The 72,089-nt window shown below is 33.7% G+C and overlaps 4 protein-coding genes and 1 non-coding gene across 7 annotated transcripts; 3 read left to right on the forward strand and 2 right to left on the reverse strand.

The window, feature by feature from the left end:
* The first annotated feature begins 12,260 nt into the window (after positions 1 to 12,260).
* LOC132630168 (phosphatidate phosphatase PAH1-like) lies at positions 12,261 to 21,869 on the forward strand. Of its 3 annotated transcripts, none has more exons than XM_060345745.1 (12): positions 12,261 to 12,529; positions 12,622 to 12,688; positions 13,325 to 14,839; positions 15,418 to 16,034; positions 16,136 to 16,209; positions 16,612 to 16,696; positions 17,374 to 17,460; positions 19,231 to 19,303; positions 19,503 to 19,546; positions 20,425 to 20,553; positions 20,650 to 20,748; positions 21,473 to 21,869. In XM_060345745.1, exons 3-12 carry the CDS (start codon positions 13,459 to 13,461, stop codon positions 21,530 to 21,532), a joined length of 2,649 nt encoding a protein of 882 aa, XP_060201728.1. In that variant the 5' UTR covers positions 12,261 to 12,529; positions 12,622 to 12,688; positions 13,325 to 13,458; the 3' UTR covers positions 21,533 to 21,869. The 3 variants fall into 3 exon arrangements, with proteins under 3 accessions (XP_060201728.1, XP_060201731.1, XP_060201729.1); XM_060345748.1 differs by having other exon boundaries at positions 15,430 to 16,034; XM_060345746.1 differs by lacking the exon at positions 12,622 to 12,688.
* A 1,947-nt stretch (positions 21,870 to 23,816) lies between these two features.
* Positions 23,817 to 34,939, forward strand: LOC132630239 (uncharacterized). The gene is made up of 18 exons (XM_060345829.1): positions 23,817 to 24,050; positions 25,469 to 25,708; positions 26,268 to 26,363; positions 27,840 to 27,892; positions 28,065 to 28,161; positions 28,284 to 28,357; positions 28,455 to 28,569; positions 29,427 to 29,537; positions 30,385 to 30,461; positions 31,123 to 31,189; positions 31,955 to 32,020; positions 32,590 to 32,697; positions 32,820 to 32,950; positions 33,172 to 33,238; positions 33,334 to 33,389; positions 33,459 to 33,543; positions 33,809 to 33,879; positions 33,975 to 34,939. The coding sequence occupies exons 1-18, from the start codon at positions 23,907 to 23,909 to the stop codon at positions 34,486 to 34,488; spliced, it is 2,172 nt and encodes a 723-aa protein (XP_060201812.1). The 5' UTR covers positions 23,817 to 23,906; the 3' UTR covers positions 34,489 to 34,939.
* Positions 34,940 to 40,826: 5,887 nt separating this feature from the next.
* TRNAK-UUU (transfer RNA lysine (anticodon UUU)) lies at positions 40,827 to 40,899 on the reverse strand. Its single transcript has one exon. It is a non-coding gene; the product is annotated as a tRNA-Lys (tRNA).
* A 3,444-nt stretch (positions 40,900 to 44,343) lies between these two features.
* On the forward strand, positions 44,344 to 45,980 carry LOC132633705 (probable membrane-associated kinase regulator 4). The gene has a single exon (XM_060350210.1). It carries the CDS (start codon positions 44,449 to 44,451, stop codon positions 45,796 to 45,798), a length of 1,350 nt encoding a protein of 449 aa, XP_060206193.1. The 5' UTR covers positions 44,344 to 44,448; the 3' UTR covers positions 45,799 to 45,980.
* A 12,644-nt stretch (positions 45,981 to 58,624) lies between these two features.
* Positions 58,625 to 62,735, reverse strand: LOC132630169 (ankyrin repeat-containing protein At5g02620-like). The gene is made up of 3 exons (XM_060345749.1): positions 62,186 to 62,735; positions 60,755 to 61,164; positions 58,625 to 59,793 (listed from the first exon to the last, which is right to left on the reverse strand). Exons 1-3 carry the CDS (start codon positions 62,517 to 62,519, stop codon positions 58,912 to 58,914), a joined length of 1,626 nt encoding a protein of 541 aa, XP_060201732.1. The 5' UTR covers positions 62,520 to 62,735; the 3' UTR covers positions 58,625 to 58,911.
* Positions 62,736 to 72,089: the final 9,354 nt, after the last annotated feature.

The following is a 72,089-nucleotide window of genomic DNA, read 5'->3' on the forward strand; positions in this document are numbered from 1 at the left end:
GTTCGGGTCAGCGGGATTTGACAATCCTCGTGGCCCGCTGCCTTCATTTTCCGCCACAATCTCGGTGTTGTTGACGTGACCAGATTGTTCGATGCCAGCCATTTGGTCCGTTCTAGCAGAGACGAGCAGTAGATGTTTTTTATTTTGACGAATATGAATATGATAGAAATCAAGACCAAAGACCACTATTATCCTAGCCCCACGGTGGGCGCCAAACTGTTTACCCCGGATTTGGATAAGCAATTGAATTTTTGAGTGGGTATAAGATATGTGGTTAATTCTCAATCTTCTTGATAAGAGAAAGATATATATATATATATATATATATATATATATATATATATATATATATATATATATATATATATATATATATATGATATGAGGATAGCAGTGATAATCGGTGATTTGATATATGCTCGTGTGTCTGTTAATGCATAAACGATATTCGATTTAGGAAACGCAAGAAACAAACACCAAACGTAGATCGAATCTGGTATATTGAGAAGGAGATTGTATATATTTTGCTATTACAAAATGTTCTAGAAATGAAGAAGTCAACCCCCTTAAAGGAGAGGGATGAGCCCTATTTATAGCGTTGCCTCCATGGGCCTCATACAATACAAATCATTAAAAAATAAGAGAAAGGACAACTCTGAGTGGGTTAGGTTGGCCGTACTGTCTGACACACGCATGGTTAGTGGTTGACCATGGCAGGACGCTACCGACGCGTGGCTCATGCGCTATGGCTCTTCCGGACTAGCGGCCACGATCAAACGGGCATACAACCTCGAACAACCGGTCATGGAAGAACCGGACCACATGACGCCCTTCCTTTATTCCGGTCCAAGCGTTTCTCCGGTTCGGAAGGGGAGCTTTCATGCATGTTCCCGTCCCTTCCTTCTTCGGTCTCACCGGTTTAGCGTATACCCGGTTTTTACCGTATACACCTTTCTCCTTATTTACGTAATAAAGATCAAAGGGAAAAAATATATATTATACATGCTTTCGTTATCAATAACACAGTTAGAAAAGCAAGCTATATTTTTATCCCCTCATTACGTTTGAGTTTGGTTTTCGATAATCAAAATACTTTAAACTAATTGACTTTGACTTGACTTTTAAAACAGTTAATGTTTTACGAGAATGAACTAGAAAAGAAAAATTGACAAAGAAACTGCTAGTAGGAAAGCATATAGGTTTAAATGTAATTTATATTTGACACTATTTAAACAAATTAATCTATTACTAAAATTATTGTGTGACAAATTTCTACTAATCTCATCATTATTAAATTGTCGATATAAACAAAGGAATGACTAGCAACTTTGAACACTACGAAAATCCAGACAACAAAATGCAGCAGTAAATCTTATATATGTTACTAGATGATGAAAGCCCGTGTTAGCACGGGCCCAACACAAAAAATAGTACTGTATTTGTCTTTTCATTTTTTTGCGCGGATTGCCCTTCTTTTGGGGTGGTCTTTAAATTTTGCCCTTCAAATTTTTGGTCTTTAAATTTTGCCCCTCATATTTGTGGTCTTTAAGTTTTGCCCTTTGCTTGGAAAGGTGGGCGAATACATGAAGTTCTGGGTTCGAACACCTGCTCAGGCATAAAATAAAAAAATAATTTCGCAAGACAGGACTGGGGGAGTGTATGCCGGATCCAGCATACAATCTTTAAGGAAAAGCTAAAGTTATGCCGGATCCGGCATAACTAAACGTCTGCCCCATAAGGCAGAAGTTTTCCTAAGACATAGTTTAGTTATGCCTTATGGGGCAGAATTTTAGTTAAGGCATAAAAAAATTATGCCTCATAAGGCAAGAACTTTTCTTAAGGCATAGACTTTGCCTTATAAGGCATAGACTTTGCCTTATAAGGCAAAGTTTAAGTTATGACTTAAGGAAAAGTTCCGCCTTATGGACATACTTTTAGTTATGTCTTTGGGGCACGCTTTTAGTTAAGGTATAACTAAAAGTTTACCTTAAAAAGTAAAAATAATAATAATATATATATATATATATGCTTCAAGGGGGCAGACTTTTCGTTAAACACGACTAAAAGTCTGCCCCCTCCGGCAGACTTCTAGTTAAACACGACTAAAAGTCTGCCCCCTCCGGCAGACTTCTAGTTAAACACGACTAAAAGTCTGACGGAGGGGGCATAGCAAAATTTAAACTTTGCCTTATAAGGCAAACTTTTAGTTGCCTTAAGGAAAACTTACGCCTTATGGGGCATACTTTTAGTTATGTTTTATGGGGCACACTTTTAGTTAAGGCATTACTAAAAGTTTACCTTGAAAAGTTAAAAAAAATACATATATATGCTTCAAGGCAAAGTCTGCCCCCTCCGGCAGACTTTTAGTTAAACATGACTAAAAGTCTGCCGGAGGGAGCATAGTGAAATTTAAACTATGCTTTGCAAATTTTTTTAAAATTTTTGACTGAACGGGGGTTCGAACCCGGAACCTATGGGTTTTAGCCGAAGGGCAAAATTTAAAGACCACAAATATGAGGGGCAAAATTTAAATACCACCCCAAAAAAAGGGCAATTCGCACCTTGTCTTTTTAGTCTGTTTAAAAAAGAATGATGTATTTTTATGTTTAGAAATCATTTAACTTGAAACTTCCCCTTTTAACTTTAATAAAATGATTTAAATCCACACAAATATCTATGACTTGTTTTAGACCACAAGTTTCAAAGATCTTTCCTTTCTTTTTTAAACTTCGTGCCTAGTCAAATTATGTCACATAAATTAGGAGAGAGAGAGAGAGAGTACCTTTTAGTAATATAATTATGGAATTTTTATTATAGAAAGTATTATAATTCAATTAATTGAAAATATCAATAAATTACTTTACTTAGTCCGCTTCTTTCATATATGACTTTCCTGGTTTGGTTCTCCAATTGATAGATTTGAAATACATCTTCTCCTACCGAGTTTCATGCCATCATCTCTTTCTACTCAACAACACTGAAAAGCGCTTTCATGCGTTAGCATCTGTTGTAGTCTTAAATTTTTAAATATAGATCAACTTCATCATTTTAAGAAAATATGTGTATACGTTTCTTGACCGTTTATATTTCGTCTTCTTGACGTTATTCCTCATTATTTGTGTGAGACGTATGTGTCTAAAATTAGTGCATTTTTATCCTTATCCAAAGGTATAAGTTTTAAATCTTTTGGTTTAATGACTTTTTTAGCAGTTTTTGGGTTCAATTTAAATCGTTATTTCTTTTTTCCCGAATTTCTCTTCTTTCAATTTTCTCTAAGCGTACCTTTACCATTTTCTGAACTTATTATCATTATTTAAATGTCCTTTTTTTTTGTCATTGTCTCCTAGTTCTTCACGTGGACCCCACTTTTTTTTAATCAACTATTATAGAAGAGTGGGCGCACGACAATCCCATGCCTAACCCACTCTTCTATAATAGTAGAAATGTATCGACATGCTAAATAACATAAGCAATATGCACCAACTATATTTAGTACTTCTTTTGGGTTTTCAGGGGCGGCTCAATGGAATTAGTGTCATAAATTCAAATCTTAATAAGAGGTCTCAAGTATATTTAGTAGGCGTTTGCCATAGAAATCAAAAACTTTTTCACTTTTTTTTTGGAATTTTGGAGTTAGAGTTGGAGTTGGAGATAGAGTTATGTTTGGCCATAGTTTTTGCAAATAGTATTTTTTTTGTTGAAATGTACTTGTTTTGGTTGTGAAAAAGTGAAAAACTTGAAAAACAAGTTTTTCTTGTTTTTTAAATTCCAAATACAACTTGAAGTTGTATTTGGAATTTTCATGGCCAAACACTAATTTTTGTTAAAAGTAAAAAACAAATCCGGAAAAAAGTGAATAATTCTTATGGCCAAATGGGTCCTTAATTAAACTAGCTTCTGCGTCAGTCACATGCATCTCGTGCACCACACATGCATCCCCGTGCGCCACACGAGCATCCCATGTATATATGGAATTTAATTTGATTTCAGAGGAGTTGTATACTTATGTAGATTTGTTGTAATTCTTGTAAATGTGGTTCTTGGTGTTACAAATCCAAATAATTTCAAGATTCTGAATGATTTCAGAAATGGATAAGGGAATCCAGAGGTTCTTCAATAGCCTTCTAAAGGGAATGATCCATGTGGTCCTCCTGCATGGCCTCATGTGTTCTGTTCTAATGACAGAGTCACCCAAATTCATGTTTAGGAGTTGGGTTTAAAGGATCCTTTACCTGAGAACTTGAATGAACGAGATAAGCTTCAAAATATTGGCCTTCAGAGGAATGATTTTAATGGGAATTTACTTATTTTAGTGGATTATCTGATTTGAAATATGCTTCTTTTAATGAAAATCAATTTGATATGATCCCTGCAGACTCCTTTAATGGTCTTGGCAATGTTCTAGTTTTGGCTTTGGATAAGAATCCCTTTAATAAGAGTGGATAGTCTATTTCAACTGAGCTGCAAGATTAGGCTTAGTTGGAAATTCTTGCATGTCTTGCAATATAGTTGGGCATGTGCCTGATTTTTTCAGGAAATTTCCTTCTCTCACTGTTTTGGAGTTGTCATATAATCGTTTAGCCGGTAAGATATCAGACAGTTTTCGTGATTCAATGCTTCAAATTTTGTGGTTGAATAATCAAAATAGTCTTCGAATGACTTGTTCAATCGACTTAATTGGTACAATGGATCAGCTTGCGTTGTTATGGCTTCAACGCAACATTTTTAGTGGACCAATTCCTGATACAATTGGTGGTTTGACTTCTTTAGAAACTTAGTTTTAATAGAAATCAACTCGTTGGTCTGATTCCACAAGATTTGGCAGATCTAAGCTTGACTATGTTAGAGTTGACCAATAATATGCTAATCGGTCCTATCCCAAAGTTTAGAGTTGCTAATGCTACATATAGGTCAAATTCTTTCTGTCAGCCTAACTCCTAACAAGTTAATGCACTTTTGATCTTCTTGGTGGTTGGAATTATCCAGCCAATCTGACTCCTGAATGGTCCAGTAATGATCTATTTATAGGTCCTTGGTTGGGAATCAGTTGCAATCCTAAAGTCCAGGCTACGATTGTTAATCTACAGGATAAGAACCTTATCTTGCAAACTTGGATTCACTACTTGAAGTTCACTTAGAAGGAAATAGTTTGCACGGTCTAGTTCCAGCGAACTTAACAGACCTCAGATTCTTGAGATTATTGGATTTAAGTCGGAACAATTTTGATCCACCAATGTCAAAAATTCGGGATAGTGTGAAATTCATTAGGGACAGAAATGCTCATCTTGTTGCTGATATAACTGCGGGGGCTCTTCTTCTGAGTCAGGGTGGCTTAATGAAATTGGTGGCCTAAAGCAAATCTTAATAAGAGAGCTCAAGTATGTTCAATAAAACTAGCTTCTGCGTGCATCAGACGTGTATCTCGTGCGCCGTACGTGCACCACACGTTAATCCCATATCAGTTAGTAATATTTTTAAACCACACCTATATTGTTGTCAAACATGCGGGTGAGGTATAATCTAAAGTAAAAGGAAATTAATGCAAGCTCAAAATGATGAAGGATTATTCTATTTCAGAAGATTTGATAGTTAAACTCAAAACTATTGGACATTGTTTAAACTTGAGACAGTTGTTTCTTGGAATAGTTTGCTGAGCATAGGAGACTACTACTCACGCATCCACAACACATCTAGCAGCAAAACCGATTCACCATTCCCGAAGAAAATAGTCTGAAGTATGAAACAAGTGCTCAACTAGAACCAAGTGTTTATGTTTAGATCTAAACTATTTTGATCTCTTAAGTCGTGATTGTATTAGATTTGAGTTGTAATCTCAACCATTGTTCAGGTTAAAACTTTTTAGAGTTAATTTTGTTTTACTCTAGGGGTAGCTTGCTAGGTAGCAACAGTCTAGGATTATTGTAAAAGGACACCGGGATAGGTCCTTAGGTTCATTGGATTTTAGTGAATTTGGTTGAAAACCCATAGGGTATGTGTAACACTCCGTAAATTGGGTTTGGTGTGAATATGTAAAAAAATCTAGTGTTAAGATGATATTATATCTATATGAATCCATTCTTGATGAATTTGGGTGGAAGATGGTCGTTTTGAAGTCAAACCAACAATTGAAGTTCTTAAGGGCTCTTAAATTCGCCTAAGTTTTGGTAGGTCTGTCTTCTTGGCGATTTTCAAGAAAATGTGTTGCGAATTTGGAAAAACTTTCTTGATAAAAGTTGTAGATATTTGAAATAGATTTCCAATGGTAGGTCGCCCAGCCTGAGCAAAGTTATGTACAAAAAGTTATTTCCATTTTACTAAAGGGCGCAAAAGCTGGAGATTTCGCTCAAAGTACGCCCGGAAAGTACGGGACGTCCTTTTAGGACGTACTTCTTCCGTTTCTGGCAGAAAATGGGGTTTAAAATGGGTATGGTCTTATTTTGTTCCCATTTTTTTTCATTCTTCCAAACCCTAAGGACGAAAATCATCCCTCCAAGTCTTCAAATCAAAGGTAAGAATACCCTTAACATTACTAATCTATTCTAACATCAAACCTATGATTCTTAACATGATTCTTGTGACCAAAACCTAGGGTTTGCAGCATAATACTTCCTAAAGTGATTCAAGCTAGAGTTTGGGTGTTCTTCATTACAAAAGTGAATTGTTAAACTTTGTTTAACATATTAAGGTATGTCTCTTTTAAAAATCATTTTTTGACTATAAAGATGATTTGTATGTCTCTCTTCCGAAAACTTATTTTGAATGAAAATCATTTTTTGAAACTATTGTTGGAAGTATAAATTTTATGCATGATTCTTTAATGAATGAAAGGAAAAGTAATCTTTTCATGTTTCTTGAACTCTAATTCATGTCTAAATGGTGGTTAATGTGTGTGAGGGGACAAACCCACATTAAACCTAGATTGTAACAAACTCTATATATGTATAAGATATTATGAATGTTTTCCTCTATGAGAGATGCTTAATAATGATGGTCAAGAGTTGGTAATGACATTCTTATTGATGAATTGAGACATGAAAATCTTTTGTAAAGGAGTTATACGTTTTCAAAACATTGATTGGAATGACTTATTCTTTCGATATGGCATAATGAACTTTAATGTTATTGATGGTGTGGCTACTCTGAGACAAATTGTGAATCAACTTCTATGCTATGAACTTTGTTGTTGTGTTTGGCCTAGCTACTCGGGAGGAAGGGTAGTCACTATGGATCCTAGTGTGGTAATTGCCTAGCCATTCGGGAGGAAGAGTGGTCACTACCGGGTTCGCTACTCGGAGTGTGGTTTATGCCTAGCTATTCGGGAGGAATGATAGCCACCGAGAATTACATATTCCGGTGTGGTGCGCTGTGTTTAGGGAACCTCTACGGTCACCCTTTCGATGTGATTGATTCTTGGGCCTGTATTGGCATGTGTGATATTCTTATTCTCTCATGGGAACTGTTGTTGACAATCGTGATCAATTTGAAAGGCATAATTGAAAGTTGTAACTTGACGAAAGACTTTATAATCAGTTTTGATAATTCTTATTGAGATACACAAGCTGAATACCTGTTTTTATACTGATTAATGGCTTTGTAAACTGTTTAACAAATGATATTAAGAATCATAAAGTGGAATGACTGTTTTTATACTATCTTTTCAGAACTGATTTCTTTATGTATTATTATATTTTATTTTTATAGTACTTGTTGTCCTCGAAGCACTCACTGAGTACGAAAGTACTCAGGCATACCATTGTTGTTTTTTATGGTATGTTAGGTAACAAAGAATAGCAGGTTCGTGATACTCTCGACGTTTAGCAGAACTTGCTGCTGCTGTTGATTTGGTGAGCTCACATCCTTGTTCGTGGGACACTTCCTGTTTCATTTATTATTCTAGATTTTCGGGCTGCGTCCCGAAGTTAGATGATTGTTGTGTCTCTTAGAAGCTCCATAGATAGTTGTCAGAATTGTGGGTAGAATGTTAAAGTCTCGTACGACTTAATGGGTGTTTGCCACCTTTATGACTATTTACTTATATTAAACTTCCGCTGATTTTATTCCTTAATTGTGATCCTCATAAATGCAGTTACTTATAACTTAGTTTAATTTAATAAGGAAAGATTATTAAAAAGGAATTTGATGTTACATTTATTTTATAAACTATTGGAGGCGAATATTGAACCTGGCGGGTTCAAGTGTTATTATTGTGTCGTTTAGGTTCTTTCGATGTTGTTCATGATGTCGGATGCCGGTCACGTCTAGGGTGGGTTTTGGGGCGTGACAGTATGCGTCGTTGTTTTTACATCTGCTCAACCCGAGATGATTTTCCACATAATAATGGTAAAAATTTATCTGCACGGAGTGCTTACACCTCATCAATAAATAAATGACACGTCACTTTATTTAACTATAGTTATTAATATATAACCATAGTTAACTATGTACCACGTGTTTTGGAGTTGATCTTAAATAATGATATAAAAAATAGTTAAATACTTAATAATCTTAACTTTAACGTCAAGTTGATTGACCAAGAAATAGCTACAAGTTATAGAAACCCCAGAATCAATTGGGCAAACTCAAGCCTTTTAGCTACCTGTAAGCATCCATTTATTCAAAAATTATACAACAAAGCAAATATACAGTTTAATTTACTAGGTATTATTGATAATGAAAAGGAAAATGAAGACGAAGAGGCAGACTACTTTTCCTTCTAGGTACTTTCATCTACCGATCTACTCAAAGAAAATTTTACATTTATACTAGTTATCGTTGTAATTATATTTGCTTAGTCCTTAGCAACAAGTAATTAATATACTATGCTTACATATAAACTTGTCTCAATAGTATGCTCTTAACTGAGTGTTTGGCATATACATTAGTTTTCCAGTTGCATCGTTTAAAAAGTAAACTCCACTTCATATGAATTTAGCGATGAAAACAGAATGCTAGAAGATCTGTGGGAAATTTAAAAAATACATACATTGATAGAAATCTCCTTTTGAACGTTATGTTATTAGAACCTTATTCCTTTTTATATTTTTATTTATTAAAAATAGGATTTCCAGTAGATCTTTTTATATCTTTGATTGACTTAACTAAATTGGGTGTAAACACGCGGTGCGAATAAGTTTTTACGCATAATTTTGTGTGTATGCTATTGTTTTGCATTTATTTTAAAATTGTTAAGCTGCAGTAACTAAGTTGGAACACCTTCTGGAATACGTTCTTCAGCCCCCTCTCGTATCTTGTGAATGTTCAGTACTAAAAAATTCCAGTGTTCGATTGTGAGTGTTTAAATCACGATAAAATTTATATCAAAATCATGAGATTATCTATCTCATATAAAAGGTGAAATTATCTGTCCTGATTATAATCCCAATATTATGATCCTTAAATAACCTTCTTTTTTTTTTTTAATGAAATGACCCCTAAAAACAAAAAATCTAAGCAGATCACGTAAAGCCGACTTGACAAAACCCATATTCCTACAATGAATATAAAGATAGAAGAGTTAAACTAAATGGTCGTACACCCAACCGCTTTAATAAAAATTAACCATTTAACGTATAATATATGTAAATTCATGTAAAATACATGTATATAATATATGTATACTGGTTAGGAAAAGTAAACAGTAAATTCAATCGGTTATTTATATAAAATTTTCTCTCCTCACTTGTGCCCCACCTCGTTTTCATCATCTCTACTGTATAATCTCTCAATTTGTAGCAAGCAAGCAAGCATATACGCCCGACATTTCCATTGGAGATAACTCAATAAGATCTTTCTTACTCTTTTGCGTTAGTGCTCTTCAATTAGTTATTATTTACTTGTTTCATTATCTTCACAAGCAAATTCTTAGCATCAAGAAATTGATATTTGATCATTACAATCTGCATACCCTTGACCTTAAATATATTTAATTGTTAATCTAAGTCTCAAATTTTAAGTTAAACAAGACACTAACATGATCATTTCATCATCTGAATATTCCTATATTTAGTTTGCACATGTATAGTTATGCAAGCTTAAAACATTACACCTTGATGATGACTAAAAAAATAACATGAACCTGTGCGCCCAACTATACATGAGCTTGATTATTTTCTTTTTTTTATTAACTTTTAACTCGGTACGTATTCGATATCCAATTCTAAGATCCCGATTAATTTAGATTTACGTAGCATACGATTTATTAAAGGGGAACTCATTCCTTACCAGACATAATTTGACCCAAACATTAGCCTTATTAATGTGAAAACACTAGACTATGTATCACTTTTCATTAATATTCAATTCAAATAAACTTCATTCCATTGATAGAAAGGAGATGGATCGATAATATTTTACGAATCAAGGAAGAAAAGTACCTATAGTATAAAACCTCATTGAACTTAAATTAGTGCACAATCCGAAACCCATATTTAATTGTTATAATATTGTATTTTGCTAAGCATGTCGGTTGGTACTTGGTAGTAACGTGGGATACATTAAAGTAGTACTAACATCTTTGATTTTTTTCTCTTTAAAATAATCAAACTATCAACCGCTTATACTTTGCGTGAAAACAAGCTATGGTGAGAGACAGTAGTTAGGAATTATGGGACTCTCTCTTTTGTAGAAAAAGATGGCTATTTGTCTATTGTTTTTTTTTTTTTTTTTTTTTTTGTTTTGATGACCAAATATGACTATTTATGAAAAAAAAATGGCTATTTGTCATTTTTATCAGTGGACGCCTGAATGTACCAATTTCAAGTAAAGGCGAATTTTCATAGAAATATATCCAATTGTTAGATTATAAATTCAGTCAATTTAAGATTTTGAGGTCACAAATAACATAAACTCCGAGAAGTAAATTATTTATTTGACAGTGAAGAAATAAATGAATATAAGCCTATACTATTTTGATCAAAGTATTTTTTTTTTTGTATAACGATGTTTGATCGGACGTCATGTTAAAAAATAAATGAATTTTTTTGACGCACAAAGTAAATACGTACAAAGTATCATAATTTGTTTAACTATCAACTATTAAATGTGAAGTGGTGTTTCACGTGTAGTTTCACATTCTCTTTTCAGATGAAAAGGTGAACGTTTCTATCAACTTATATCAAGTGTGTCCTAATCCCTAAGAAGTTATGCCATTTAATGGAAAAACATGAATCATGATACCAGATCATTGTTTTTTTTTTTTTTTTTTTTTCAAGATTAACTAGGTTCCAATTGTATAACTACGACAATTTTTTTAGTCCACAAACGAAAAAAAAAAAAGTACAACCAGAGTCAATAATTATTAATAAATGTTAATTTTAGTCCGTATGATATTTGACTAAGCACATTTAACCTTCAATTATTCGAAATTGCACTTTTGATCCATTTGCTTGTGAATATTTTTAAATTACTAACCATTCCATCATTTAATCACTCATGTGTTACGTTAAGCTTGTATTGTTATCTAATTTTTAAGAGTAATATCTTCTAAAAATAGTCCAAATATAACACTTCCTACAAAAAGGGGCCAAAGCAAATATCTTAATGAGCTGAAGCATGGGCGGAGCCACCTTGGGTGAAGGGTGGTCCAGTGCACACCTTTCACCAGAAAATTATGCGGTGTACATAGGTTAAATGTTAGCTATTATGATTATATATTTATTTTTGTACACTCTTAACATAAGTGAAAAGAAAACTTGTACACCCTTCGCCAAGTTTTTGGCTCCGCCACTGAACTGAATATCATATGCAATGAGTCATATGCTATCACAAAGACTTAAATCATACTTAACCAATAAATTCCGGGCCAAAAGTGTCATTATCATCATCACAAGTTTAAAATATGACTAAATTGACCAATTTTCATTGGCTAAGTGCCTAAGTCGATGGATTCTCATGAGAAAAACGTTAAAACGATGACAAGGTAACAAGACGATACTTCTTAGGGAGTAACGATCAAATTCTAGAATCCCTTTTTCTTGAGAACTAGAAAACACAATTTAAAACTTTATAAAAAAGAAAATAATAAAAAATATATAAAGTCCCAACTTACATTCAAACTGCAACAGAGTACAATAATTGTCATAACCTCGTTCACCATGAAACCCATAAAATAACAAATTCCCAAGAATACCCTCCTTAACAACCAAAATTTACATTAAAAAAGAAGGTAATTATGTAATTTTAAAAAAAAACAAAGGGTATTTATGGAATTAAAAGAAACCTCCATTGAAACAATACCTATTTATTTTCATTTACACATTAAGAGGTGATTTTATTTTAAGCAAGTTGGAAAGAATTTATTGACTCTGGTTGTGTGTATTATCCAAAATTCATTCAATTCTTCATTATCATAAGTCCAAATTTCAAAGCTATCCATCTCCAGAAAAAAAATTGCTGTATTTTTGACAAATTTATTATCACAAAGAATATTAGAAAAATCAACAGAAGTCACCTACTTTCTAGAGAGAGAAGAAAAATCAAAGCAAAAAAAAAAAAAAAAGAAGAAGAAGAAGATACCTTGATAATATTCCTGGTATAGTCTTCTTGTATATATATATGAATGGAAAAAATAAATAAATCTTGATATTATTTTCTAATTTTCTTGTTTTCTTCAACCCTTTTCAGCTGTGATATTAATTTCATTTTGATCCATTGGTCTTTGGAGCTTCAAGTTTTTTTTTTTTTTGAATCTGTAAGTATGTGATTTTATTTTGCTAATTGGGGTTGTGTTTTCAAGATTTATTTTGGTTCTCATGCATTATATTGATTTAATTCTCATTTGGGTTTTTGTAATTTCAAGAATCTTGATGTAAAGTTTTGTACTTTAGGGGTTTTATATTCTTCCTCTATGATTCTTGAATTTGTCATTTGCTACACTATGCATGGTCACAAATTCTATTGATTTAGTTCTCATTTGGGTTTTTGTAATTTCAAGAATCTTCATGTAAAGTTTTTTTCTTTAGGGGTTTTAAATTCTTCCTGTATGATTCTTGAATTTGTCATTTGCTGTACTATGCATGGTCACAAATTATATGGATTCAGTTCTCATTTGGGTTTTGTAATTTCAAGATTCTTGGTGTAAAGTTCTGTTCTTTAGTTTTTTTTTTAATTATTCCTATATGATTTTGAAAATTTTCATTTGCAATACTATGCATGGTCACAAATTCTATTGATTCAGTACTCATTTTGGTTTTTCTAATTTCAAGAATCCTGATGTAAAGTTTTGTTCTTTAGGGCTTTTAATATCTTCCTATATGATTTTGAAATTTGTCACTTGCAATACCATGCATGGTCAAAAATTCATTTTTTTTAAATCTGTTGCATGCAGGTATACTTGTTTTTCCCACGGCTAGATTGTGAGATTAAGTTCAGTTAGATCTTTCTGAAGCTGTTTGATTGTAATATAGCAGTTAGGTTTTGTGTAATTTTTGGGGGTAGAAGTGACTTTTGGTAGTTGGACAGATGAATGTTGTAGGTAAAGTTAGTAGCTTTATAACACAGGGTGTATACTCAGTTGCCACCCCATTTCACCCTTTTGGTGGAGCAGTTGATATAATTGTTGTAAAGCAGCATGATGGGACTTTTAGGAGTACTCCTTGGTATGTTCGATTTGGTAAGTTTCAAGGTGTTCTTAAGGGGGCAGAAAAGGTAGTTAGAATAGAAGTTAATGGCAACGAAGCCGATTTTCACATGTATCTTGATAATTCCGGCGAAGCATATTTTATCAAAGAGGCTACTGCTGAGAACGAGAATGAGGAAAATGGCGGCTTGAAGGAGTCCGATAATCTGAAAAGTGAAGGGCATACCAGTAATCTTGGTAACGGTAACCATAAAGAAAGTAGAAAAGATGATAAAAATGAGGAGGATGAGTATAACGCTGCTGATTTGCCGTTACGGGATGAACGTGTGACATTAGGTCTGGATCGTTTAAACAGGGCAGATTCGGATGCTGACCGAAGATTCTATGAGTTTGATGAGCAATCTTCTCTGGATGATTCGGTTGATTTATCTGAATACGGTTCCAGTAGATATGATAATTTGGAAAGTATGGAACATGTTTTAGAATCACAAGACTCCAGTTCTGAAGTTGTTCTAGTGAGCGTGGATGGCCATATACTGACAGCACCTATCTCAAAATCCGAAAGGAATACAGAAGATGTCGAATTAGACACACCTCAGTTTCATCTGGGCCCCGGTCAGGGGACTGAATTTAATTCAGGTGATGGTACATGGGCTGACGATTATTTCAGCGATCTGAACGCATCCGAAGTTTCATCAGCAGACACTTGTAACGTGAAAAATGAGAGCACGACAATTGAGCACCAGTTAGAAGTTTCTGAAGTATATGGGAAGCATCTTGATCGAACTCCAGAAAATGACCTGAAGAGCCGGGAAGCAGATATTTGCATGAGTAGCACCGTGGAGAGCACATCATGCAGCATTAAGAAGGATGATGTTTTCCAGAGCTGTCTAGAGCTATCAGCATTAGCCATCCAGGCTGAAGATGAGGTTAATAAGTCAGATACGGTTTCTCAGCTGGAGAGAGTTGTTGAAGATGTAAAGGAGAAGTCTCATGAAAATGGCACTCATGATTCTGATCTTTCATGCAGTTCTCTGTCACGAGATTTACAGCTTGAAGGTGTAAACCTTCAGAAAGGTGACTTGGAGTTGGAGCATAATGCTTCAGACAGTGCAAGAGATGATCTTTTTGCGAATGATGAACACTCAAAGGAACAGACTGATGTAACAGTAGAAGTAGATCAGGTACAAAGTGGCCAGCAAGGATCAGACGAAAGCACTGAATGTGATACTTTGGAGCATCAGACTGCTGCTTTGCTTAAAGGTACAGAAACTGATTCAAGCTCAAGCTGGCCTGCCTCTTGTATTTTATTAAGGTCGTGTTTTGTATGAAGGAAAATGTTTTCCTAAACAATGTATTTAAGGAAAATAAGTGGGTTTCTTATTTATTTTCTAGTGTTTGGTAAGTATGCAAATTATTTTTGTCCCAAGAGCATTTATATGTAATTTAGTAAAACACTATGGGGGTGGGATGGGGTGGGGAGTGGAATTTCAGGGGCGGCGGGGGGTGGGATGGTCAAAGGGTGGGGGTGTTTGGGTGGGTGGAGAGAAGACAATGAACTTGAACGTCACTTATGGAACTTGTTTTTTCTACTGTCATTAGGGAAGTTGTTTCCTAAATTTTAATGAACTTGTTTTCCTCTTTATCAAAAAATGAACTTGTTTTCCTAGAGCAAATGTTTCCCAAAACATCTTGACCAACCAAACATGGGAAAATGGAAAACATTTTCTGGAAAATGTGTTTTATGTGTTTTCTCCATACCAAACACACCCTAAAATTATAGTGTCTCATTTAGTAGTTCGATTTAATTCACTTCTCACTATGTTCACACATTTTGTTAGTGATATCTGCAGGAGTAGAGATATCTCTTTGTAGGAACTTGCTTCATACTGGAATGGGTTCCGTTGCTGCTAGAGAAGCCTTCGAGGCAAATCGCATTTCCGAGGAGGAATTCAGAAACTCTGCGAAATCCATAATTAATAATCCAAATTTAGCCGTCCGAATTCAAGGAAACTATTTACAGTGGGACAAAGCTGCTCCTATCGTTCTCGGGATGGCTGCATATAATATGGAATTACCAGTTGACTCTACTGATGTCATACCCGTGGAGGAGCAGGACAAGAACGTAAAAACAGGAGAGGATGATAGTGGGTTGCCTTCAACTCCTTCCGGTCGACGATGGAGGCTTTGGCCAATGCCATTTAGAAGAGTTAAGACGATCGAGCACACTAGCAGTAATATGTCAAACGAAGAGGTGTTTGTTGATTCTGAGTCAATCTCACTGAACCAGCCGCCTACGGAACAAACAGCAACACCACAAGGAGGAAAGGAATCTCCTCGCAAGAAACTTGTGAGAACGAATGTCCCTACTACTGGTCAAATCGAATCTTTAAAACTGAAGGAGGGGCAGAATTTGGTGACTTTCATTTTCTCCACTCGAGTCCTAGGGGAGCAAAAGGTTTGTGTGTTACTTGTGCCAAATATGTTTAACTTTAAAAAAATGTAGTCGTTTTATTGTTTTGGTTCCTATTGCAATGCTAAACCAACTTCTTAAAACAGGTCGAAGCCCATATATATTTGTGGAAGTGGAATACTCGGATTGTAATTTCTGATGTTGATGGGACTATTACCAAGTAAGCTTTTCTTATCCTATACCTCAAGCTGCAAAATTTTGTTGCTTGCAAGACCCACTATCATGCTAGAAACTTAACTAATTTATAGCCAGTTGGAGCTTGGGATTTTTATAGGATAGGCTAGTCTCACATGTCCAAATTTCTCACCTTTAAGCTGATGTGAAGGTTTTCTACTTTCTGGTATACATATAAGGGCGTGTTTTGCCCTTCATTTAATAGAATTTAATGATGTTATCAAAAAAGAAAGAAGCTGATCTGAGAACATAAAAGAATAATATAGAATAGAACTGTTTGTTGGAACAATTATCTCATTGTGGGAACGCATTATGTAACTATCATAGTAGACGGGAATGAAGACATGTTTTTCTAACGTACCTTAACAATTGTATATTTTATGTTTAGGTCTGATGTTCTTGGTCAGTTCATGCCGTTGGTCGGAAAGGACTGGACCCACTCTGGAATCGCTAGACTTTTCTGTGCAATCAAGGTATATTTGAACTTTTCATGCCGTTGGTCTTAACATATATATATATATATTTCGTGTGTGTGTATATATGTACGCATGTACATATACGTGTCGTTCTTTTGTATTTTGATAAAATTCTTTAAGACAAAGTAACAACCAATAGGTTCCTCCAATTCCAACATGTTACCCGTGGTTTCTAAGATGGTAAACGCTGAAGTTGGATGCTACTCTGTTTAGGACTATGGATCTGGTATCTAAAACCATTTCTTTTCTCAAGCAAATTTTATTTCATGAACCACGGAAGCACTTTCCGTATACCTTTCTGTATGAATGTAGATATCAGCAATTCTTGGGAGTTCATGAACTTGAACCGGTTTGCTGACTAATTGTGGCAGGAATATAGTACTATTTTTTAGATATGAAATAAACGTGATTCCTCTACCATTTGATATTTACCACAACAATGCTGCTTAGTGATCAAATTATTTCATGACCATATAAGCTAATGATGTGTTAGGAAAGTAAAATTTATCCTGAATTGTTATTTTAGTTAGTGTTGCCTATGGAAATATATGAAGTAGCATGATTGACTAACACGAATCTGGCTTAATTTTTATGGTCTCTCACTTCCATTATCGTTGACGTTGAACTATATTTCTCCATTATTTAATAATGGATGTGCTTTCTCTTAATTGCAGGAAAATGGGTACCAGCTACTCTTTCTCAGTGCACGAGCAATTGTTCAAGCTTATCTGACCAAAAGTTTTCTGTTCAATCTCAAGCAGGTAATCGTACTACAGTTTACATGAAATACCGATGACACTAATTTTTAGTTTACTAAAATATACAGAAAATTTATCAGAATCCCGAGGGGAGCATGTTGGTTGGATTTTCTGTTACATGTAGGACGATTTCTCGATTTGTGCGTGACATCCTTGCGCACCCGCTAATATTCTCCATATCATTAATATTTTACAAGATGTTTCCAGAGGGACAGTCACATATAGGACATTAAAAGTAGACAAGCAAATGGCATGCAAGTGCAAAGTCAATATTGGAATAGTAAAGTGAATGAAAGGAGTATTGATATCATATCGTTGTTAAGTTGTTGAAGGAGCTGACTTGGCTTTTGATCATTTAACTGTTTTTTTTTTTCAAATAGCTGGTTGGTTGGTGAAAATCTTATATAATTATTTATGAAATCTGAAATAAATCATCGTTGTTAATTAGATATTAATGTATCCCTTGCCAATTTTATATTATCGTGCTTATTGTATGATATTCTTGGATAAGGCTATAACTTCTCGCGTGTTTGTGTTCTTTTACCAATAACTAGATTTTCTGATTAATTATCCTCAAATATTAATTTGTATTCTTAGCCGTCCAAAACGGATCTAAGATTTAAAGTTTATGGATTCTTAAACGATTTCAAGTACATATAGAGTTTCGGCAAAAAATATTGAATTTACGTGAATCTGTAATTGATCCTCTAGATGCACTCCTCAGCACCAACCGCTGGAAACCTAGTTGTTTGTTTTACTGATGAAAGGTTATACAGGATAAAGTAATTGGATGTCTCCTGATTTGGCCTTTCATCATTAAAGTCTTGGACTATCTTGTTTTGTAAATTTCATCTTACCTGTTTTCTCTCAATTATCTCACACTCCCGTATGAACTACTAATATTAATGTCCTCCAAACCAGACACACCCTAAAACACCAATGGCCTTGTGAACCATATAATCTTTTTTCTAGTCTTAGCAAACATACATGGCTATAAGTTCAAAACACTTTTTTTTTTTTTTCATTTATTGATGGTTTCTGTATCAATCAGCATCCAATCAACTACTCATCAATCCCAAACTACTTTTTACATTGGCCGTCAATTACACCAAACCTTCTCCATATCAGGCTTAGGACCTACTATGCCGTAGCTCGAGTATTAAGGTTGCTATATTAATTAAAAAGAAAAGGAGAAGAGACAACATCAACACATCTCCGTCTAGCTGTTTTTGTGAAGCACAGCTGCTCACTTTTGTGGATTTCTATAGTTTTCGGAAATTGAGCAACTTGGCGGTGAAACTGAAAATCCAGAAAACTAACAAGAAAAAGCAGCCTTGTTCTCAACTTGTCTTTATCACTATTAAATCTAGTTTTTTTCTTATGTAATTTGTTCTAAGATTTAAACAGTGACAGAGAGGCCGTAATAGTTTTGTTGATTGGTTTGTCAGTCTACAAACAGAAAATCAAATAATCTGAACAGAATTTGCTCAAAACCGACCAACTGATTGAGTACTGCCATAACTACATGTTTTGGAGTACTCATGGTGTTGGAATTAAGATTTAGCTTTTACTAGCCTTTCTTTTCATTTCTTATTCTCTGTGTTCTCTAGTACTTTGTTCTCAGACCTTCCATGTGTTTTTTTGTCTTTATTTATGGGGAAAGGAGTTTCGGAGGATGCATTTTGTCTAAGTACAAATGTTGCTTGTCCTTTCTTGTAGAAGTTTGATTGTGTAACAGATTTCACTGATCAGAAACGTGTAAATGATCTGCAGGATGGGAAATCTTTACCACCTGGACCTGTTGTTATTTCACCTGATGGTTTATTTCCCTCATTATACAGAGAAGGTAAGTACAAATTTTGCTTAAGTCCATTTTTTTCCTTTGTACATGTTTCTTGGTGTTTGGTTCCAATGAGAATTATCCGAAATTTTCAGCTCTTTGGCCGGAGCAAGTCTACTGACTATTCCGACTGATGATTAAAAAAGGACTTGGCCTATATTTGATCTCTGACAAAATTTACCTTTTCTCTTCTATGTCATGGCAGTTATAAGAAGAGCTCCTCATGAATTCAAGATTGCCTGCTTAGAGGTTAGTACTCCAGTGTTGACAGTTCTTTCAGGTGTCTTTTGGTATGCATGAATGGATAAAGTGGATTTTTAGTTTCTTTAGAAGGAGTTTTAGTGAGGAGATTTAGGTTTTGGGATCAAATCCCTGATAACTTATCAGCATTTCAGTCTAGCCCAATTTTATCTTTGGCACAATACTGATAATATTTTAGTGCCGAAATACGTTTGCATAAATTTTATTTCTTTACATGCAAAAATCCTTAATAATATTTTATCTTTCACTTTTTGTCGATTAACTACAATAAATTTCTACTAATTTAATAGTGAGAAGTTTAACTTTTTAAAGTTAAAAATTTTAACAAAAACAAAATTAAAAAAAATATATGGGACAAATAGAAGAAAAACACAACAAATACCGCAAGTAAACCTGCAAGGTGTCACCAAAGGGTTTAGGTTGGAGTGACAATCTTGAAATCCAAGGTTCGAATCACAATAGAAGCAACAGTAGTTAATTCTTCTCATGTGCTTAAGCCTTGATGGACAGAGTTATCTGGTACATGTGTTGGTGGGAGGTGGCAGGTTCGTAGTGGACCAGTCGACTTTTAGGTATGTGCAGGTTATCCTAAACATCATTCCTTTTAAAAAAGGAAAAAAGAAAATAAAAACATTTAATAAGGACCCCTTAGTGGATTCAAGAAAATAGAGTCTCAAAATATTGTACCAAATGGAGTTTGATTCTTATATTTGCCTAATCCAGAGGCTAATGTTGCATACTGAATGACCAGTTAGTAGATTCAATTCTTTTGTATTTCTCCATACTGAATGACCAGTTAGTAGATTCAATTCTTTTGTATTTCTCCAATGGTTTGCCGCTTTCTAATATGTTCTTCTACATTTCAGGACATCAAAGCACTTTTCCCACCGGATTACAACCCTTTTTATGCGGGCTTCGGGAATAGGGACACCGACGAGCTCAGTTACAGGAAAATTGGAATTCCAAAAGGCAAAATTTTTATTATAAATCCAAAGGTTCGCAATCTCTTCTCTTTGCTTTATTGTAAAAAATGGAATGTACAATTTGTCAAGTTACACTCTTGTCTAACATCTTGAAATGTGGACTTACAGGGGGAGGTAGCGATTAACCACCAAATCGACGTGAAATCCTATACTTCATTACACACTTTAGTTAATGACATGTTCCCTCCTACATCCATGGTTGAGCAGGTTAGCAATGATATCTCATCTTTGTTCGTTTTAAAGTAATTCTATCCTCATCGGCACTCATAAATTTAAGAAGTTCAGAACCATTTTGCACCATGAGATGCAAGTTTATCGGACATGCTGTCAAACGTCACGTCCTGTTATTTCTAGTATCATGTTTTCCAGTTTTTAGATAGTATGAAGCAAATTCTTTTTCTTCCTGTTTATTTTTCCGGGTGGGCTTCCTCATTCTACAAGAGGTTCATAGTAAATGGAAGTCTTAACTCTATGAAAGAACTTGAACAAATGACCGAAATATAAGTTATTGTCCAAGTCAATCTTGTTTAGAGACTCGAGTTGACAGTAGATCAAAAGCACTTGGTTCTCTTTTACTCAAAATCAAAAGCACTTGGTTCTCTTTTACTGATCAAAAGCACTTGGTTCTCTTTTACTCAAAATCAATCCATGTTCTTGGGGTCAAACTACCAGTATAGTTACTAGAATTTTTAGCAATTGGGCTGTTTATTGTGTGTTGCATGCCCACATTTTCTTTTCTTTTATACTTTTAGAGGAAAAGAGAACAACTAGAGGAACTTGTTTGACATGTATAATCATTCCTTTCCTTTTTCACGCTTTCTGCAAAGAGCCAACTTCTCATTTACTGTTTTTTCTGGAGGTTTGACTCTTTGTGTGGTCTTTTAACGGGGCGTCTCCATGACATTGTTCTGGATTTTCATTGTAAATGCAGGAAGATTTTAACTTGTGGAACTATTGGAAAATGCCCTTGGCCGACATCGATAACTTGTAGAGATTTCTGCCCCCATACCGATGGATCTTTTTTGTTGATCTGGGAAGCCGAGAAGTTTAGCCAGTATATGTATAACCACCTGCAGTTTCTTGGGATTTTTTCCCCCCTACCGAGGGATCTTTTTTGTTGATCTGGAAAGCCAACAACATGTTTAGCAGCCGGTATATGTATAACAACCTGCAGTTTCCTTAGAAGGAGAGCTGCCATTCTTGTTTTTTGTCTCTATTATTAAGGTGTATAGAATTCAGTTCTGTAGTCCTAAACTCCTAATTAATTCATATTGTACTCGGAGCATAAAGTTCTTACTGAATAAAAATTTTCTATTCTATTTCTCTAAGTTCACTTGCTGGTATTCACTAGCCTTCAAATCTCCTTAAAGTTCAAAGGTGCATTCTTTTCTGGTCCATAGTTCATGCTCCAATTGCAAGGAAATATGCATGTACAGTCAGACCTTTTTGTCACAACAGCCAAGTTTTTTCGGAGTCGAATTTTTATGCTACGTTATATGATATATTCTCTATTACATCATTTCGCTGTAACAATAAAAAAAAACTATCGAGCCAAACAATGCCGTGATAAAGAGGTTGGACGGTATAACACATACACACAAGTGCATGATAACTTATATTTCTAAAAATGTAAATGCTAAACAGTTAAAAGCCACTGTTAGTTTTTAATGTTTCTGTAATTCTTGTATAGGCTGTACCTAAATAGTTTAGAGAAGAAAGACTCAATAATGAAAAATCAGCAGGAAGATCCACATGTAATTACACAAAATTTATAAATCAGCAACAAGTACTTACTCCTACCCCCAAATTGGTTTCCTATGAACTGTCCAAGAATACATCTTCCCTTTCCTAAAAGGCAATCTAATTCCAAGTAAAATTTAGTAATACATTTGCAACATTATATAACCATTAATTACTACAAATATTTACAATGTTGCAAAGTGCACCTTGTGTCACCAAACCAACCCTTTTTTAATATAATGAACCAAATGCCCGATAGCAAATAATAATTGCATTATATGTTTTGTAGTTCTAGTTGATAAATGCATTATTAATCTCTATACTTTATGACCCCTAAGTGTGAGTCCATATGCTCTAACTTTGGTATGCAAAATTACTCCACACGTGTGCTTATGGAGTGAAGCACGTTGCACAACGTATTAATATTAATACTTCGTAGAAGTGCATGCAAGTTAGTTCTGTCATTCATAAATAGAGGCCAAATTGAGACAAAAGAATAATACTTCATCGGTTCATTTTTACTTGTTCAATATTTTAAAAATAGATTTTCACTTTTACATGTCACTTTTAGCCTATCAAGAAAAGACAATTTCTTTTTTCTTATTTTACCCACAGTATTACTTACTCATTTCAAATCATCTTTCAAATTCATTAAAAATATGCACCAATTAATATGTGTATCATAGCAAATTAAGCACTTCATTTATTATTTCTTGAGGGGTTTGCAAAGTTCACAGTGGACAAGTAAAAGTGAACGAAGAGAGTACTGAGGACTCGTTTGTCCATAACTTATTTTTTATTTTTTTTTCAAAGCAACGTTTGGTAATAATATATTGGATTGATTTTCTAACATTTTTTTGAAGGTGAGTTACATATCTTTCATGTGAAAATAATACCTCAATTTTAAAAGGGCAAGTATAGCCCACAACTTTGCGATTTAGAGCAGATATATCCCTCGTTAAAAAAGTGGTGCATATATCACCCTGTCGGCTGTCGTTACACAAATATATCCTTTTCGCTGATGGATATTTTTTTAAATCATTTAGTTTATTTTTTAATTAAAAATGTTACGTGGCTTTAAAAGAATTAAGTAATTTTTATGTGCAAATGCTTACTTAAAACCTGTTTGACCAAGTTTATTTTTCTCCAAAAGTATTTATTTTTGTCAATAAGTGCTTACTTTTAAAAAAAAGTGAGGTGTTTGATCAATCTTTTGAGAGAAAATAAGTGCTTCTGGGAGCAACAGAAGCAGTTTTTCAGAAGCTAAAAGAAAATAGCTTCTCCCCAAAAACACTTTTCAGAAAAATACACTTAGAAACACTTTTTAAAAGCTTGACCAAACACAAATTGCTGCTAAAAAATGCTTTTTAAATTAATATGTCAAATACAAATTGCTTTTCTTTAAAAAAAAAATACTTTTCAAAATATGGTGATTTTAAAGGGAGGGAGGAAAGAGAATTAAGGCGCGAAATGAGAGGCAAGAGACCCGAACTAACTTAACTACCTAACAATCTGACTGACCTCTTCCTTTCTCTTCCTCTTACACAAGAACAAACTTCCAATTCCAATGTCTCATTCCCCTTTTTCTTCTTCAACAACAAAATACAATTGTTTGATCAACGGCAATGTCATGGCTGCGATCGGCGGTAAACAAAGCTGTAGAAGTTGGTGGCGCAGGCAACAGAAACCTTCGTTACTATGCCGATTCTGTCGTCCAACAAGCCAGTAATGCTGTCTCCGGTGTTCCCAAGTTATTCCTTGATCGCTCCGTATGACAAACCTTCTCTCTTTTCTCTCCCTACATACATATAATGCGCAGAGGCGCAGCGCGGCTAGGATTTTGAGTTTATAGGTTCTGGATTCTAAATAAATTGTTTGTACAGATTAAATGAATTATTTCTTGATCACTCCGTATGACAAATTCTTCATCTTTTCTCTCCATACATACATATATATAATGTGTAAAGTAGGAGCTAGGATTTTGAGTTTATGAATTCTGGACTCTAGAAAAAACATATTATTGAATTCTGAATTAATTATTTGTTTGTAATGCCTTTCCGGTATTCCTAAATTACTCCTCGATCGCTCCATATGACTAATTCTTCTCTCCTTTCTCTCCATACATACATATATGTGCAAAAAAGGAGGTAGGATTTTGAGTATGTGTGTTCTGAATTCTAGAAAGACAACTTACTGGATTCTGAATAAATTATTTATACAAATACAGGGTCAAACTCCGTCCCTATATATGTGAATTCAGCATTATAAGAAAAAACTGAAAATATGTATATGTGATGTCCAACATATAAGTCTAGGACTCAGACTGAATATATGCGTTTATACAGTTTTAAGAAATTCCGTTTAGAGGCTAATTCAACATATAAGCCTTAGACTCGGATTATGTGCGTGCTTGTGTGTGTATATATATGTATACTGAGGAAAAAATGTATGAATAAACTTTGAACTATATATATTGTATATAGTAGATTTAAGAAAAAAAGTAAATATATGTATACAATATTAATTGGTGCATTAACAGACTTTAAATTCTGGATTTGCCTTGTATCTGAGTAGTATTGGTCTTTATGGATGAAAATGGACATAGATGTAGCTATTAGCGTTTCTACATTGTCTTCCAAATGTAGCTTACACTTTAAATAGCACTAATGTATTTGACAAAAGTTTGCTTTTTATTGGATTTTACTAGTGTTACAGATTACCTCCTTTAATTCCAAAATTGATGTGGAAACCAGCATTCAGTGTTTATCTTCAACAGTTTCTATTGATTACTGAAACCTTTTTACGGAGACAATGGAATTCTAATTAGTTTAAGTGGACACAGTTACATACTGAGTACATATGGAACTATTGAAGCTGTTAGAAATCCCTAAGAGAGAAGATACTGTCTGCAACCCTTGCCACACTCTATTTCTGATTTTGATAACTTTCAAGTGCCACAATTATGTTCTTCTTGTTCACTTCTCTCTTCTCAATATCTTTTCTTCTGAAAAAGAATTACTTTTTCCCCAAGTAAGTAATTATCATGGATTTCCTGACTGAAAGCAGAATGGATTAGAGGATTAATATAGCAGCGAAATAGGATTGACACATAGGTGATTGATAGAATTAGCAAATATTTCCTGTTATATTCCGTAACTAAATGCTTGTTTTTTTCCTCGTGGTTTAGGGGTCTCGGAGTTATCAGAATTTTAAGCAAGCGGTGAAAACATTAGAAGAGCTTTCTGTTTCATGTAGAGGTATAGAGAGAGTTCAGTTACTACGAAGATGGTTAGTTGCTTTGAAAGAGATTGAGAGACTATCACTGCCTCTGCCTGTTAGTGAACCTGTCTCTTCCCCTTCTCCAAAGAGCATTGATTCTATTTATACTACCGATGATGGCAAGAATTCTCCTCGTGAGCCAACTTTGGTGAGTAAGTCATTGAACTGTCCATTTTGTGAATTTTCCAGCTTTATGAAGGATGTTAATATTCCATTTATGACTCAATCTTCAGGAAACCCTACGACATTACGAGACCAATATTTACATGATTTCAGTTTTAGTTCAGATGCCTCAGTTGTGTTAGGTTTGGAAATTCATAGTGTAATCTGTCATAGTGGCAAGTTCTTGGAAAATTAGGTTGATTCATGTAAAACAGATTACAACAACTCAAAATTAGCTTTCAATTGTCTGGTTCCCCTTTCTCAATTCCAGGATATGGCAAGCCATCTAGCCATATACCTGTGTTTACTATATATCTAATTGTTCCATGAGAGCACAGTAATTCTCCTCTCCCATCATATATTAGACATGAAGTGTACTAGTTGGGCCCTTTAAGTATCCTCAACGACAAGATATATTCTTTCCATTCTCCAGTGCCAAATGGAATCTTTTCATAAACTGTTTTATCATAGATCAACTTCCTTGACTATTTTGTTTTTTGCCTGTTATAATTTCCTCATATATTTGCTTACATTACCATGGACAGGTTTTATATTATGATCCTGATCTTGGCGGAGAACCATTGAATTTTAGAGATGTGTTTCTCAGCAGTCAAGCTCTTGAAGGAATGATACTTTCAATGGTAAGCTAAAAAACAACTTAGCTATTTGGTGCTACATACCTGCTTGATATGTTGACAATTGCTCCTCAACATGTTATCATTTCACCCCACTGCTTCTATATTTTTTTTGAGAATCAGAATCCACCATTGTGGTGGGGGGTTAGTTCTGGACCCTCACCCGTATATTAGCTGCCAAAAAGTGATTACATGAGGGAGGGGGATATGGGACGGAACCTCCTAAAACAAAGTTTGAAAGTTAGCCTCTTCTTACAATGGTGTTGCCTATCATTGTGGTGTGTCATACTGTGATTCATATATCATACTTAAAAGAGCTCCCTCTTTTTCACATGATCTTGTCTTAGACTATGTAAGCCTCCAAAAGATTACATTTACTATACAAAGATCTATATGTCATGACCTAAATACAAAAGTACTTTTGAATAGCCTAATCCTGGAATTAGGCATTTTGCACCTGTCCATCATCCTCTTTGTCTTTGCCATTACGGGGATATGAAAATCTTCATAATACCAAGTTTCCTCATGAAGTTAAAGCTGTGATTGGCCAATGCATCCGCAACATTTGCTTGTCTAAGGCAATGCTGGATTAACACTTTACTAAACCTCTTCAACATGTTTCTCAAAGCATCAACAATAGCATTCAGGTTCCACGGGGGAATTTATTTAGCAACAATCCAGTTAACTATCAACAAAGAGTGGTTCAGTCATTAACTCTGAAACCTGGTAAGTGGTAACGATGCAGCACTGACACCCAATTTCTAAAGCCTTGGCCTCGGCAGTGTTATTATTATGTTTCAAACCAAATATTATATTCTTTTATGTGGAATTTTACTTATTATCCTTTTGCGGCCAACCAAACGGCCCCTTAGGTTCAGAGCTGCTCCCAAGTTTACATAGCTTGTTGCCCCAACTGGTTTTTGTTTCTTTTAAGGTTGAAGAGGTTGTACACCTCTAGTAAATGGGGCTGCAAACTCCCATTTTGTGCCACATGTATTAATGGAGCCTCTCATTCTTCATGTGAAACCTCAGAAACAAGAATTCATCATCATGAATAGACATCATGAGTAACCCTTTTGTACGTTTTGTACACGAAAGTGAACTGAGAAGAACCGACCTTTTGTACTCTGAAGAAAAGGAGTGTTCCTATAGCTTATCCATATATAATGAGCGGTTATAAAAAGCGGTTATAAAAAGAACTTTTCCTCTCCTTCTACTGCCAAATATGGATTATAGATTCGTGTTCTCCGTCATCTTCGATTGAAGCCTCATCGCTATTTCCAGTAAGCCCCTCAGTGCTTCTGGAAATAGTCAAGAATATTGTCTAGGACATTCATCAAAGAAGAGATGGGAAAATTGGCCCTCACAATGTCAAGTGTAGAGACTGCTTTATCACCTTGAAACTGTTTTGCTTCATCTTTCAGTAACATGTGCGTTCGCTTGATAGGGATTAACTGGTCTTAACTCTTTTGTTTGAAACAGATTCTTGAAGCACCTGATACAGAAGAAGTCTCTTTACTTATGGAGATATTTGGGTGATTTTCCAATATTGTTCCTTCAGATTTCTTTTTGAGCTTCTATGGCAGACCAATCAGTTATATGAATGGTTGAGTCACTTCAGAAATGTGTGCTGAACTCAAGGAAAAATGATAAATAGAACATTTACCAGGTTTGTTTGGTTTCTGATCTATTTTATTCACTCTTTAGGCTCTGTCTTGCGGGCGGAAAAGAAGTTCGTGAAGCAACCATGAGCAGCATAAAAGTTTTGGCAAAAGCTTTCTCAAGCTATAAAGAAGAAGTGCTGGTAAGGGAACAAACTCCTTATGCTTGCCTGGTAGTGATGTTGCTCTAGGATCTAAAGAGTTATGGTTAGTATGTTATTAAACAAAACTGTAAGTCCATCAATTTTCCCATAATTCATCCCAGGCGAAGAAGGAAGAGCTGCTTCTCCATGCACAAGGTGCAATTGCTGGACTGAAAATAAATGCAGATATAGTGAGGTGTGAAGATCTTTATCCTTTTATCAAGATGGATCTTTTATATATTGCCTGCATAAACTGCAATATATAATTTTTCTTCTTTGTGATCTGCAATCAGAATAGATTCTGAAGTCTCAAACATACATCAAAAACTAGACAAGATGATATTACAACTGCCATCAAGCAAATATGAAAATGAGTCTTCTAGAGTTGCAACTAATGCAACATCAGAGGCAAGTTGGATTTCGATTCCCAGTTTTTGTTCTTTACCAAGTTATGCTATCTAACAATGAGTTTGCAAGAAACACCATAGTTGAGAAACCAGAAAATTTTCTTGGGGTGGGGGAACAAAAGTGTCTAGAGGTATTATCTTAGCAATAAAATATGAGTGTTCTTTATGAACTTTCACTTTTTCCTCGTCTAACAAATACATAGCTCCTTTCTAATTATTATACTCCCAAAAGAATGGGCTTAATATCTTTGTTTGACTAGGAATTGGTTCATTCATTGTAAAATCTGTATGTCGTAAAGATCTTATAGAAAGTAGTGTACCACACATTTAGAAATTAATTTTGTAAGAAAATATTTACATATCATGGCAGTCCCAGACTTAATAGGTTGGCCAGCATTTCCTTGATGCTGATGAATATACTGTTACTGTTCTCACAAAAAAAAAATTATACGACTGAAGAGTTTTCTAGAAGTTCAGATGTCATTCTATATCAGTACATATTATCTGGCTTAACACTTGTAAGACACTTCAATATAAAGTCCTTTAGACCTGCCTTTAGTAGTTGCTAATATTTTCAAAAGACGCTGCAACTTTTGTACGTTCCTGTTCTTATTGTGAAGTTTATCAACCCACTCTATGCCCAAAATATATCTCTGCTATTTTTTTTCCAAAACAAAATATCCAGCCATTGGATGGATCAGTTATAATAGTCCTAGCAGCATTTATGGATCTATGTTTTTCCACTATGATATAACCTTTAGGCATATAAAAGAACACAAAACTTAAATCATTAGGTTCATATTAAATTGATGGGACCTTTTAAAAAAATATTGAAACTGGATGCTTTTTCTATGGCAGGGATTGAAAGAAGCACTCTCTCAGCTTCAATTCTTATCCAAGATGGAAGCACTTTTATTACAGAAGAAGGCTTTGCTCGGCAGGGATGTTCCCGAAAGTCTGTCCAAAAGGGTATGCTTTCTAAATGATGACATGCTATATATGCCATAAAAATAAGATCGGCTGAGGTGATGGTCATAGCTCTGTACCCTGGGCATGACACCTGCCTGAAAGATCGACAAATCACCTTTTACGGGAGATGATACTTCTTATGGAGTTGTTTAAGTTGCTTGCTTGCTTGTAAGAGATATTTTCTTTTATTGAGGCGTCTCTTACAACTAGATCACATCCATTTAGCTTAGCTTTCAAAAATGGATTTCTTACTAACAGTAACCTATGAATTACTCCACTACCTTTGCACCACAAAGAACGACCTGGTTCATATTCCACGAGAACAATAATATTCGATAAAGGGGGTAAGTATACCTGATCCGCTAAAGTATCGATCATTATTATTTTCACTGTATCACCTTGTTGTAATATATAAATTCAGAAATAAAGTACACAAATCTGTATCCATTTGACAAGTTTCTTACTCCTGTATTTTACTTTACTGACTGCAATCAGAACTACTAATCATAGTGATCAAAGAAGTAAAAATAAATGGCGTTGGTACATCCAAAGATCATTTCCTTTATTAGTACAAGCTCTATTATAACTAATCATCAGCTAAACATCGAAACCAATTATGCACCTGCAAAAGTAGGGAAAAAAAGTGTCAATGTGGGAGCCTTCCGAGGGGTAGAATAAAATGGGGATGATGATTCTTCTGTCTTTCCTAATCATTAGGAAATGATGCAAAAAGTTAAGAAGCCCGCATAGTGCAATTAACCCTATAGAGGCTCTCTTCTACATACAGGTATATTTGGATCTGTTCTTTACGCATTTGAACTGTCTTCTCTCTTTGCTGTATAAATAGGTTTTTAAGCTGAAGGTTTTATCAGAGTCTCTTTCAAGCTCTGCTTCAAAAACTGAAGTCCGAATTTCAGAGAACAGGTTTGAGTTTCTCTCTTTTGTCATTTCTACTCACTCTCTCTCCCCCTCTGTGAAAAAGAACTTCTAAATGAGATTTACTTTACAACTGCAATCACCGTGATCTTACCCTTCCCTGTTTCTCAATGAGAAAGAATAATTTACTGTGCTTAAAGAATAATTTACTGTGCTTTTCTTTTGCAAACGCTTCAGTTCTGATCTATAACTGGTAACTAAGTCATCTTAGGTGGAGGTTTACTGAAAAGAGAACGATCCTTTGGTGTCAAATGTGATACTGAACCTGGTAGTTTACATCAGACCACTATTAGAGAGCAATATTGCAAAGGTTAACTAGTGCGTTAGAGTGATTGCAAAGAGCACAGGCAACAGCCCAAGTTCTTTTATCAAACATACTTATGTTTCTCAGAAGGAACTTATTGTTTTCTGTAGTTTCTAGTCCAAGGGTAGCCTTACATTTTGGTTTCCAGTAATGGATCTCATACTTTTAACACTGTAAACTTAATAGCATTTGATAGAAGTATGCTCATACTGTTTTATTAATGCCAAGTTATTCCTTATGGGAAGTTTTGGATTTCCTATTAAAGGAGCCATCTTTTTCTTTTAATGGGGACATCTAGTTCTCATTTTAAGACATTCTCCACTTTCATCAATTTCTCCCCTGCAGAATCCAAAAGGAAGGAGCTCTTAAGTTCCGTATAGCAAAAACCGGTGAAATCTCCCAGCTTGAAAAGGTAAGATTTCCTCCACGTATTCCTGATGGACATTCTATTAACTGTTTTGTAGTCGGTGAATATACATGTATCGGAAATGATTTGATGGCGTGGTTAGATACAGATTCTTTCAAAGTTCTCTTTTCCGAAGCTAGTAATTGTCCACCTTTGACGCGTTTCAAATTCTCTGCTTCGATAGATCTTCTTCAGATTACTTTCTATTATCATTATTGGTTGCTCTAGTCTACTACTGGGTCGACTTGAAAGTTTGTTAGAGAAAAGATTTAAATCTTTAATAGGTCAGTTAACTATAGTTATAAGGGTTAATTATTATGATTGCAGGGAACTTAATACATTTAAAATGAGGCAAAAGACAGTTATTTTGTACAGATGCATGGATTTACCAATAAACTCAAAGGGAGCGTGAGTATATATGAACTTATAAGCTCCTTAAAATAACATATGTCCATGTCTTCATCTTGATTTCCTGGCGCACAAACATTTGTTTCTTTACTTCTTATTGTTTCTGAATCTTCATGTAACCAAGGAATGGATGCTCGGATGATTTTATTCGTTAGTCCATCTGTTCATTTCATTTTTTGTTTCATTTTGAGTTAGATTCACAATTACTGCAAAGAGCCAGCCAAATGTGAACTATTTCCTACATGTGAAAGTGTCTCAGTAGCCTCTAGTTCTTGAAAATGGAATAAAACGTTTTTCACTTAGTTAATAATTTTCTTGATCAGAGATTGTACTCACCTGTTGAAGTGTGATTTTCTTTTCTAGGAACTTGAGGATGAAATTAAGTCACTTGAGAATCAGAGAGATGAACTTGAAGCAGCGCTAAAGAAGGTAGCCAATGTTTTCTCTTCTTTACAGAAAGTGTGTGTGTTGTAGTAAAATATGTTCCATCAATCTTCTATTCTAATTTTTTTGAACTTCTTGGGTTGGAAATGCCACTTCATCTGCATCTACCATTTGATGGAAGATTGTTAATATACAAGAGTTTGTGTCTCGCTTGATATAAAAAGAAATGAAGTGACTCAGCTTTAATGAAGTTCGAGTAAAAATGCCTCAGCTTCAATGAAGTTCGAGTTGCCTGAGCATCAAATGGTTTATGGAAAGTATTCCTGAAAATGTGTCACTTGAATTGAGGAGCATGTAGAAAATAGTCTATGATATTCCCTTATATCAACATTCAAGCATGAATTTTCCAGAAATTACTCCAATTGACCCTGGTCATTCAACAACAACATACCCAGTATAATCCCACCAGGTGGGGTCTAGTCATTGAGAATTTGAATTTGTGAAATGCAAGAACTTTTGTCAATTAATTATGAACTAAACAATGCTATAATGTTTGCATTTCTAATCATTATTCTTATCACTGATCATGCTGTGTCCAATGAGTGCTTGGGTAGGTCAAAGTTGCATTGGTTTCAGCAAATGCCCGTCTTCACAATGCTAGGGAAGAAAGAGAACAGTTCGATGAAGCTAATAATCAAATTCTTCAACACTTCAAGGTGAAGGTAGGGCAACAATGAAGCAGTATGGTCATGGAATTTATCTATAATGAAGTTGATGCATAATTTTGTAGTCTGCAAGACGACCATCTTATTATAAGATCTAATATCTTCAATCCTAAATTCAGGAAGATGAGCTGTCTAGATCGATGACATTATATAGGGCAGAAGCAGATGTTTGCGATGCATTTATTAGTTTCTTAGAAGACTCATGGACTTTTGAGTCCTCTTACATCAAACAAAAGCAGAAGCAGGTCAAGTATGGAGCTTTCCTTGATGTGCCTATGGGTTATGCTTTCTTTTTAAATGCAAAAAGTTGTTACCATGTTACTTTGACTGTTCTGGCTTGCTAAATTTCTAACTAGCAGTAAAACTGAAATTAAAATAGCTGTGCCGCTGCTATTTCAACATGCATATATCCTTGAATAATAGGATTTCTTGGAGAGTGTTTACTTAATGATATGCTTTTCAAATGTCAAGTGATGAATTGGACAATTGTGAAGATTATCTGGTGAACTTGGCAATCCATGTCTTATCAATGTACAAGGTATGACTGTTTCGATGTGGGGTGTTTAAGATTATTGCTTCGGATTATAATCTGATAGTCAAACTGAGAACAGATTGTCTTTTCCTTTGCAACAGGATGGGCTGGGGCCTTCTATTTCAAATCTTAAGGAACTTGCAGAAAACTTGAAACGGTATCATAATTCACACTTCTTTGAAGTATCCTTCTAGAGGGAATCGTGTTTCTAATGTCTGATTGCCAGGTCAGAGATTATGAACAATGAGAAGGCTGAATCAATTGAAGAGAAAAGAAGGCTAGAGGAAGAATACCTGAATGCAGAGGCTAAGGTACATCGATATTTATTTCTCTGACACTCTCTGATCTGTTCACTAGTCTCGAGCATGATCATTCTCCACTGGAAGAGTATTTACATTTTACTGGAGGTTTTGATTTTGCTTGACACTCTTGTTCAGTCTGCATTTGTTTGTTTCTACATGTAGTACTTATCTCTAACTTATTTGTTTTTATCTGTTCTATTCCTTCTTTATTCTCTCCTTGCTATTTCTCGTCAGTGGGTATTCTGTTTATCTTTTTCCTATAATTAATTTGCAGTTAGTTACAGTGTTCAGTGTAGTGGACGGCATAAAAAGACAATTTTATGGGCAAGACGGCGCGATCTCTAGGTGATGAAGTGTAATTATTTTGCTTGTTTTATATCCACTAGTGGTAGTAGCATTCTGTAATGATGACCTCTAAATTAATAATAAGATTTAACCAGGAAAGGTGATCAGAAACTGAAAGAGTTACTAGATGCTCTTCAAAAGTTAGAAGACGAATTCGAATCCATTAATAGACCAACACTGGAACTCGAGACCCTAGCAAGGAAGGCTGAGGCCGCAAAATCAAAAGAGGCACTTGAAAGTTCCCCTTCGTCTCCTACGCAGCCACCAAGCGATGATTCGGCGTCCTTTGTAGATGCGCTTCCACGAATCCAGACGCCAAGGCCTGACCATACGTCCAATCCAGAAACTATGGTACTAACACCAAGGCGATGGATGAGAGAGAATGTCAGAAGAAGTCTTTCATTAGCTATAAATCAAACAACAGGGACGCTAGAGTCCAGTTTCAAGTCGCCAAAACTTCGGAAAGGGAAGTCATTGGATCCAGCCGCTGAGCTGTCTCGATTGAAGCTCGAGCTGGAACTTGAGAATGATAGTAGAATACACCCTTCTGAGGAGATCAATGACTGGGAGTCTGATGTCGTTGACAAAGAAAGACTACATTTTAAATGAACTTCCCAACCACAGAAGATAGCTTCAAATATGTACTGTTTGGCTACCTTCTTGAGCCAAAAGGCCAAAAGATGGCCAATTGTGGCAATTTGATACAGAATGTAATGCTATAACCTATACCGCATAGCTTCAAATATGTACTGTTTGGCTTCTTTCTTGAGCCAAAAGATGGCCAAAATTGTGGCAATTTGATACAGAATGTATTGCTATATCCTATAGCTTGGTTTTCTCAACAGTGGACCTTGGAGATAACCTCTTAAGTCACTTTACACTTAGTTTTTATGGTATTAGATGAATCTTTGTACATAAAGTACGTTGTTTTTATGACGTCCGGACTTAATTCAGGTGTACACATGGATTCTCTCTATGTACTATCCTTTTCATAAATTTACTGGACTAGACTTAAATGTTGAAACTGTTGAAGCAATACTTCTTCAAGTAAAAACCACCAAGTGGTATGGTGGAATGGTTGAGATCTCCCATCTTTAATCAGAAATTTCGGGTTCGAGCACTGGGAATGGAGAACCTCTTGGTAGGCAACGCTTTACTCCCATAGTGAGTGGGGCCTACCCAGTATGAATCTAGATTAGTCCATCGAGTGTGTTCGGTATACCAGATGCCTAAAGCCAAAAGTGAAAGAAAAGTTACTTTTGGTCTGGTAAGAAGAACCTATATGCTATAGAGGTTCTTTTTGGAATGCAAAAGCTGAAGGTAGCGTTAATAGGAAGAGGGCAATGGAGACTGGAAGTTGGGCCAGTTGAGGAAGGTTGGCAGTTGGGAGCTTGTCTAGTTTTGAACTTTGACAGATTAAAGTCATGTGAGGAATCTGATGTGGAATAGTAGCAATAGCAAAAACAACAGTGACAGATCAGAAGCAGATTTCGGGTTTTGATTTGATGGGTTCATTCTTTAGGATTTTACCGCTGAACTCATTACACGTTTTGAAATTATGGCTTCAAAATCTATTACTATTTGTTAAGAAATTTAGTACTTTTTTTACATATATCTTTATATTATGTATCGAAAACCTGGGTTCAGATAAACTCGTTACTTATATTGTCCATCCGCCACGGTCATAGACAGGAAGCAGAGTGCTAGAGCAGGGGCATGGTGGTGATTTCTACCTCTGAACTACAAGTCTATGATGAAATCAATCCAAATATATGTGCAAATCTATTGGTTCTCTCAAATCCTTTTTGTATCAATCAACAAACTACATTTATATCCACTCCATGTTTCCTTCTCCATATTATTCCAAATTATTTGTGCAAATCTCTTGGTTCTCTCAACTCTTTTTTGTTCTGTATCAATCAACAAACTACATTTTATACCCACTCCATGTTTCCTTCTCCCTATTATTTCTCTCTATATAGTATATGGGCAGTTTTCGGATTTTTTTATTTTGTATCTCACACAATTGACACTATTTGTGTTAGGCATTTTTGTGTCTCACAATTTAGTGGATTCAAAATTTGTGGACTCAAAAGTATAAGATCTGAGTCCACCAACTTGTGAGACTAAAACAAACCTCACATGACTAGTAACAATAGTATAAGGCTCAAAATAAATTCACACTTTCCTATTTGTTCATTTCATTTTTAGTCAGAGTCTCACCGGTTGGATGTTAGAAATGCGGAGTTTTGTTGCTCTTTGGTGAGACAATGGATTAAAGGCTTGAATGCACAAGTTTCGAATATAGTAAGCCAAAATCTTTACCATGGAAAGAACAAGATTTTCTTTAATGCAGAAATGTTTAACATGATAAGTAAATGAGTAGATGATAAATAACGAGTAAGATATCATCTTAATTTTTTGGATAACCAAAAAGTTTTCGAGGGTCAGTAGCACACAATTCGAAACTCGATAAATAATGGGTCCGTTAATATAGCCTTCTTCACTTATATATCATGTTTTTGTTTGCGATGGATTTCTAGCTCGCGATGTATATCTAATTTGTATATCATGTGTTGCACTTTTATCACTAGATCACCAAACTGAGCAAATATCGTTACTACTTATGTGTTGTGTTCTCTTCTCTGGTCTATTTATTTCTTTCATTTCTATCCTTTCAAACAAATCAACCTAAACTAAGTAGTGCTCAACCGAATTCATGATATTACAATTCGAATTGTGACCTCTTGATCATTGCGACATAGACTTTGCATATTATTCAATTAGATATTTATGTCTCACATATGAAACCATCACACATAAACATAAAATACATAGGGGAGAGTTGGTGGTGGTTGGGGGGAGGGGGGGGGGTTGTGTGTGTGTATGAAGTTACAAAGGGGATAAAAACAAGGACCTCGAGCATTGGAAGCTATACCATTTTTATATGTTTGAATTCAACATTTCCAAAAATTGGAAAGGCCAGGACATTGTACTCTATGGCAATGAGTAGGGTTAGAAGTCTTAAAAGTTGACATCTCAAAAACAGTTAAAGTAAAAAAATAAAAGGTTTTTATTTTTTATATTTTTTTGAAAAAGATGCCCCATCACTACTTTGACCAAGTCAATGGGACAATCTGAAATAGGAGCAGAGAAGAAGATATTCAAATCCTATAACAGAATTCAATTTTGTTTTTTTAAGGTGCTAAAAACCAAGTGTTGAGGAATGGGCTATTTCTTTTATATCCACTGCATAAAATTGTTTGTTTAATCAAGTTTTGCTGCATTGGGGTTGTGGGTTCTGCAGACACTGGCACTTGTTAAAGCTATGCTCTTTTGGACACAACTGCAAACCAAAAATCCAATATAAGACCCTTTTGCTCATTCAAACTTTTAGGGTACGTTCGGTACGAAGAAATATGTTTTTCACGAAAATAAGCGGATTTTTTAATTATTTTCTGGTGTTCTGTATGTAAGTAAAAAATATAATTCTAAAAGTATTCGTATATAATCTGGACAAATACTATGAGAGATAGGGCGGGGTGGTGGGATGGGGGCTATGCGGGTGGGGTTGAAGATAGGGTGGGATGGAGGGTGGGGAGGATATGATCATGCGGAATGCCACTTGTAGAACTTATTTTTCTTATTTTTACTAGGGAAGTCATTTTTCTCATTTTAAGAACTTGTTTTCCTAAAACAAATGTTTTCAAAAATTTTGACCAATAGAAAATGAGAAAATTGGATAACATTTTCTGAAAATGTTTCCTCCATACCGGACACACCCTAGTGTATAAATTTTGATAAGTTTACCTTTATAAAATTTAAAAATGATAATAACTAACCTCAATCACAAACTAGTTAGCTTTACATTCTCACACGGTTCATATCACTCAATTAAGTCCGTTGTAATTTAAGATTGTGCAATTTTAATTTTCCCAGCACTAAGAGCCCGTTTGGATTGGCTTATAAGTTGGCTTATAAGCTGTTTTCAGCTTTTTTGAGTGTTTGGCTGGCCAGCTTAAAGTCATTTTATGCTTAAAATAAGCTCAAAAAAATAATTGGACCCATTTGACTTAGTTTATCTAAAGCAGCTTATAAGCTGAAAACAGCTTATAAGCCAAAAAAAAATAAGTTGGACTACCCCAACTTATTTTTTTCAGCTTATAAGCTGCAAACAGCTTTAAGCTGTAAGCCAATCCAAACGGGCTCTAAATTTCTTTTACATTTATCTATTAGCATATAAATTTCTGATAATATTAACAAAAAACTCTTAGCATAGATTTAATCTAAAGTAAACGTACCAAACTAACCAAAGTCCCAACTAATTGATATTAAAAATATAATTTCTTATTTTCTAATTTACTTTATGAGGAGAGGAAAGGCCCTAACTCATTTAGCTTAAATTCCAGTTCTAGGACCATCACTATCGGAGTTCGAATTTTTGATAAGTGAAATACTAGTATAATGTGCTAGAATTCGAAATAAAGAATCGAATTCTTGAAATTCTCAACTGTAAAATCATGAACTCAAGAACTTTTACCTTATTTCTCTTTTTGGCAAGTATTGTGTTGAGTTCGAACTCATGGATAAAATTCTCGAATTCTCAAATGTAAAATCATGAAACCTTGAGTTCGAACTCAAGGACAGAATTTTGAATTCTTAGTTGTAGAACCATGAAATCAAGGAAAGCATTTTTGAATTCATACCCCCACGAATGATTCATAGAATTTGAATCTAAGAATGATTAATGGAGTTCAAACTTTTCACAAATTAAGTGTGAAGATTTGCTAGGTTTGAAACCTTAACAATACAGTCAAACCTCTATATAACGACATCCTCATATAACATCACCTCTCTATAACAACCAATTTTTTTTTAAACCGATTTTTTATGTTATATTTTACTTCTCTATAATAACATTTCACCTATAATAGCAACTGCCAACTTTATAACAGTACACTCTTTATAAAATTACCCCCATATAACAACTATCTTTTTTTTTTTTGTAATATAATAATTAACCATCTTTATAAAAATAGAATATATATATATGATTACCAATAATAAGTGTAGAGTTTTGACCAAATATTTGATCATTCAATACACTATTTATGACCAAAAAATATCATATGAATATATATCTTTTTATCATTAAACGATTTTCCTTCATTATACAAAGTGTGATTAGGCATAGAATTTGACAAATAAAAATAAAAATTAGATTTTATGCATCTTTTTTGCCTACAACAGCGAAGTATTATTTAAATGGCAATGTTGTTATAGGTGTATAACAACAATTCTCTATAACAGCTGAAAAATTTCGGACCCAACGAAGCTGTTATAGAGAGGTTTGACTGTTTATGGAAATTTAGGGGTGTTCAGGGTCCGGTTTGACTTGGTTTTTGGTTAAAACCAAACCAATTAAATCGGGTTTTTTGGATATTCATAAACCAAAACATTATAATATAAATTCAATCGGTTTCGATTTTGTCGGGCTGGTTCGGATTTTGCGGGTTTTAAGGAAATATTTTATAATGCAAAGAAATTGATACAAGTGAGGTGCAAAAAATAAAAAAGAGATACAACAATTATGGTGAAAACATTATCACATTCACATCAATGCTAAAACATTCATTCCCTATCATTTTTCTTTTAAGGACTTCTTCTTTTGTTTAAAGACTTCAAGTTACGCACAAAGGTTTTGTTGTAAACCTTGAATTACTGGATCGTAATGAATTAGATATGATCCCAGGCTTGAGGGACTATTAACTCCAAATTAGATCAAATATTTAAACCTAATCCTACACTTATGGGACCATTTTGTTTTTATTCTCTCTCCCGACAGCAGAGACATAATCAAAAACACAAACAAATACTAAACAAATTTGTCTCATTATCTCTTTGTCAAAAAAAAAAAAAAATCTCTTAACTTCATTCCCCTAAAAAAGTGGGGGAAACAGAATTAGAACACCACCCAAGAAAAGACTTTTCTTTCTAATTATTTGAATTCGTATTAGACTTGAAATAAAGAAGACAGATAAATTTTTTAAGGCTTAATGCATATGCACCACCCTAAAATTGCCTTTTTTTTTCTTTCTCCATTTTGGCACCTCAACTAAGTGTTGTTCCTATTGAACCTCTGAATTCGTCCTCAAGTGTGTCTATCAAACCCCCTAAATATGATTTTTATTAGAAGCAAAAATTAAATTGGGGAAATGAAGGTAGAGAATATTTCAAACATGTGGTAAGCTATTCTTAAAGTTATGGATATGTCAGTTTCTTCAGGTTCTGCTCTTCCACTGCCAGCTTAATTAAGAGCTACTCTTTTTTTTCCTTCTCAATTGCTGCTAATCTTAACTAAAAGATGACAATTAAATTAGAATATATATTTGCATGTTGCTACATTGAAGATAGAATATTATGTAAGTCGGATTGTGTTTAATAGATACACTTAAGAACAAGTTCAGGAGTTCAATAGGAACATCACTTAGTTGAGGTGCCAAAATGGAAAAAAAGTGAGAACGAGTTCAGGAGTTCAATATGAACAACACTTAGTTGAGGTGCCAAAATGAAAAAAAGGTGCAAGTTCAGGAGATCGTATATGCATTAAGCCTTTTTTTAATTAATATGCAAAATATATATATATACACACACAAAACCGAGGGTGTTTCGATTCATTAAGTCGATTTAACTCAGTTTACCAATTCGGATTGATTTTTCAATCTCATTTGAACACAAAACCGAGGGGATTTCGATTCATTAAGTCGGTTTAACTCAGTTTACCAATTCGGATCGATTTTTCGATCTCAAACACCCCAAATTCAACTCGTTATAAGTTTCAAATTATGTATTTAGGTCAGGAGTAGTTTTTTTTATCCAATTACTTTTAAATTGATGACTAATTTCTCATCGCCTAAAAATGACCATTTACCCATTTTGTTTAAAAACGCCGTCTGTGGGACTCGAACCCACGACCACATGGTTAAAAGCCATGCGCTCTACCAGCTGAGCTAAGACGGCTGGTTGATTGGGTAACTATTTATGTTACTTATCCTCAAAATTAGCAGTGTCTGATTCACTATTATAAGAAAATATTTCATGCATAATCTTAAGTAGCATTTGATTGGTGATATTAAAAAATACATATAGTAAGTTATGTGAAAATTTACATTATTTTCCCCATTTAAACCTCGATATATTCATGATGATAAGTAGACAGTAGTGTTTCCTTCCTGCACGTGACTTAAATTTATGACTTACCGTAGCGAAGATTTTATATGTATTTTGATAAAGTAGACTTAGGCATTTGGATGAGTTCTGTATTTGAGTTGAAGTTGGGAAAAAAGGAATTTCGAGTTGAAGTTGGAAAAAAAATGTGGAAGTTGAAATGCTTTTTAACATGAACTTCATTCAGAATAAAATTTGTGAAACTTATAGATTTGTGTGTGGGCACGAGCATTTCATTTGAAATACACCTTCAAACCGTTATTTCAACCTTTCAAGACTTCGTTTCAAGTTTTAGTCCTGAAGTTTAGTATTTGTAAACATTCACATTTGAACTAATACTTGCAATTATTGAAAAAAATTCAAGAAAAATGGCTTCACCAGTTTCATGCGTTGGACCTATTTTTTGTGGCTTTTTTTTTTTTTTTTTTTTTTTTTACTTTTATTGTTTCCTTTTTAAGTATTCTGCTTAGTTTCCATCCATGTCTTTTGCCTATCAATTTTAAATTTGTTTTTCTCTGAGGCCTTTAATTATTTCTTTAACATATATTTCAGATTCAATGCATCAAATTTAAGTTATAAGTGTTTGTTAACCTTTGGTCATTGAGAGTAAAAAGCAAATAAAATAAAATAAAGGAAGAAGAAATTCTAGTAGTATTGGTCACTTGTGAATAAGTAGAAATTTGACCATAGAGTAAATGAAGTGAACCAACAGTCATAGAGCCTGTTTGGATGGGCTTAAAATAAGCAGCTTGGAAACAGCTTATAAGCCAAAAAAAAAAAAAAGTTGGGTAGGCTAACTTTTTTTTTTTTTTGCCTTATAAGCTGTTTTCAGCTTATAAGCTGCTTTAGATAAGCTAAACTAAACGGACCCAATTATTTTTTTGGATTTATTTTATGCACAAAATGACTTTAAGCTGGCCAGTCAAACACTTAAAAAAACTAAAAACAGCTGATAAGTAACTTATAAGCCAATCCAAACGGACTCATAGTATGGAACATAGATAGAATAAATAGCCAAATATAACTATTTATAAGTCAAATAAACTTTTCTTTCTTTTTCTTTGGGAAAGGGAGTGGGACATTGTTATACTTGGATGTATATCAGATTCAGAGGCATTCAAAAAGTTCTTTTTCCCCCCTCTAATTTTAAAGAAAAGAAAAATCCTAATATTTATCTAATTCTTATTTATATATAATGTTTTAAAGTAGTTTGAGAGATTAATAATCTCTGTTTAGCTAAATCATTTGAAAAGTGACTTTCTTAGTAATTAGTGTTTGGCAATATTTTCAAAAAGTAAGTGTAGTAAAATTAGGGAAAAGGAAATTACTACTAATTAATCTGGTTAAAATGAATTTTTGTTATGACAATCTTGTCCTAAAAAACATCTAATTTTTTTTTTTGTTTGTAGAAGCTACTTTTTTTTGCCGAAAACAAACTTCTACTTAAAAGTTAAAAACAACAACTTATATTACTGCACAAAGCAACTTATTTCTTCATCAAAAGATTGACCAAATACCTTCATTCTCTATAAGTGTTTTTTTAAATGGAAAATTAAGCACATTTAGCTCGTAGAAGCTTGACTGAACAGGTTATAAGCAGCCTTAACTAGTAAAATTATCTAGGGAAAAGGGCCTGATTTGCCCCTCTACTTTAGTAAAAGGTTCATATTTACCCTCCGTTATACTATCAGGCCATTTATACCCCTACCGTTAGAATAGTTACAATATTTACCCCTATATTTAACCCTTATCCACTGTGGCCAATGTCGTGGGCCAGGCCTATCCACTGTGGCCAATTACATTGCCACGTAAGAGGCCATGTCAGCAACCCAATTAAATTAGTCCTAAAATTAAAAGATCAAATAATGCCTTCTTCTTCACCATTAAAATGCCATTAAAATGCTTGCTTGATTCCTGCAGAAACATATATGCGTTTCTTCAAAAAAATTAAAGATCAATGCATTTAAAGGGCAATCCGCACAAAAAAAAAATGAAGAGCAAAAATTAAAGACCAGTCCAATTCGTGCAATTTCTTCAAGCAGTGCAGCAGATTATAGCACCAGATAAAAGCAAATCATCATCACAGCCCATTTTTCAGATCAATCAAGATCAATAAAACACTTTTTCCTCATTTTTAAGCTAGAATTTGATAAAGAACTTGAACAAAAACTGCAAAATCCTCTTTTTTTTCTCCAAATACCTCTTTTTTAAGCTAAAATCCATCAACAAAAACTGAAAAAATCCCTTTTTTTCCTCCGATTACCTCATTTCTGAGCTAAAAATTGATAAAGAACTTCAACAAAAACGAAAAAAAAAATCCCTTTTATCTCCTATTAACTCATATTTGAGCTTAAGTACTTCAACAAAAACTTAAATATCCCTTTTTTCCTCCAATTACCTCAACTTTTAGCTAAAAATTGCTAATGAACTTCAACCAAAAACAAAAACAAAAAAAAAAAAAACTTTTTTCTCCGATTACCTCATTTTTAACCCGAAATTTGCTTCTATGTTTCTGCAGGAAACCATATATGCGTTTGGCCATAGATTGCAAGTATATCTGCTTCTGCTGCTACTACTAGAGCTGTTTTTCGCAAATACCCACTTTTTAAGGAAATTTTTGCGAGAATTTGAGGGTCAAAAATTAAAGAGCAACCCTAAATAGGGACGTTTGTGCCAATGACCCATCTTTAAGAGTTGGGAACCTAAATGACGTGAATAAAAAAGGGCTATGATGATTATATTCTGGGCTAATAATCAATTCTTGAACATGTTGAAGACAACACTTTAATGGTGAAGAAGAAGAAGAAGACATTATTTGATCTTTTAATTTTAGGATTAATTTAGTTGGGTTGCTGACATGGCCTCTTACGTGGCAATGTAATTGGCCACAGTGGACAGGCCTGACCCACGACATTGGCCACAGTGGATAAGGGTTAAATATAGGGGTAAATATTGTAACTATTCTAACGGTAGGGGTATAAATGGCCTGATAGTATAACGAGGGGTAAATATGAACCTTTTACTAAAGTAGAGGGGCAAATCAGACCATTTTCCCAATTATCTAATACCATATTAGGTGGAAGTAGAAAATCCCCAATAAAATAGTTAATGCGAGCAAAAGCTGATTCGAACACCACGATTATTAAAAAGATTGAAAAAAGTTTACTGACATTTGCTACAAATTTTTATATGCTTTTCTGTCTTGGCATCATCTCTCACTTTAAAGTACCTCTGCTCTTCCCTCTCACATTTGCTCAGCTCCCCATAAGCATCTTCACACTCCCACACACTCAGAAAACAGTGCAAAAATAAACAAGACTCCTGTCTTTTGCTTTACATTAAATGGCCACAAAAATTGCTCCACCTTCATCCTCATCATGTTTAATCAAGAATTCATCAAATGAAGAAGAAGAAGACTACATAGATATGGAAGTTACCTCTTCTTCTTCTTCTTCTTCTTCTTCTTCTTCTCCACAAATAAGTAGAGAATTTGAGTTCCAAATGTCTTCTGTTTCCATTAATGACAAAGATACAACAACAACAACTACTTCACCAGCTGATGAACTTTTCTATAGAGGCAAACTACTCCCTCTTCACCTCCCTCCAAGGTTAGAAATGGTCCAAAAACTCCTTCAAACCTCAAAGATTGAACCTTGTCAACTAGTACAAGAACAACAAGAAAAAAAAATTAGCATTAGTACCAACAACTTGACTAATCCTAGAACCCCATTTGAATCTAGCAACCAAAAAACCTCAAAGATAGAATCTTTTCAAGTTGTAGAAGAACAACAAGAAGAAAGGTTTAGCCTTAGTACCAAGAGCTTGATAAATAGTAGAACCCCATTTGAATCTTGCAACATTTCCCCATCAAAGATTGAACCTTATGAAGTAGAAGAAGAAAGATTTAGCATTAGTACCAAGAACTTGATTAGTAGTACTAATACTAGCACCCCATATGAATCTTGCAATATTTCTCCATCAGAGTCTTGTAGAGTGAGTTGTGAACTCAATCCAGATGAGTATTGCTTTGAATGGTCCAATGAATTCAGCACACTTTTTAAAGACAACCCCACAAAGATCAAATCTTGGTCCAAGAAGATTAAGTTAGTGAAGCAATCTTTAATCAGCCAAAAACTAAAGGCTTCAACTTCAAAGGCATATCTAAATCTCAAGTCTATGTTCAACAAGTCTACTTGTTCAGATCAAGAAGTTTCTAATGCTACTAAAGACTGTCCAAATAAGTACATTAAGGTATGTAAAAAAATCCCTTTTGGCCATATTGGAAAATGTACACAAAATTCACCAACATTAGCAAGTGTGATAAGAGACATTGATGAAGACAATAATGTTAATAGTCATAGAAGGTCATTTTCAGCAGCAATTAAGAAGCATTCACCAACTAAATGTTTGTCATCTTCTTCATCTAATGGTTCTTCTTCTACCTCATCTTCATCTTCATCATCATTGTCATTGAATTCTAATGGATTTTATGAGTTGAATTTTCTCAAGAGAAGTAGTAGTACAACTACAGAGATTGAAGGGTCAATTGAGGCAGCCATTGCACATTGTAAGAAGTCACAAGAGCTTTGCAATCCAAAAAGGAAAATGAATGAAGCTGGGATTAATTCATTGTCTATTTCCAAGATTGCAGCCACTGAGATTCAAGCAAGACCAGATCTTTGTAGATTTTGAATAAAGTTTTCTTTTTTTGTTACTGTCAAAGGACACTACAAAAAAAATCAAAAAGAGAAAGTTTTGGAGGATGAATCTGTTAAACTGGTTTTTTCTTGACTTTACTAGATTATATGTAATTAATTCATTGTTCTAGTGTGTATACTTCCATGAGTCAATGTAATTTTTTCCTTCTGTTATTCTCTCTAATTTTGAATTATGTTGAATTGTGTTACCACCTCATCTAAGAACTTAATCGGTGAAAGAAACTACATCTTTATTAACTTAATTATATCTTGAGCAAAATATAGTTAGTTACGAATTTTTTTTTATTTGTTCATTAACATCCATGCTTTAAGGCTTAGTGAGAATTTTGCCTGTATGGACATGCAAATTCTTTGTTTTTTTCATTTTTATTTTTTCAAATAATTGTTTGGTTATACATTGCAGTTAATTTTCACTTCAACTTGAAGTTAGAGGTTTTCAACTTTGAAAAACTGGTTCTAACTGCTTTTTCAAGTAAATAAATTTTTTTCCCTCATAAAACTTCAATGTTTTTTCAAATGAAATGCACGTCCAAACATAAATTCAACTTTTAAAAAATTAATTTTTTTTCAACTTAACTTCAATTTTTTTTTCTCAAATATTACCAAATTCATGCCCAAACGCCTGCTATTAAAAAGAAAAGAGGAGGAAATGGACCTTTTTGCACTCACTAAGATGATGGAAACCTTTATATAAGAAGTGAATAAACTTTCTGTTAGTAAAGGGTACTATAGAAACTACATCTTTCTTTTTTAGTAGACAGTGGCTTTTTTACAGACAGCCTTTTCCCACAACTAGATTCTGCTCCACTTTTTCTCATATGTTTCATTAATCATTCAAGTGCTATGGACTCTGCCAATAGTAAGTGTACTATTGTACAGTTTTTAGTATAGAAGTGAGGAATCTCTCAACTTTTACTAAAGAAAAAGTGAAAGCTGTTATTTTTCTTTTTATAATATAAAAGTTTTGTTCAGAGTATTATCAAAAAGTATTCAGGTCCTTTACAGGAAATTTTGAAAAAGACTTTAAGTCAAAAAAATGTAAAGGGTTATAAAACTAAAGACACTTGAAAGTGGTGTGTTACTATGGATCTAACTTATACTAATAATATAAATAATTTTTACACTGTCAATTTGTGGTGAAGTCAATATTTTCATTAAGATGAGTCAAAATATAAAAAATCATATATATATATATATACGGTGTCAAGGGAATTCAACATAGTACACATATATACAAAGGGTGTCAATTAACTCACCTTCAACAAGAATAGCTTGGCCCTAATGCCAGTGTAATTTAACATGTAGCAGCAGGCTACATGTCTTATTTCCATACTACTAATCTTAACTACTATGAATGCTACATGCATGTAGTTTAGGTAATTTAATTTTTGAAAATTTAATTTATTTTTATTAATAGTGTATAAAAGCTATAAGGGTAATGTAGTAAATAAACAAAAGAGGGTGGGGGACCACTTGATAATGGCATATATAATCCAAAGATCTTCATTATATCATGCTCACTGACTTGACTATCTGAGACTCAATAGGTAAGATTGGTTGTCTTGCAAGGCTATTGAGATATGCACATTTTAAGATGATCATTATTACAAGTCCTTTTTCCTTTACCAATCTCTCTATTATATAACCTAGTCTAGACAATCACCTTTGGGCATCATCATTTCTTATGAGAGCCTCCCCAACAAACATTAGCTTAAGCAAATTCTTTTTAATATTTCAATGGTTACATAACAATAACACTAATTACCACGCCTCAATTTCAAATAAATACATACTCTGTGGTGTTTTCAAAGTTCCTTTTTAAGTGAGTCCCGATAAAAAGACGAGTTAAAAATGCAATTCAAATTGGTGGGGCGTAAATATCGTGAAACATAACGTTAGATCCAACCTTTTAGATGTGATCCCTTATGTGTAAGTTCAAACTTTTTGGGTAAATATTCTGGGCATAAGCTAGAAAACTTTCCCAAATTGGAAGTAAAATTACTTTATAATTCCTTTCCTAATACTTAAAAGCTCATTGGAAAATCTCAAATTAAAAAAAAAAAAAAAAAAACAAAGTCAAAAGCATTTTTTAGTTGTTACCCTAATTTCATAATTCTTTCTCATTATCATTTATTGAATAATCAAAATATTTTTTGGTTCTTTCTCTGCAAAGCTAGAGCTTTGTCCCCTAACTCTCGCCACTTCCTCCTTTATGCTTCATTTTCTCAAGTTTTTTTTTTTCTTTTTTCTTGCTCTGTTTATTCTTTTCATTTTAGTTTTCTGTTATGGAATTTCTAGTGATATTACAAGCCTTTTTTCCCTTACCAATCTCTATTGTATATTTGACCTAGACAATCACCTCTGGGCATCATCATTTCCCATGGGAGCATGCATCCGCAACAAATACTAACTTAAGCAAGGTTTTAAGTTTGGACTTGAATGGTTACAAGACCAACTACAATAATAATTATTTTCATGCCTTAAACCAAGTAAATTTAGATAAGTTACCTAAATTACTACTGTTCTTGTCGTTTTATTTAAGCTCATTTCAATTTATGTGCATGTCTTGTTGTAATGACAGAGTCAAAATTTTCACTAAAGGACTTAAAAATATAAAGAAGTAAACACATGAAGAAGCCAAAGAGATTCAACATCTACTAAAATAAAGAAATCATTTTAACTTTGTATATACATTGTAATTTTTTGACGAAAAGGTAGGATGAACCCCCGCACCCCCTAGCTTGTTCAGTCCCTATCCCCGCGTACTCTCAACTGTTGTGAGGAATAATTATTCTAAATTGACTAGACCTTGGTTGTAAACATACTATAGCCTTTTTAATTGTCCGAATTTGGAGCAGATAATGTAATCAAACTCACATAGACGAAATTATTAGAAAATCCAAACTTAAAAAAGAAGATAAAAAGAAAAGGTAAGAGAGACAAAAGATTGAAAGGTATTGATCAAATGTTCATGAGATGTCTTCACTAACCTATTGAAAGAAGCTCATATGAAATTTCATGCACAAACAAACTTAAATTACATGTGCTGTGTCCCTATTTTTTTGATATTGACAAATCAATACTTAAGGAAAGCTTGGATTCCTTGAATTTCTAAAAGTTTAAGGAACAACAAATATATCACAGAGAATTATGTACATTGTATATGTTCGGGGTATACAATTCATATTTACCCACCTGAACTCATTTTACAAAATTCTCCTTTTAAAAAATTACACTACAACAATTATGTACGTTGTATATATTCGGGGTATACAATTCACATTTTGTATATCTTAATGGTATACAAGAGTAAGCATAGCTGAATCACACTGTTATATACCATTAAAATATAACTATTAAATTGTATACGCCAAAAGTATACAACATACATATCTACTGAGTATTGTCACTTAACCTGCATGAATTCTAAGAAATTGTAGGATTTTCGAGACAATATCCTTTTGAAAATAATAGTCATTCTAATCAATCCATTTTTGGAGTTAAATTGGACAGAGCAACATTAGCATATTAATTACCAGAGATTCCTTGAAATCCCTCTGATTAATTCAAAGCAAAACATAACATTTTCAGAGGATTAGGGTCCCTGAGACTCACAAAAGGATACATTCATTTCCTCCTGCCTTCCTTGTTTACTAATCAATTATAAGTCATAAGTTTCACAACTATTTTTACAATATTTTTTATATCAATTCTTTAATTTGGAAATTCGGAATAATTTGCTGGCAGGAAACGTAGATTATACTAGCATTTATGTTGTTCAGATCCTATAAAAATGCAATTGTATTTGTGTTGGATCCTACCAAAAAATGCAAGCCATGTTCCAGCACCTCCAATGAAGTTGAGTAGTAACTAGAAAAACTATGAATAACTAATTGCATTTAATTAAATAAAAATCAAGTTAATTATAGTTGACAACATATATAAGTTATTTTCAAAAAATTTAAACAGTTTCTTGTCGTAAATATTGTTAAATAGAATGTTGTTATTGTACATTTATTGTAAAATTTCAATTGTTGTCTCTTTCTGGAGTAAATATTTAGTAAATAGCCCTTTTTATCCTCATAACTTATAGACATTTTAGACCACAATCTAAAAATCTCTCTTGAGCAAACTGAAAATCTTATGAGAAAACGTTAAACCATGGTCTAATTAAATTTTGAAAGTTATTGCAACCACTAGGTGGCAGTCGAATGTTTGTCTGTAGCTATGTGAAATTGATCAACACATGAGCAAATAGTCTACTCGAGTCTAATGTTGTCCGGAAGGATAAAATCTCAAGGGCTATATTTGCACAACTTTTAAAAATAAGGACAAAATCTAAATGGTGACCTAAAAAATAAACTTTTTTTTGTGCGGAATGCCCTTCAAAGGCAATGGTCTTTAATTTTTTTCCTTCGCTAAAAACTTCTTGGTTCCGGGTTCGAATCCCCGCTTAGTCAAAAAAATTTTAAAAAAATCGCAAGGTAGAGTATTGATTCACCAGGCAGAGTTTGACTACAAACTCTACAAACTCTACCTGATCAGGTACTTATACTTGAAGGCAAAACTCTACCCTAAGGTAGAGGTTTGCATTAAGGCAGTTTTTTTTTTTTTTTTTTTTTTTTTTTTTTTAATTTAGTTGAAATTTTGCAAAATTTTGCCTTAAGGCCTAATTTTGCTACGAAACTCTTCCTTGCAATTTTTTTTTATTGAGCCGGGATTTGAACGCAAGACCTCGGAGTATTAGGCGAAGGGCAAAAATTAAAGACCAGTGTCTTTGAAGGACAATCATGCAAATGACCCAAAAATAAACATTTGCATAAACCAACCAAATTTATTTAAGGGGAAGTTACATAAATACAAGTAAATAAGTAAAATATTTTGTAATCTACAACTATTAATTAAATTACATAATCTACAATATATACTCTATATTTAGGGTATATGTATGATTTTATACCATAAATTAAAAAAAATGTTGATATGAATAAAAGGCTAATAATGAGTTTCCTGTATTAGTGATAATCAAATTAAATACATATTAGAACACATTAATTACTTTTCTAAACATCCCAATATACTCAGCGAGCATTTTAATCTATAAAATAGTATACTAATATGATATATATTATACAATTCCTTGAACAAGTATACATATTCTTGTACTTATATATTACATATATTTCACTATTATATACTCTATATAATATTATTTTTTATGTATATTAACTAGTATATACTATATATAAAATAATTTCTTATGTATAGTAAACAAAAAGTATTATATATATATATTTGACCACATACATTATTGTATATATTAGGCATATATTGTTTATTATATTAAATATATACAAATATAATTTAATTGAGTTAATTTTCTTATTTCATGGAAGAGAGAAAAATAAATTGAACAAGCGATATGTGATGGCAGAAAGGATGCCAAGTTTTATGGGATGGGGTATCAATTATTAATTAAGATCCTATTTTAGTGGTAATCCATAAGTAATTATGTTATTCTTTCTATATATTGTATATTGTATATTTTATATGCTATTGTAGAGTACAATTGGTTGGCACATAGAGTAATATATTCATATATTAGGTCTATCGTAATATTATATATTATATGCACAAATAATATTATTATATTATATACTATATATAATGTACAAACTTAAATATACTGATTTCTACTATTATATTCACAAATATTTTGTTATCATCTTTTCAGTTAAATATACCAATTTGAATATACCATATAATTTTTAAGGTATATTTTCATGTACATTTCTTATACCATATTTTCATATACCATATATTTTCATGTACTTTTCTTAATATTAATATATTCAAATAATTTCTTTGTCACAAAAAAATAATTGAATCCTCATCAAGTGAAATTTAAAAAAAAAAAAAAAAAGAATAAAAAGGAGGAAACGAAAGGAAAAAGTAGTTTTAAAACGGTAGATGGAATATGAGATTTGAAGTTGATTTTGTTATGTTTATTTGAAAAATTACATTCTAATGATTTTGAAATAAAGAGAAAGTAAAAAGTGGATATGCATTAATGGTGATAACTTCTAAAATTAAGTATTATTAATATTTTAAGAATGTAAAAAGTTGTATTTTTATAATTAAGAAGTTAAAATTTTGAATAAGTTGTATTTATGTAATTCTTTGAAAATAGTTGTAATTTTTTTAATTAACATTTGAAAAAATTGTATTTGTGTGACTTTCCCTTTATTTAATCATAACCCACCACCTGTGTGGTTGTACCCATATTCCGTTTGGAGCGCTGAATTCTAAGTTTTACATATGTACAATGAATCTGACCTCCAAATTAGTACCCGTATCCGAGCAACATATATTAGCATAATGCAATCGAGAAATAGTGCCTACAAGAATGGTTGGGTGTATGAACAAAGCTCCACATGAAAAATAAAAAGAAAAAAATTACTTTATTTTTAATGATGTGAGGCTTTTGTGAAAAATTGTGCAGGATCGATCCAAAACAAATAATATCACACTGTGTGAAAAGTTCGTTTAAGTCCAGCTTGAACTACATGACCATTATTGTACTTAAAATCTGGGATATAAAGAACATAATAATCCAAATAGGAACCATCAAATAAACAGGTAGAACAATGTCTACATTCATATTATATTGGTCATTCTCAAAGAAGAAACGGTAACACTATACTGAGAATCAGTTTGGACCCTTCATTTTGTGGTTTATTAGAAATGTTCATTCTCTTTCAAAAGTTTTTGAAATTCTCTAAGAATAAATGTGCATGTACTTCTGAACTGGAGAAAGGATATCAGTAGTGGAGCATGTGGTGTAATGTCTAGATTTTGGGAGAAATAAAGCAAGAAATATTTTGTTGAAGATAATATATCTGCAGTAGCATTATCTAAAAACCAGGGCCGGCTTTTGGGCAAGGCAACCAAATGCGAATTGCCCTTCTTTTGGGGTGGTCTTTAAATTTTGTCCCTTATATTTGAAATCTTTAAATTTTGCCCTTCGGTTAAACCCCATGGGTTTCAGGTTCGAACCCCCACACAGTCAAAATTTAAAAAAAAATCGCAAGGTATAGTTTAAATTTCGCTATGCCCCCACCGGCATACACTTGTGAAGGAATTAACAAAGTTATGCCGGACCCGGCATACTTATGCCTTATGGGCAGACTTGGCATAAGTATGTCGGGTCCGGCATAACTTTGGTAATTCCCTTTACAAGTTTATGCCGGGTCCGGCATAAAAGTTTGCCCATTAAAAGTATGCCCCCACCGGCATAAACTTGTTAAGGAATTACCAAACTTATGCCGGACCCGGCATACTTATGCCTTATGGGCAGACTTGGCATAAGTACGCCGGATCCGGCATAACTTTGGTAATTCCTTCACAAGTTTATGCCGGGTCCGGCATAAAAGTTTTCCCATTAAAAGTATGCCCCCACCGGCATAAACTTATTAAGGAATTACCAAAGTTATGCCGGACCCGACATACTTATGTCAAGTCTGCCCATAAGGCATGAGTATGCCGGGTTCGACATAAATTTGGTAATTCCTTAACAAATATATGCCGGGTCCGGCATACACGCGACCCAAACCTTGCCTTGCAATTTTTTTTTTTTTTTTAAATTTATGCTTGAGCGGGGGTTCGAACTCAGAACCTCATGATTTCTTCGTGAACGCTCAGAGTTGCAATGCGAAGGATAAAAATTAAAGACCAGCAATATGAGGGACATAATTTAAAGACCACAAATATGAGGGGCAAAATTTAAAGATCACCCCAAAAAAAGGGCAATCCACGCAAAAAAAAAATGACTAAAGCCCAAGCTTTAGGCCCCAAAAATTTTGTGGCCCCCGTTTTTTACCCATAGGGTTCTATGTTTTTTTTTTTTTTTGAATATAAAATATTCAAGAGTTAAAAGAATATTTTTTCCATCTAAAATTTATTTTACCTGATATTTTTATTATGTAGGTATTTATTACTTTGTAATTATTTATTAAAATTTAAATATGTCAACTATAAAATATGAATCTAGTTATATATTTAAAAATCAAAAAATAGAAATTAAATTAAATCTAAAGGGCCTGTAAAATTAAAAAGACTTGATTCTTTTCCAAATTATATTGCTTATAAAATAATTTAACAATTACTGTAACAATTACCTTACCCGATTTTGTTTTTTAAAATTGATAAAATCTTACTTAAATTCAACAATATCTTAAGAAAATTTGATTATATTAACTATATTATTAGAAGAGAAAAGTTATAAAATACTTATTTATAATATTGCATCTCAAAAATAAAAATAAAAATAGACTTCAAATACAAATTATATAGTATGAAAAAATAATTTTTTGAGGAAAAAATGTAAGGTCTCTAGTTGAAGTTTGGCATTAGGCCACAAATAGTCTTGAGCCGCCCCCGCTAAAAACTAATATTCATCTTATAGTATTTCATTATAGTAAAAAGGACACAAATGACCGCTGGGTCATAAATAATCACATGCGCTGACCCATCTATTCCCAAGCCTAAATATTAGCCCATAAACTATTCCCATCCGGTAGCCAAAATCTATAGCAAGCCTTTTGTGGCGACTTTTAGTCGCCACAAAAGATTTAAAAAGTCGCGACTAAAGGCTGGCCGGTCCAACAGCCCCATCGCTTTTTTTTTTTAAAAAAAGTCAGACATTTAGTGGCGACTAAAAGTCGCCACTAAAGGACTGCTACATAAAAATCAGGCTTTTTAGTGGCAATTAAAAAAGTGGCCACTAAAGGTTAAATATCCTAAAACATGTATAATATGTGTATATTTAGTAAGAAATATCCCAAAAAACTTTGAGACGATTTTTGTATACAATATGTATCACTTGTGTATTAAAATATGTATCAGTACCTATCTGTAATGTATATAGAAACTGTATAAAATATGAATCACTAAGGTATGTAATCATTTTTGTATATAATATATATCATTTGTGTATATAATGTGTATTATATAATAGAAAATTGTATCATTTTTGTATATAATATGTATCATTTTTGTATAGAAAGTGTATATATAATTCCAGCATGTATATATAAACTATATCAGTCTTGTATAGAAAGTGTATCATACGTATAAAAAATGTATCATAAAAACCGTATCATTGTGACATATAATATGTATCACTATTGTATATGTTAAAAATAAATATCATATCATTATTGTATAATATGTGTATAATAAATGTATAATTAACGTATAATTTATGTATAATAAATGTAAGATTATTTCCAGCATATGTATATAAAATGTATAATTCTTGTATATAAAGTGTATATATAATTCCAACATATGTATATATGCTGTAGCAGCCTTTTAGTGGCGACGTTTTTGTGGCGACTAAAAAGTTTTTTTTTTGTTTTTTTTTTGCGCTGGGCTGTTGGGCCGACCAGCCTTGGCATTATTTTGGGCCGATCGGCCATTTTTTGGCATTAATTTGGGCCGACCGGACACCTAGTGGGATTAAGCCCAAACTGTGGTTAAATGTGAGATTAGTTTGGCTGAGTGAACACACAATGTCCTTTTCCCTTCATTATAACCTGGAAAATATTGAGTCATGCAATTTAATCATTTAGTATACAACTGCTGAATGAGATTACTTTTTCAATAAAGAACCTTTAAACACTTTAAGCAGAGTATCTTATTCTAGGAGCGATAAAAGGGCTAAATCTCAGTAGATTGTGGCAGCAAGGTTATTCTGACACTTACAATATCCTGTAACTATTTTAAGTTGTCTGCGCTTCTTTTGGCATTTTTTTCTTCTAATCGGAGCGACAAAGTGTTGAATCTCAGTGAATCATGGCAGCAAAACTACTCTTCCACTTACAATACCTCATCACATATTTAAGTCGTCTGCGCTTCTTTTGGTATTAGTTTCTAAGATATAAGGTTCTCCAACTATACTAATCCATCACCAGCTCTAAAGGATGATATTGTTAGATTGTACTCAAGTCAAAGAGTTATCAATCTTGGAAACTAGAAGTTGGATGTGGAGATTTGCCAGTCACAAATTTTATGTCATATCAATATTTTATCTCATGCTCCTAACTCCAAGCAATGTACACCAAAACTGGAGACAAGAGAAAAGAAGTTAGTATATGAAACAACATATAGAGATTGGTTGTGATTGCAGACCATGTGGCAATAGCTTTTGGAATTTGTCTTGGAGCTTTTGGCTCTTTCAGTTGATCCCCATTTCAATTTCCTCTCAAATCAAAATTTTCTTGAACATAAAGGTAAGAAAATGTGCTTGAATGCATTTTTGAGGCGGGCTTGAATCTTTTTTATTTTATGGTCGAGAAATTCGTCTGGGGCCAACCCTTAGGACAGACTGCAATTGTTGAGCCCACCCTTATGACCTACTGCAGCTAGCTTTCAATACTCAGGTAAATGATGGGCTCGCCTCTCTACGATTCTCCACTTAAATAACAGGCCTAGTTCGCATAGCACAGGCTCAAACCGTGACCTATGTCACAAGTCCCTCAACCTTTGCCGCTTGAACTAAGCCCTCGGAGCTTAAGGAAGTCTTTAATCTTAGCATCAACAAATTCATGTGCCTAAACAACTATAATCCTATATTTCTAGGACTTTCCAAAAATAGGTGGTCACCTCATGTCAGATCCTCCAAATTGAACATGCACTACTTTTGGAGGATCCAACACGTACCCGTCAATATTTTTGAAGAGTCCAAGCAACATACCTTGAATCAAATTACAATATTATAGTAGGAGGGAGAACATTTGCTTTTCGAACAAATGGAAGCAATAGTAACCATCAAAATGCATGGCATTTAGCTTTTCCAATAAGAAACTCATGAAACTAGCTAGATTGTATGCAGAGTATGAAGCCATAACTATTTTAGTATATCGTTACTAGATCTCCACTAATATGCCATGTATGTTATGATTCTTTTGAAGTTATACAGACTTCCCTAAAAAAAAAAAAAAAAACATGCGCAGAGCATGTCACCATATATGTAGCTTCCAAGGGTTCGTTCGTTCAACAATTCAACTGGTACGTGAGTTGAGTTCAGAACAATTCGCTTCCTATACCCCACTGTCATGTCATTCTTCACTTGAGGACTATATCCACACTTTGACCGAAGACAGATCTTAAACGAACTCTGTCCATTTGATTCTAAGTCCTGATCTTCATCCGATACCCTTTGCTATTCTAAACTATGCCAGAATATAAAAGTTGCAAATACACAAGTAAGAGGGTAGGGACATGGTGTACAACTTCAGAAGCAGAACTAGGATTTGAAGTTTATGGTTCTAATTTCTGGGATAGCGACATCAACTGTTAGTAACTGAGTTCTAAATTTAATTTTTGTACTACTTTTTAGTGAAGTTTTTAATACAAATACAAGGTTTGAACTAAAGTCAATGGGTTTGGCCAAACTTGTACGTTGGCTTCTAGCTCTGCCCTTGTGTACAAGAGATGTATCGCTTTAGGCCTACACCTAACAAGATGAAAACATTGCACATTGGAGCAGATAGAATGTGTCCAAGAAGACTAAAAGTTGAGTCAGTTGCTGTCAAAACTCTAAACTCTCATGCCAGATATGGCAAAATGATTGTTGATGCCAAAGATTCCAAGAGATTGCACTTTTAACACTATGAATCTACAACTTTCAAGAGACTCAAAACCAATGAAAACAACATTACTGTTAAATTTTGAATTAGGATTTTAAGTTTCATGTTGACAGAAAGAATCAAACTTAATTATGTGACACAGTATGCTTTCTTGATGCTTGTTAATTACTACTCCCTCTGTTCGAGTTTATGTGACACACAATTGGTCCGTTTAAAAAAAAAAAGTCACATTTCTAAATCTAGAAACAATTAAATTTATAATCGCACAAATATTACGCCATGTTTAAAGCCATAAGTTTCAAAAGTTTTATAGTCGTACAAATGTTATGGCATATTTTAGATCACGAGTTTCAAAAGTCTTCATTTCTTTTTGAAACTCCGTGGTGATTCATACTATGTCTCATAAAATTGAAACGGATGGAGTAACAGATATGTCAAGTGAATGAATGAACATGAGGAAACTGAAGCATATAACAGAGTTACTGTTGAGAAAATGAATGTAATATCTCAAAAGGAAGTGTCCAAATTCATTCTTACCAAAATAATGTTCATTCTCTTAATATTTAGTTTATCCTAATTATATCATTCAAATATGGGTCTGATTATTTATTCAATTTATGACCAGCCCCTTAATTAGTCATTATAATAAGGTTTAAAGCAAAAACCGTTATCAGTTTTATTGTTGGTCAATCTTCATTCATATTCCTCCCTTAATTAGTGCAATTGAATGTCTATACCATTATGATAAAACGTTACGTGCTATGAAATAAAGAGATGGCAGTACACGTTTTCTTGGGCTATCACATTAGCTATCAATATTGCATGAATCATAGTCTATATACGCATTCTTAAGTTCTTCTCTTTGTGAGATAGAAAAAGTGAGAATACATCAGCATATTTTCTTCTTCCTATTTTTTTTTTTTTGCTGGGTTTTATAATATTACTTAAATCTTTGTTAGATTCCGGCTCCTAGTTTTGTACTCGAAGAGCTTGTTGAATCCTGAGGGATACACATATATTGGGTGAAATATCCTTAAGGACAGTGTCTTAATTGACATGCTTCAAGCTATGAGATTGTTCGAAAATTTACTGCAAGGTTCATGATCACAGTAAGTTTTCCAACAGTTACAAAGTTGGAAACCGATGATCTGTACACAGTAGTAAGATTGCTCAAAATTCTAGTAGAGCATTCTACAGTTCACTTATCTTGCTCATATACTACACTGTTTTTCACTTGGACCAGCACTACAAATGTAAAATGACAAATGTAAAATGCTCATAAATCCAAGAAGCATAATGCTAAAAATCCTACGCTTCCCATTATCTTGCTCATATACTTTAGAGCAACTGCATTGAAGCTTGAAGTGTAAGGATCAAAAATTATAATAACACAAGAATATACATTGGCTAACAGCTAGATACAAGGCATAGAAGAACTATATAGCATATAGTTTCTTATACTCGTCTTCAGGGATCTCTAATTCTGACATGACCGATATGGACCGTGACAACGATTTGCTACTCCGAGCAGATTTCCGTTGACTTCTCAAATTCGAAGACTCAATCCGATGCATAACTACCCAATAACACAGTGTCCCTAGCGTTGCGACCATTATAAAAGTTCCCATAAAAGCTACTGCACTTGCCATCCATCTCTCTTCTTTACCTACAACTATATAAGACAATGCAAGATACGCTACGGACACGAATACACAAGCCATCCACATTAGCTTGTTGATAATTGACATCATTTGCTTTTTGGCTCGTCTTTCAACGACCACAATTGATGTTTGAACCACCACGACAGCTAATGATATGAAGAGTGCAAGAGAGTCGAATATGAAGAAAATCACGAAAGGCGGTTGAGGAGCAATCCTTCCTTCTCCTAATGAGTATCCGGGAGGTATATTCTTAGGGTTGTCGGTATATTGACCTGGTAGATTAAATATGGCAGCAAAAGCAACGGTGGCAATAAGAACGGCGACGACCGTGGTGGAACTCATTGCGTTGTTGAGCCCTTCCGAGTGCATTTTGTTGAGGCGCTTCGCTATGTTTTTCACTCTTTTTTGTGTTTGGAAAGTGTGCTCGAGCTGGTAGTGAACATCGTGTTTTATGTCACTAACACTTTGTTTCAGTTCTTTGGCTGAACGTGTTGGTAATGCTAGTTTCATGTCCTTTGCAGTCAGGACACCGTGTTCTTTTAGAATTGTTGTTATCTCTGAATTTCGTGCTTTCTCAGCAATGTCAAGAGCTGTCTCACCAGATTTATTAATCGCATCCCACTTCATTCTTTTGTCCTTCACCAATGCTTGAACGATCTGCATCAAATTATATGGATAGTACTTAGCCGAAGAATTAAACCATCTTTGAGGATTTTTATTTACCTTTAAAAGATTGCTTCTATTAGGTACACTTGAAGTTTCTTAACAAGGACTTTAACTGAAGGTATAAAAAATTCTTGACACTGTCAGTAGACCTGACTAATACTTGGTAAAGGTACATGGTCAACCAAATGTGTGCACAACCAAAAATATGCGTAACCAATCAAAATTTTCGTGCGGAATATGGAGAAGCTTGTGTTGTAAATTTTAGGCACACCAGCATATTTTATTGAATTTCAAGTGTTCAACCACTACATCAAGTCATCTCTCTCTCATATATCCAGATGCCCTTTAATTCTTTAGTATTTGAGGTTCTAAAAGCAAGCCAGATGCCAAACTGAGACATTCTTTCGAGTCATAAAATGCTGCTAATTGATAATGGTAGGAATAAAACATAGTGTTGCAGATTGGTGGCATATCAGCACAAAAAATAAGCCTATATTATTATCAACTCTAAATTTCCACATTAACTAATTATGTCTGCTTCTGGAGATACTGATGAGAGATGTGTACAGCGTTCATTAGAGTTCTAACATTCATTTATGGGCATGAAAGAAAGACGATAACATTATACAAGCACCAGGAAGTTCTTCTTTCTCTGTAAGAGAGACTAAGACGGCCGTACAGATTCAATCATCTATGTTGAGCTTTTAAAAGAAGATTATAATGTTCTAATCTGAACATAAAAGAAATCGTGTAAATAATGGACTCTATGGCAAGTATAACAGAAAATTAGCTTAGGAAAGCCTGACAGAGAAAACATATGATTATTTTTGTGCTATACATGTTTGGCTTATGCAACAAGAGTTTTTTTTTTTTTTTGGTTCTTAAATTCCATGTCAGTCAAACACCTCCATATAAAATGAAACGCGATTATAGCATACAGATTAGAAATTACCTCTATGCGGCCTTTTCGCGTTGCAATATGCAAGGCAGTATTACCCTTTCCATCAATAATTGTAGCCAAAGTAGAATCTGATTGAATAAGCTCATTAACCACATCAACACTTTGGCCTTTGACAGCCATATGAAGAGCAGTTTGTCCCTTTTTATCTATCCAATTTAGAATCCCTTCTTCTTTGCTTAAAAGCGCCTTCACAACTGCAACATGCCCATTTCTTGCTGAAGCATGAAGTGCCGTTTTGCCATTGTTCTTCGGTATTGTGGCTAAACTGCTATTAGTCTCCAACAGGAAATTGACAACTTCAATATGGCCTTGTGCAGAAGCAGTGTGCAATGCTGTGGAATTTGACTGATCAAATGTAACTGATAGCTGAGGAAATGCCTCCAATAGTACCTTCACCATTTCTGCCACCAAAAAAATTCAACCTTTTAGTATCTTGATCAAAACTTCATTGCTAGTTGAAATAGAATCACAGCTAAGGATATAAGGAAAATCTAATTTTAAATAGAAAAAGGGGCAAAAATACCTCTCCACCAGGGGCGGGTGAACACCCTCGACAAAAAATTACAATGTATATAGGGTAAATTTTCTATATTTATGTACATATATTGACTTTTGAACACCCTGAATAAATGCAAAAGGTTAGCTCAAGCGGTCTAGGGAGTTCAAAATTGTCATGTGTCCTAGGTTCAATTCCCATTGACAACATTATTTTTGATATTTGGCTTTTGTTTTTTTTTTCGAACCTCCTGAGTGAAAATTCTAGATCCGCAACTGCAGTCACCACTATACGAAATATTTTTATTCATACCCTTGTTGTTAGCAAATCATCCTGTATTTGACTAGAACTTAACAGAGCTCCAACCTAATTTATAGTGGGTGGTAATTTGGAGGTCAAAGTCAAAAGCAGAAGGGTGAATTTGGGTTCTCAGAGTATCCTGACATGTGTAATTTACCTAGTCCACACTGATCCTTTAAAATCAAGAGCAAATACGAGAGGATTTGTTAACGGCAAAGGTACGAATTACCACAAAGTATAACACAAGGTAAAATTAAAATATTTCGTAGAATAGACTGGGGGAGCTCCTATGCTTTTTCACTCAATATAAGAAATTTCATAAGTTCATAGATGACAGCATATGGAAAAACAGCTAAGATCAATATTGTTCTACCGGTACTCACAAGGATTTTGTTTTTACTCTATAAGGATTTGGACCCTGGTTTTCCACGGGTTTTACTTACTTCATGGAGTGTTAGGCCACACTGTTGGATGCTTATGAGAAATTTCATAAGTTCATAGATGTCAGGATAATGGCAAACCATAACAACAACAACAACAACAACAACAACTATTGCTATACCTCAATTCCAAATAAATTGGAGTCAGCAAAGGATAATAAGAAACCACTAAGATAAAATACTTACCAAAGTCACCCTGTTTAGCAGCAACATGAAATGCATCATATCCATTTCTAGCCTTTATACTAGCTGAACCAATATCATAATACTTGATCAACTCTTTCACTAAAACCAAATGACCAGATTCAGCAGCAACATAAAGAGCAGTTTCATTAGATTGGTTCTGTTTAGACAACAATTCAACCAGTTCTCCTTCATCACATCCATTAATGATCTCTAAAGCCACTTCAAGATTCCCACTTCTTACAACTGAATGGATTTGTGTGTCTCCTCTTTTTCCTGTTAACTGTTTAGTCATCTTCTTCACAGGAACTTTTTGCTGCTCAACAGAGGAATCCATTATTACTTTCAGCTAAAATTTCTAACAGTTCTTTAAAAGTTTCCCCTTTTATTGTATCAAAGTCTTTAAAGTCAACATGTAATATAATAAGTGCTCAAAGCAACCAGGGTTGCGGCTGTCGGTAATTAGAAGTTTCGAGTTTGAATCTTGGGTAAACAAGCCTATTTTAGGGAGCATTTTATCCTAAATATGGACCGAATAATTATCTGTTGGCTTGTAGGCGTTGTCTAAGGCCGAAGGAAAAACAATAATGTTTGGTTATATTTAGGCTTACTATATAAAATAGTTAAAAATAATTCAGTATGATTTTTTTTTGATTTTTTTTTATAAAATTAAGAACCTACCTTAATTATGCGGTGCAGTTATAGATTTATATGACACGTATGCTTTTATTTTAAAAAGATTTGATAATCGGTTTAGTACGATTTAGTTCGGTCGGTTTTTATCTATTGATACCCCGATTTATCGGTGGGAACCCATATTCAGTTTGAGTTCAATATGGTACCGGATAGGATGGAAATCAAAAAAGTAAGTGCTCTAATTTTCTACTTATCTATGACATGGGCAAAATATATCTATTTTTTAACACTAACACAATGGATTTTAGATATAGCTTAATGTCCACTAGTTTTTTTTTTTTTTTTTTTGGCTAAGTTGGTCCACACGCTTGGTCCATCATTTTCACCATGAGGCATGAATCCAGTAAAATACAAGGACTTTCAACTAGGAAAGAGAAAGAAAGTCAACTCATTTCTAGAAAGCAATCAGTGGTCTGATTTTATTAAATGAAAAACATAATGGTGGGGTCAGTTCTTGAAAATAAAGTATATTAAGATGTGTCTCTTTTTCTTTAAATACTATTGAAAAATTATGCAATATGAATTAAGATCCTTATTTGAGATTCAGAATTTGATAGTCTTCATACTCGAGAAACGCTTAAACACAACTGAGCACTATTCAAAAGGTCGCTTATATTATCATATTATTTACCTGGCAATATTTTTTATGGACGCGAAGTTCAAGAAAGAAATAAAAAGTTTTGACAAATATGCTAAATATTATGTACAATTCCAAAATTACTTTTACCACTCACAATCAAAAGAGAGGTGGTGCAAGTTGTAAGGTGTGGGAGTTCAAGATTTGATGAGCATTATGGATTTTTTTTTTTTTTTTTTGGGTCAAAAACTCTAATTAAGTGTCATTTCAACACATAACTAGAGCTGTCAATATGGGTTTGGCCCGCGAGACCGACCCAATCCAACCCTTTATTTAAGTAGGGTTGGGCTAGGATTTCTTTGACCCATATAGAAGTGAGGCTCAAAAGTCCAGCCTCTCTTGGCCCGCCGGCCTCAAGGGTTGGGCTGAGGCCAACCCTTGAGGCCAGAAAAGAATAATAAATTGATTAATTTTAAAAAAAAAATATAAGTAAATTAAACAAAAAGATAAAAAGTGATGAGAAAAAAAAGAATGTACTTACTACTAAGTAGTAAATTAGAAACTAGAATAATACTTTTTAGTCTTAGGGCCTGTTTAAATACCAAAAACGTTTGCACTTTTTTTGGAATTTTTGGAGTTGGAGTTGGAGTTATGTTTGACCATAATTTTTGAAATTGTAGTTTTTGGTGAAATGTAGTGTAAAAAAGTGAAAAAAGTTGAAATTTTTTGAAAAACAAGTTTTTCTTGTTTTCAGTATTCCGGAATATAACTCCGGAAAAAAAATGAATAATTTTTATGGCCAAACGCTAAAAGTAAAAAAAGTGAAAAAAATTCCGGAAAAAAGTGAATAATTTTTATGGCCAAACACCCACTTAGAATTTTTTGAACCTGATCTGAATTAGTGATCAAAAATAATAATTTATATTTTTTCTCTTAAATTTTTTTCTTCTATGATATGAATTTGAGCAAGAATGGGTGGTAGAAGATTTTATTTCGTATTGCAAAAGTTTCATGTTCAAATTGTACCAAAAATCACTTAGAAAATGTTATTTCGGAAGACGAAAAAACTTAAAGAGCTGGCCCGTCCTAGCTCGCGGCCCGCTTAGGGCTAGGTTGGGCTGCCATTTTGCAGGCCCTTCAATTAAAAGGGTCAGCCCGTCCTAGCCCATTTAATTGTTTGACTCTTTAGGGCTTGGTTGGGTTGGGCTGGGTCAGCCCATATTGACACCTCTACACATAACCTATAGGGATAACATTCTCTATGATTTTCTTAGTAAAAGTAAAATATATATCAGTAACCCCACATTTCTAAGAAACTAGACGGCCTATGCCCGTGCTGCGCACGGTCCCAACACTTTAGATTATAGTGCATTTATATGTATGTAGTTGTCTTTGAATAGTGATTATATATATATATATATATATGTGTGTGTGTGTGTGTGTGTGTGTGTGTGTGTGTATGTATGTATGTATAGAGTATATATGATGTTCAAAACACGATTAATATAACATTGTAGTTTGTGCTCCGTATCTAAAATTTTATTATATTAATTTTTGCTACGAATACAAAATAGGCAAATTTATTAATATTTTTTAAAAGAGAAGACTTGTTTAATTTACCAAATTTTGATTTGGATAATTCTAATTCAAATTATTAAATTAATTTTACATGTTTAAGACGAAACAAAGTAAAAATTGATTTTCTATTTAAACGAAGAAATACTATTTTTTAATTTTTGGTAAATATTCTCAGTTTAGCTCATTTTACTTGTCATGTTATCTTTTGCATGGTTTTTTAAGAAAACGTCTATTAGAATTGTAATTTGACTAATTTATCTTATTCATTATTTGATCTCCATTTGATATATTTTTTGTTACGACATTAATCTCTTTTCACATTTATTAGAGTAAGAATAAAAATAAAGAAGTAATTAAATTCTATCTTATTTTAAAATATAAATATTTTAAGTATATTTATTTTAGTGAACATAACAAATAAATGACATGGCGGAATAGCAAATACAACTGTTTAATATCTAGATTAGATCTCAGGCTAATATAAAAAATAAAAAAAATAAAAATAAAAATAAACTGTATGGTTTGACTACTTAACTTTTTGAAGAAAAACAATTTCATTTGCTCCCACTAATGGATTGATACGCACGTGGCAATGAATCCATCATTATTGACTTAATGAGATACTTTGGAAATTACATGAATATTGTTTGATTTTTTAATATGGAGTGCACTTTTTTTTTGACATTATTAATTTGTACTATATATATATATATATATATATATATATATATATATTAGAATTATGGGGCCCACATTGTTTTTTTGCACTTTTGTTTTTTGACATTGTTTGTTTTTTTAATAAGGGATTCACTTTTTTTTATATATATATATATTGCTTGATTTTATCAATATGGGATACTATGTTCAAAACACGATTAATATAACATTATAGTTTGTGTTCCGTATTTAAAACTTTATTATATTAGTGTTTGTTACGAATACGCACGTGGCAATGAATCCATCATTATTGACTTAATGAGATACTTTGAAAATTACATGAATATTGTTTGATTTTTTAATATGGGGTGCACTTTTTTTTTGACATTATTAATTTGCATTATTTTTTTAATATTAGTTGTTGTTTAATATATATGGGGCCCACATTTTTTTTTTAATTAAATTGGAACGGATATATATATATATATATATATATTAGAATTATGGTGTCCACACTTTTTTTTTGGACATTATTAGTTTGTACTATTTTTATGCATATAATATATATACATATACTATGTTCAAAACACGATTAATATAACATTGTAATTTGTGCTCCGTATCTAAAACTTTATTATATTAGTGTTTGCTACGAATACAAAGCCAGCACTTTTTTTTTAACATTATATTTTTTTTAATATGGGGTTCATTTTTTTTTTATATTGCTTGATACATTATTAGTTTGCACAATTTTTATGCATATATATATATATATATATATATATATATATATATATATATATATATATATATATATATATATATATATACATACTATGTTCAAAACACGATTGATATGACATTGTAATTTGTGTTCCATATCTAAAACTTTATTATATTAGTGTTTGCTACGAATACAAAGTCTGCACTTTTTTTTTTGACATTGCTTATTTATGGGATTCACTTTTTTTTTTTTGTATATTGCTTGATTTTGTCAATATGGGATACTATGTTCAAAACATGATTAATATAATATTGTAGTTTGTGCTCCGTATTTAAAACTTTATTATATTAGTGTTTGCTACGAATACACACGGGGCAATGAATCCATCATTATTGCCTTAATGAGATACTTTGAAAATTACATGAATATTGTTTGATTTTTTAATACGGGGTGCACTTTTTTTTGACATTATTAATTTGCACTATTTTTATGCATATATATATATTAGAATTATGGGGCCCACAATTATTTTTGCACCTTTTTTTTGACATTATTTGTTTTTTTAATATGGGATTCACTTATATATATATATATATATATATATATATATATATATATATATATATATATATATTGCTTGATTTTGTCAATATGGGATACTATGTTCAAAACACGATTAATATAACATTATAGTTTGTGCTCCGTATTTAAAACTTTATTATATTAGTGTTTGCTACGAATACGCACGTGGCAATGAATCCATCATTATTAACTTAATGAGATACTTTGGAAATTACATGAATATTGTTTGATTTTTTAATATGGGGTGCACTTTTTTTTTGACATTATTAATTTGCACTATTTTTTTAATATTAGTTGTTATTTAATATATATGGGGCCCACAATTTTTTTTAATTAAATTGGAACGAATATATTACTACTAATATAGAAGGGTCCACAATTTTTTTTATATTAATTGTTGTTTAATATATATAGGGCTCACATTTTTCTTTTTACAATTTTTTTTATGGGCCTGTTTTTAATATGGGGCCCAAAATTTGACGACGAAAAAGCACACGGACTGGTGCTTCTATATAGTTAGAACTAGAAACATAACTATAGAACATAAGTTGACATTTGTAGTAATAGCTACAAGCATAGAAGATGGAAATGAGATGGATGATGTCCTCAAACATTAGTTATCAGGTTCACTGCGCAGCTTCCTCATCAGGCGATCCCTCGTCACATTTTTTAAGCCTGCAAAAATCAGCTTATGGGGTTTGAGCAATTCCATCACACACACACCAATACTTAAAAGGTCTTTATTTCGATCTCTCTATCTTTGTGAATAGTGAATGAAAACCTAAAAGCACGATCTCTTATATTTATAGTGAGTTAAGGCAAACCAAATTAAGGTCAAATTAGGACATAAATAAAAAAAAAGTGATATTATTATTATTATTATTATTATTATTATTTGAAACCTAAAAGCGTGATCTCCTTGCCCTTTCAGAATTCAGTTTTCCTCTCAATTGTGAGCATTATGGATTCGAGTAAGAATTCTACCGTAACTCATTCAATTTATTGAGTTCAAAATTTATTGTTTACATTTACTTAATAATTGGTTAAACACATATATAAAATCTAAGCTAAATTTACTGAGTTAAGAAGAACCCATATATATTAGATGTGTTACACGAGAATTCCGCGTGTCCTTTCATATTCTTTCCTTCATATAAAAAGGCGAACTTTTATGTCAAATGGTCATAACAAGTCATTTCATGAAAGTTAAAGGGAAATGATAAGATTAAAAGCTTTCAAATATAAAATATTTGACAATTTCATTTTTTGTGACTGGGATTGATCAAAAAGAAAAAATGCACCAGATAAATGGGACGGAGGAAATAAATACAACAACAACAACAAAATAAATCTTCATAAAAAATAAATCAGATTAACCAATCTTTTACTTTAAAGACTTTTTGCAAGTGCGAACAATTTTTTAACTAATTTTTACAAATTATGTTGGAAAGGGACTTCCAAATATAGAAAAGGTTTCAGTGCTTTTTGGATCGTGAACATGGTTTGTATGATTATAAAAAGAGACAACATTATTGGGCAGAATAATGCATATTACTAATTCAGATTTGTTTCATTTTTTTCTACAATAATTAAAAATTTATGCATAAGATCCTCAGAGTATTCAAGATTCAGAATTTGATAATCCGACGCTACTAAAAAATCATTATTTTCCTACTGAAATTTTCCATTGAAAAATGATTAGTGACCATTCTCACTAATTGTCGGTGGGAAAAACTTCAATAATAGTATTTTCACACGGAAAAATTAGAAAGTTTTGAAGCATTGCAATGGGACCTGTTTTTCACCATGCGTTTTCCCTGTAAGCTGGTTCGGTTAGAATGAGGTGAGAAAATCATGTTTTATTAGGAAAAACCTCTATTTCTAGTAGTGCAGCCTACTTAAAAGTGCTTAAGCACAATTGAGCACTATAAGAAAGCAAAATTAAGAAGTTATTATGACTGGAATTAGACCGGTCATGTCAGTGTAAGAAATCCTAGTCTAAGTGTAATAACCTAATTATAGTACAATTGTAATTATGGTAATATAGAATTTGTAGTCGTATTAGAATAGGGTTACCTTATTAGAATAGAGTTTAAGGAGTTGACTAACTTATATAAGGAGGTCATTATGCGAATACAAAGACAGAAGAAATTCTCCCACTATACTGCTTTCACGCCACATTAATTTTAGCATGGTATCAGAGCCTTGTTAGAAAGAACACGAAACCCTATATACATATAAACAATGGCAGGTAGGGGTGGGTATAAATACCGAAAATCGAAAAATCGAACCAAACCAAATGTATTCGATTTTCGGTGTTTCGGTTCGGTTCTGGTTTTTTTAAATAGCAAATTCGGTGTTCGGTTTCAGATTTTCGATTTTTCTGTTTAAACGAATATTTAATATAATATTTTTTTATATCAATATATAATATATATCAGCCATCAGTTATAAGAAGCCCTCACTCAGTCCACACTCCACTCCACTATCAGGCCTAAATTGCTGTTGTTGTTACTGTTTTGCTGCTGTAGACTGCAGCAACTACTGGTTGCGTAGTTGCTGGCTTGCTGCTGCTGTTACTGGTTGCTACTGCTGCTGTTGCTGGCTGCTACAGCTGTTGCTGTTGCTGGCTGCTACAGCTGTTGCTGTTGCTGGCTGCTGCTATTTATTTGTGTTAAACTTGGTCGATGGATAGCTAAGGTCACAGTATTCTTCGATTAGCTGGAAAAGTTTGAATATTATTAACGGGTGACTATTGCTTAACTAATGCCAAAAAACCGAATTAAAAAACCGAAACCGAACTTCAAAACACCGTACAGAACCGAACTGATTCGGTGCGGTGTTCGGTATCCACTTTAAAAAAATCAAAACCAAAATACCGAACCGAACTTTGAAAAAACCGAACTGAACAACCGAACGCCCACCCTTAATGGCAGGTGACAGCAAAGAAACAACCGGTGATAAAGGCAAATGAGTTGCCGGTGAAGAAGATAGAATTCCGAGGAAAACTATCTCTCTATAAGACATTATGTCGAATGAAAACCCTGGAATTGTGACAACATAAGTCCAATTGAAGGGCGAGAATTATGAAGAACGGGTCAGATCCATGAGGATGACCTTAAGAGTAAGGAAGAAATTCGGCTTCGTAGATGGAACGATAAAAAAGTCAAACGAGAAGTCGCTGGATCTGGAAGATTGGTGGACCATAAACTCGTTGTTGGTGTTGTGGATTCACAACACCATAGAACCGACCTTCCAGTCGACTATCTCACGTAGAGAGGAAGCGGACAAGCATCCGGGGAAATGGTGCCCAGATGCAGTTGAAGGCAGAACTTGTAGAGCGCAAGCAGAAGGGGAAGAGCATAGCAGGTTACCTTTGAAAGCTGACTAAGTTATAGGAAGAGTTGGCTAACTACGAATAGATCCAAACTTTTACGTGCGGTAAGTGTACGTGCAATTTTGGAACGGCCTTAGAGGCCAAAGAGAAGAAGAAAAGGTGTATCTTTTCCTTATGGGATTGGATGAGACCATATATGGAATAGTGAGGTCAAACTTACTGGCACAGGACCCGTTGCCATCCTTGAACAAAGTCTATTCGAAGCTGGTATAAGAAGAGCGTGTGAAAGGTGTCGCACGTAAAGCAGAGGAGTGAAGTGAAACTATGATTTTTGCGGTGTAAGGACAATACTCTTACCCGATAAGGTGAAGGGAAAAAAATGGTTTATTTTGCACGCATTGCACGAGATCCAACTACGATGTTGACGAATGCTTGTAGTTTATTGGCTATCGGGATTAGTGGCTTGGTAATAAACAAGGCGATGGGACCGATGACCGAACAGGTGGCTGGGGACGAGGTCGAGGATAGCCACAATATCAAAAAGGTGTTCCGGGATCCGGTGGCCGGTGAAGAGGCAACTACCAGACCAATATTGTGGTAACCAAGGATGGAACAAGTGGAACCGAAATCGGTAAACATAGGCCGGATAGGGCCCCACTAATTGAACAACGAGGACTGGCGGACTGTGATTCACATGTTGAAATCACAAAACATGAATACAAACGACAAGATGGATGGTAAGACCAAAAACACACCATGGATTATTGACTTCGGGGCTACCAACCATGTAACAGGTTATCCGGAGGAGCTGTGTAATCAACCGGACATACCTGAGTGTCCGGATGGAAGTAATTCGGTAGCTACTAAAGAATCAGTCAGGCTAAATGATAAAAAATATGGTTGAAGGATGTTCTTTATGTTCTGGATTTGAATGCAAATTAAGTTCTGCGTCGCAACTAATTGATTTACTGGATTGTGATGTAAAATTTAACAAAGTTGTGTGTACTATATAGGACCCCTCCATGAGAAAGATGATTGGAACAGGCGAACGACGAGGTGGACTTTACTATTTCTGGAATATACCGAGGATACGAGCTATGAAGGCAGAAACGGTGGATTGGTTTGATCATTGACACAAACGACTGGGTCATCCTTTAGCGTAAGTGACAAAATTAATTTCTGCATTAGGACTAAAGAAGAGTGGTGGTAGATCATATAAAGAGTGCGATGTCTACCAGAGGGACAAACAAACAAGTGTATTTCTTGTAAGTGATAATATAGCTTTTGATATTTTTGAGATGATTAATTGTGATTTATGGGGGTCGTATTAGACCCCTTCTTCCTATGGTACTTCATATTTTTTTACTATTATGGATGATTGTTCACGAGCAGTATGGATCTTTCTGCTAATTGATAATAAAGAAGTGTCCCAAACCTTGAAAAAAATTCTCGCTTTGGTAGATAGGCAGTTTGGTAAACGAGTGAAGATAGTTCGAAGTCATGTATGAAGAATTATTTCTTCGAAATGAATTCTCTTTCAAACATCTAGGACACCCCAACAGAATGGAAGGGTCGAGAGGAAACATCGTCACATTCTTAATGTGACACGAGCATTAAGGTTTCAGGGTCATCTTCCGATAAAATTTTGGGGAGAATGTGTTTTGACTGCGGGGTATCTGATGAGTAGGACGCCATCCTCAGTGTTGAAAGGATATGGGGAGGTACCACGGTATGAACATTTGAGGCTGATGGGATC

Source organism: Lycium barbarum, chromosome 3, assembly GCF_019175385.1.
Source record: "Lycium barbarum isolate Lr01 chromosome 3, ASM1917538v2, whole genome shotgun sequence".
NCBI classification, from domain to species: Eukaryota; Viridiplantae; Streptophyta; class Magnoliopsida; order Solanales; family Solanaceae; genus Lycium; species Lycium barbarum.

Bases quoted from the DNA above. Each gene is read 5' to 3' on its own strand.
- LOC132630168 (XM_060345745.1), top strand. From the start codon at position 13,459: ATGAATGTTGTAGGTAAAGTTAGTAGCTTTATAACACAGGGTGTATAC. The intron at 16,035-16,135 runs GTTTGTGTGTTA...TTCTTAAAACAG, and splicing joins GAGTCCTAGGGGAGCAAAAG to GTCGAAGCCCATATATATTT. The intron at 19,304-19,502 runs GTAAGTACAAAT...ATGTCATGGCAG, and splicing joins TCCCTCATTATACAGAGAAG to TTATAAGAAGAGCTCCTCAT.
- LOC132630239 (XM_060345829.1), top strand. From the start codon at position 23,907: ATGTCATGGCTGCGATCGGCGGTAAACAAAGCTGTAGAAGTTGGTGGC. The intron at 28,162-28,283 runs GTAAGGGAACAA...AATTCATCCCAG, and splicing joins GCTATAAAGAAGAAGTGCTG to GCGAAGAAGGAAGAGCTGCT. The intron at 29,538-30,384 runs GTATGCTTTCTA...CTGTATAAATAG, and splicing joins CCGAAAGTCTGTCCAAAAGG to GTTTTTAAGCTGAAGGTTTT.
- LOC132633705 (XM_060350210.1), top strand. From the start codon at position 44,449: ATGGCCACAAAAATTGCTCCACCTTCATCCTCATCATGTTTAATCAAG.
- LOC132630169 (XM_060345749.1), bottom strand. From the start codon at position 62,519: ATGGATTCCTCTGTTGAGCAGCAAAAAGTTCCTGTGAAGAAGATGACT. The intron at 61,165-62,185 runs GTAAGTATTTTA...TTTTGGTGGCAG, and splicing joins TGCTAAACAGGGTGACTTTG to AAATGGTGAAGGTACTATTG. The intron at 59,794-60,754 runs GTAATTTCTAAT...AATTTGATGCAG, and splicing joins CGCGAAAAGGCCGCATAGAG to ATCGTTCAAGCATTGGTGAA.